General features: G+C 41.4%; 1 long non-coding RNA gene across 1 annotated transcript, besides 4 other annotated features; it reads left to right on the top strand.

Annotated features, from left to right (window-relative positions):
- The first annotated feature begins 4880 nt into the window (after nucleotides 1–4880).
- Nucleotides 4881–8297, top strand: LINC02595 (long intergenic non-protein coding RNA 2595). Its single transcript, NR_125365.1, has 3 exons — nucleotides 4881–5017; nucleotides 6899–6996; nucleotides 8158–8297. It is a non-coding gene; the product is annotated as a long intergenic non-protein coding RNA 2595 (long non-coding RNA).
- Nucleotides 49448–49537: a silencer, noted in NCBI's record as "silent region_20789". NCBI's record gives its function as "represses an Ori minimal core promoter by ATAC-STARR-seq in GM12878 lymphoblastoid cells {active_cell/tissue: GM12878}" and the evidence as "EXISTENCE:reporter gene assay evidence [ECO:0000049][PMID:35858748]".
- Nucleotides 52051–53250: an enhancer, noted in NCBI's record as "MED14-independent group 3 enhancer chrX:45662536-45663735 (GRCh37/hg19 assembly coordinates)". NCBI's record gives its function as "activates an origin of replication core promoter dependent on BRD2, BRD4, P300/CBP and CDK7 cofactors, and independent of MED14, by STARR-seq in HCT116 cells {active_cell/tissue: HCT116}" and the evidence as "EXISTENCE:reporter gene assay evidence [ECO:0000049][PMID:35650434]".
- Nucleotides 53913–54491: an enhancer, noted in NCBI's record as "NANOG hESC enhancer chrX:45661291-45661869 (GRCh37/hg19 assembly coordinates)". NCBI's record gives its function as "activates a minimal SCP1, AML or CMV promoter by ChIP-STARR-seq in primed H9 embryonic stem cells {active_cell/tissue: H9 hESC(primed)}" and the evidence as "EXISTENCE:reporter gene assay evidence [ECO:0000049][PMID:30033119]".
- Nucleotides 69600–70146: an enhancer, noted in NCBI's record as "NANOG hESC enhancer chrX:45645628-45646174 (GRCh37/hg19 assembly coordinates)". NCBI's record gives its function as "activates a minimal SCP1, AML or CMV promoter by ChIP-STARR-seq in naive H9 embryonic stem cells {active_cell/tissue: H9 hESC(naive)}" and the evidence as "EXISTENCE:reporter gene assay evidence [ECO:0000049][PMID:30033119]".

The raw sequence follows: 71912 nt of genomic DNA, 5'->3' as shown, positions 1-71912 counted from the left end.
ATTCTACCCTGCTGTTGTCCTTCATGTAGAAAAATGTCTCTGCCTATCATTTTATTTTTTTGAGATTGAGTCTCACCCTGTTGCCCAGGCTGGAGTGCAGTGGCATGATCTTGGCTCACTGCAACCTCCTCCTTCCAGATTCAAGTGATTCTCCTGCCTCAGCCTTGCGAGTAACTGGGATTACAGGTGCACGCCACCACACCCAGCCAATTTTGTATTTTTAGTAGAGATGGGGCTTCACCATGTTGGCCAGGCTGGTCTCGAACTCCTGACCTCAAGTGATCCACCTGCCTCGGCATCCCAAAGTGCTGGGATTACAAGCATGAGCCACCACACCCGGCCCTGCTTATCATTCTTAAACACTTTACACTTGAACATTTACTCTGGGTTGGGTACAGAAAATGATGGGCTGGCATCACTAAAAGTTCGTGATGAATTCCTGGTGTATTGGTTTCTAGGGCTACAAAGTCCCACAAACTGGATGGTTGAAGACAACTGATATTTATTGTTTTCCAGTTTTGGAGGCCAGAAGTCCAAAATCGAAGTGTTGGCAGGTCCATGCCCCCTCCAGTTCCTCTAGGGGAGGACACTTTCTTGTCTCTTCCAGCTTCTGGTACTCTCAGCTGTTCCTTGCTTGTAGCAGCATAATTCCAATCTCTGCCTTCATTTTTAAATGACCATTTCCCTCTGTGTGTGTGTGTGTGTGTGTGTGTGTGTGTGTGTCATTTTCTTGTAAGGATACCAGTCATATTGGATTAAGGGCTCACTCTATTCCAGTATGACCTAATCTTAATTTACATCGTAATTATATCTGCAGTGACCCTCTTTCCAAATAAGGTCACTTTCACAGGTCACAGGTGTACAACTTCGACATATCTTTTTGGGGGACACAATTCCAGCCACCGTATCTGGTGACTAGGACTACATTTGTTCATGTCTAGGAATAGGGCTTTGATTGATAGCCATGAAGCAAAACAAAGCAAAATGGTCCACGGGGAGAGAAAACCATTATCTTACTAACCCGATGTGCTTATCAGTTGTGCTAACCTGTCATACACGTATTCACCCTACCATACTGTCTTTACTCTTTGTTTTTTGAGACAGAATCTCACTCTACCACCCAGGCTGGAGTGCGGTGGCTCAGTCTCCGCTCACTGAAAACTCCGCCTCCCGGGTTTATGCGATTCTCCTGCCTCAGCCTCGCCTGGCTTTTTGTATTTTTTTGTAGATATGGGGTTTCGCCATGTTGCCCAGGCTGATCTCGAACTCCTGAGCTCAAGTGATCCACCCCCCTCGGCCTCCCAAAGTGCTGGAAGTACAGCTGTGAGCTACTGTGCTTGGCCACAGTCTTTACTCTGTTCCTCTTTATCTTTTTCTTCCTCCCCCTCCTCCCCCTCTTTCTCTCTCTCTCTCTTCTTTCCTGCTTTTTCTTTCATTCTTTCTTCTTTTCTTTCATCATCATCTTCTTCTTTTTTCTTTTTTTAACCATGAGATGATACGGTTAAATAGTTGATGTTGGGAATTTATGTGGAGATCTGGATCAGAAAAAAAGTACTTTCCTGTGAGTAAGGTAGTGAGGTATTCTTCAGTTTATCACATACTCCAAAAACATGAGAGAGCTTACCAAAGGTTTTGTAACTGAAGAATCTATTACAAGTAATCAGGTTTATATTTAGCTTTGAATTATACATATACACACCCACATATACACACACATATTTTTAAGTAACTTAGATCATCAACATTTCAATCTGAGCATTATATGGGTAGTATTGTCTCTATCTTCATTGTCTTGTGAGATAACTAGTGATGTATTTCCCTAACACGAGGAGATCAATTAAAGCAACTGACATTCTGCAAATTTGAATCAATGATGCCACTCAATCCAATCAACCAAAGTAAAGAAAGCTAATTCATGCTTTTCTTAGAGCCAGAAGAAAAAACTGGCAAAAGTGTTGTCTCATTGTGTCCCTTTTCCCCTTAAATCAATTATCAGTTATCACAGGAAAGAAAAGAGAGAAGACTGTGCATTATGTTCAGGCTCACAACTCAAAGAGTAAACGAACAAAAAATTATTAAAATAATTATCAAGAGAAAATTTCTCAAGAGGGAAAAACACACATTATAAAACCTTTCGCTGCAGTGAGCATCAGAATGGGAGATGCCAATTGGATTAAACTGCTAGAACAAAACTCATGTTTTGTTTTAATCCCACTGTCTTGAATGTAGACTAGTCATGGAGCTCCCTTTCCACAGGTCTACATGGGATGTTCAGATCTGTCCTCATCAATGTCACAGACATTTCAAGAGAACTTTTGAAACCAAATGGAGGGTGACACAGAATTCCTTGGGGATAATGGGAGTGTCCAGAGCACTTTCTTATTTAAAGATCAGTGAAAAAAACTCAATAGCACGGGAACTAAAAGGGAAATGTGAAGCATAATGGTGTTTGGTCAGTGGAGCAAAGGATTTGTAGTGTATTTTAATTGTACTTTTTACATATCTCGTAGCACAATTCAGGCTTAGAAAGGATTTCAATTGTGATTTTGTTGGCTTAGTTTTGACCTGAACAAAATGGATTTGCTGTTTTTATTTCTTTCTTCTTTTTATTCAAATGGCACACCCTTTTGTTTTGAGAAATCTGGTTGTTATCTCTTAGTTAGAACCATGCCTAATGAAGTACTCTTTCCAATTTTGGATGTTTAATCATGCTGGATTCTTACCAAAGACCTCAAAAGAGACTAAACTTGAAGGACAAAGATGATTGTCAAGTGGGCTATGGATTAGGGTCTGATTTTTTGGTGAGAGTTCAATGAACATAATTTAGACTAAGGTAGATTCAGTAAGGCAGAAAGGAAGAAATGAAGCATGCTTCTGGGGAATAAACGGCAAAGCAAACACACAGAAACTCACTCAAGAAGATGCCAGTGAGCAACTCAGAACCAATATCTGATATATAATTTAAGACCCAAAGGTCACTTAATATCAACTCTATTGCTGCACTCACACACCCAAGGAATCTGGCTAGCAATTGTTTTAGAGCTTGCCTTAGCTGTTTTTATTTCATGCAAGTGTTTCTCTGGAGGCACAAAAAATGTTAAGAGTAAAACTGGATTTATCGAAGGCATTTGCTTGGATTAATTAGGTAATAAAAGCATTTTCAAATTGCTAATTTACTAAGCAGTGTCACCGGAATGCTGAATTACTTTACTTTTATTATGATGATCAAGAGAGATAAATGCAGGCCTAGCCACAAAACCAAAGCAAAGAGAGGCAGGAGTCATTCTTTGCATAATTACTGGCATTTGTCATCCTTTCCTTGAAAAGGGGATCATCAGTTTTTCTAAGGATTGTTTTCTTTGCTTCAGAGTCTTTTCTTCAGAACTGTTTATCATCCACATTGTCCTCATTTACCCAGCAACACATACTGTACTAACGTACTTTCCATTAGTGAATTTAATGAATTTAATTTTGGTTCAAAATGTTAATTAAAGTGTGCCTTTCATTCTTATAAGGATGAAACTTAAAAAACTCTTGGTTCTCAAGTGTTAGGTGAAATTACTAAAAGCAGAGTTGAAAAACAGGGTTAATCAATGTGAAATGTAGTATCATGAGCCTGGGATAGATATTGATAATGAATTATAATTAATTTTCCATCTCTTTTAAGAAAACAAAGGCTCAAAAATCACGGCTTCCATAACTTTGCCTATACTTAGGAGAAATTTTGGAAGAAAAACGTGTAAGAAGAAACAGAAAAGAAGTTTGCCTCAAAGAGAGAAACAAAGAAAAAGCTACCAGACCAGATATTCCCTCATCAGAAAATGAATGAGAATTTTATTATCTCTTGGCTTTAAAAAAAATTCTGTCCTTTGCCAGATCTGAAAATGCTGCCAACCTGGAAGAAAAAGAACCCATTTTTCTAAACAACCTCATTTAGTAATTTCCATGAAATTGACATTTTAGAACTATGACAAAAAGCCAAATTAAAACTCAGGGGTTCCTAATCCCTAAATTCTGAGTCCGTTTTAAGAAATACCTAAAATACACTTTAAAACGAACCAATTAATATAATTACCGTGGGTTTAAATAACACATACACACTGGATTTGTTTCTGTAAAACACAGCTGTTCTGTTATTTACATTTTGCTATTTTTTAAATTAGAAATATGGCTTTATATATTGTACATATATGTAAAGTAACTTTTTAAAAAGAGTGAATCTGTTGTCTTCTGCCATCATTACATTAAAAAAAAAAAAACCCAACCACCCTACAGCCAATTAACTTGGAAATCTTATATTCAAGCTTCTGAATATTACTGCGGTTGTAGCAAGGGAAGCAGCACATCCAGGTAGTTAATGTAGAAGAAACAGGGCACAGGCAGCAACTTGCATCCCCTGGCAATTCACATGGTAATTTCTTCGCTTCCACTCTCAGGCTCACTCCACCTTGCTTCACCAACCCCCCTCCCCCTAAGACACGAGGCACCCTCTGGGCCACGGAAGGTGCCATGCGGGGAGACGCCGGAAGAGCGGGGGCAGAGTGCACGGTTCCCACACCCTTAGCCGCGGGCGGCCGCCGCGGGCCCCAGGAGTGGGGAACCGGTTGGGAGAGCGGGGTTGGGGGCGGACCCCAGGGCCGCACCCCTGGTCCCCCCCATCCCCTTTCTACCGCCACAGACCCAAGAACCCGAAATCTGCGGCACGAGGCGCGGCGCCCGCAGCCCCCGGCTGGGCCCCGGCGGGGATGGGCGGGCAGGGGGCGGAGCGCAGCGCAGCGCGGGGCGGCGGGAAAGGGGCGGAGAGGATAGCTTGGGCTCTGGCGGGCCGCGGGACTGGCAGAACCTGCGGGCGAGGTGGGTGGCTCGCCAGCCGGGACGAAGGGAAATGAGGACCACCGCTCCGGGGCGCGAGTAGGCGCGTGGAGTCCGGGGGCTCAGCCGCCGCGCCTCTTCCTCCTGCAGCTGGAGACTGCAACAGCGGCGGGTGCACCGGCAGCAGCGACGACCCTGCGCGCAGGTGGGCACCCCCGAGCGCGGCGCTCTGCCCGCTCCCCCGGCCACCGCGGGCCGGACGCCCGCTCTTCCAGGCCACTGCGCTTGGGGGCGAGGGCTGGGTAGGTCCAGGGGCAGAAGGAAGGTGCACGGCCCCGTGGTGGGCGCGCTTCTGCGCGCGCGCTGTGGTAGGTGGGAAAGAGGTGCAGAAAAGCTGCCTCCCTTAGGGTTCACTCCCTCGGTTCCACTGTCCCCACCCCACCCCTTCTGAGGAGCTGGGCACACCGGTGGGGCTTTGGAAAACTGCGATCTCCTACCCGCCCCGCAGTATCGGTGGCGTGTGCAGGTTGCCCTTCTCTTCACAGTCCACACCCAGCAACCATCAGGACGCCCCCTGCTCCCGGCCCGAAGACTGTAGGGACCATGGGAGGAGAGAGTGGTGGCTGGACCGGTCGGGGCGTGTGCGCGGAAGGCTGGAGTTGCTTGAGTATTGTCTGCCGGGGCCGGCGCTTGCGTCAGGGTGCTCCCTCGCGCTTTCGGGGGTAGGGAATGGGTTTGCTGAACTTACTCTGAGGGCTGATTCTGCACATGCCCTTGGCGCCTTGTGCATGTTTGGACAAGGGTTTAATGGAGGCACGTGGGAGCAGTATCGATCTCTGGCGGGTCCCCAAAGACCCTCTTGGGATAGTCCAGAGCGTGTTCGGGGTTGAGAGCGAAAGGAGAGTGTTCCGTGTGAATGTGCGTCCTAGGGAGGAGGAGGACAGTGTCTCAAGGAGACTTGATTTTCTTTTATTTGCTGCAATTCCGTAAACCAAATCATGCTTTCGAGGCGTTAAAGTAAATTACTGGTAAGTGGGGCGGATCTCTGCTGGGGATAAAGAAGCTCCCGGGTTTGCGGGGTAGCGGGCCTGGCTGGCGTGCACGCTCGGTGGCTTTTGGCGCTGTCTCGCCTAGGTAGTGGGGGTGGAGGTGGTGGTGCTTGTGTCTTTGGCTTAAGGTGCTGGAGCCGGGCTTACTTGTCCTAGGTAGACTGTGGGACTTGGAGGAGGTAAAAAAGCTTCGCGGCGCGGTTATTCGCAATTAACTCCAGAAATCTCAGTGTGTGTCTGTCGGTCGGTCTCTCTCTGTCTCTTTCTCTCTCTCTCTCTCTCTGTCTCTGTCTCTCTCTCTCTCTCTCTCTCACACACACACACACACACACACACACACACACACACACTCGCACGTCTCATGGCTGCTTGGATTTGCCGATAGTTGTTCATGAATTTTTATTCCTGTTTGTTCATTTCCTGACTTTTTTTTTTTTTTTTTTTTGGAAAAAGGACCTACCTGTATTAAAATCCGTGGGGTTTCAGAAAGACCCTTCCGCAGTCATTCATATTCAAATCAAGGATAGGGCATTTTGATGAAAATACCCCACCAAACTGCTGTTTGGATTGGACAAAACTGTAGTTCAGGTTAGAATTACTGTTATTTTAAATAGACATCTTACAACCTTGTGGTAAAGTAACCTTAGCCTGAATCGCCCCTGATCTTTCTTTGTGTCAATTTACAGAATTCTGAATTACAGATGAACAAAGCGGTGAAGTTTTCTTTTAATTTTAAACGACAGGTCTTGAAATGGCTGTAAGTTGAGTTCTGCGACTCCATCTCTTTAATGATCGGCTCAGAGTGGTGTATAGTTGATGATCTGAGACTTACATATGTTTCAATTTCTAATCAAATAATTTATCATACCATTGGGGAGAAGGACGCCTTAGGAATTTTCAACACAGAGGAGAAAGAACATTTTTGTCTTTTGGAGCAAATGTTTTGCCACTTTTTCCCCAGATGTCCCCGTTAGATGCCTAGAAAAGATGCATTGTTGACGAATAATACATGATTTATTTCTCTTTTATGTCTACAGGTGGCAGTGTAGAAGCCAGACCGGGAGCTTCCAGAAGTGGTTTCTGAAAGAGTCAAATGTACATGAGTAAGCAAGCACAGGAATCTGAAAAACCACAGGTATGTAGGACAATTAATCCACCTATCTAGCTTTATAATTATTGCATTCCAGTAGTACTAACCCATTTGCTCTTATGTTCAATATTTTGACACTTATATAAATTTCTATGAAGTGAAATGTATTTTGAGGTAACCTCCGAGGAGAAGCAGGGTCTAATCTATTTCTGACAATGTATTTAAATAAAAATTCTGCATGTCATTATATTACATGACTTTTTACTGTTCTAAAAGAGTTGTTTTTCCATTGTGACCATGTGGCTTTGCATTTAACCAGTTGTTTGATATCTGCTTTTCAAAACACTTTTCCTGAAACTACATAAAACTGCCAATTGTTCTGAATAATTTCATTTGAGATAATGTTAACAGAGTCACCTGCATGAACCAATAACAATATCAGCTTAAAAATTTTTTTTATTTTTTGGCTGGGTGTGGTGGCTCACGCCTGTAATCCCAGCACTTTGGGAGGCCGAGGCGGGCGGATCACGAGGTCAGGAGATCGAGACCATCCTGGCTAACACGGTGAAACCCCGTCTCTACTAAAAATACAAAAAATTAGCCGGGCGTGGTGGCGGGCGCCTGTAGTCCCAGCTACTCGGGAGGCTGAGGCAGGAGAATGGCGTGAACCCGGGAGGTGGAGCTTGGAGTGAGCCAAGATCGCGCCACTGCACTCCAGCCTGGGTAACAGAGTGAGACTTCGTCTCAAAAAAAAAAAAAAATTTTTTTTTTTTTTTTTTTTTTTTTTTGGTGACAGGGTTTGGCTTTGTTACCCAGGTGGAGGGCAGTGGCAGGATCTCAGCTCACTACAACCTCCATCTCCTACATCCTACATCTCCTACATCTCCATCTCACTACAACCTCCCACAACACGCCGGGGTTGTTTTTGTATTTTTTGTAGAGACAGGGTTTTGCCATATTGTCCAGGCTGGTCTTTAACTCCTGGGCTCAAGCGATCTGCCTGCCCTGGCCTCCCACAGTGTTAGGACTACAGGCATGAGCCACTGCACCCAGCCAAGTATCAGCTTTTAATAAAACTGCATCTCACTGTTGAATTGACGTAACACCGATCAGAATACAGATGCATTAGGAGGCTTCTTTTAAACCAAGCCCTTCTGCTATTAACCTTCTGATGATTTTTCTCCTACTACCTTGCTGTTTTTACAGGCCCACTAATTTGCCTGCTTGACTAAAATAAGGACGAGTTATGTGCTGATGAGAGACATGTTTGTAATGTTATTCGTTGTGACACAGTTCAAAAGAATTTGCCTTTGATTCTCACTAAAATGTAAAGTTTTGCATATTAAGATCCTTTTTCAACAACTGAGCAACTCTTTATAATGAAGGGCAGAAGACGCCAAAGGGAAGAAAATATTTACCTTTGTGGGCTTTTACTTTCTTTCCTGGGAATGGTAGGCCATAGCTATTGGTATGTTTTTTTGTTGTTGTTGTTGTTGTTGTTGTTGTTTTTTGAGAAGGAGTCTCTGTCGCCCAGGCTGTAGTGTAGTGGCATGATCTCGACTCACTGCAACCTTCACCTCGGGTTCAAGCGATTCCCCTGCCCCAGCCTCCTGAGTGGCTGAGATTACAGGCACCCACCACCAGGCCCGGCTAATTTTTGTATTTTTAGTAGAGATGGGGTTTCACCATGTTGGTAAGGCTGGTCTCCAACTCCTGACCTCGGGTGATCCTCCCGCCTCGGTCTCCCAAAGCGCTGGGATTACAGGCATGAGCCAGCGCCTACCACCGCTATTGGTACTTTCACACGGATGCTAAAGTTATTGTGCTGGCCGTGTTAAGGGTCAGGCATCAAAATGGCCGCTCAAGAGAATGAAGCTTTCTCTTTGTGCAGATGCAACGGGTGGGATGGGGTGCACAATTATCACAGTGCTGGTTGTGGTGTTACCTCGACATTCTGCCTTACAGCTGAGGAGGGATTTGTTTCGTCCCTGCTAATGAAGGTGTTAAATAAACTTGGATGCTGTTATTGAAGCTTAAAAAATAAATGGAAGCTGGGTGCGATGGCTCAAGCCTGGAATCCCAGCACTTTGAGAGACCGAGATGGGAGGATTGCTTGAGCTCAGGAGTTCAAGACCAGCCTAGACAACATGGCAACACCCTGTCTCTACAAAAAATTACAAAAAGTAGCCAGGCGTGGTGATGTGCACCTGTAGCTATGTGTACCTGTAGTCCCACACAGTCGGGAGGCTGAGGTGGGAGCCTCCCTTGAGCCTGGCAGGTCAAGGCTGTGATGAGCCACGATCATGCCACTGCACTCCAGCCTGGGTGTGACAGTGAGATCCCTTCTTAAGAAAAAAAAAAAAAAGAAAAAAAAGAAATTGAACACTTACCAGTAGAAAGCAAACAGGGAGCTCAGACTCAGAAAGTGTAGATTGCACTAAATACTGAAGGGTTCTCACTTTAAAGACTCCATGGATAAGGAGTGGCTTCAGGAAAGCTCTTGAACATTTAGGAACATGTAAGTTTGCACTGCATGAGACTTAGATTCATTATCTGACTCAGGAAATTGGGATGTAACTAATTATCCCTCAAAATATCTAACAGGAATGGAGTCTCCTCAGTCAAAAAGAAAAAGAACAAGGTTGATATTTTATTCCTTTTTTGAATTATAGTATATTTGTTGTAGAGCCATTAGGTGCTTTAGAGATATTTGACTTTTGACATATAACATACATAATAAAGTGTGTAAAAGGTACTGGTCTAAAGTGTACTGCTCAAGGAGAATCACTTGAACCCAGGAGGCTGAGGTTGCAGTGAGCCGAGATCGTGCCGCTGCACTCCAACCTGGGTGACAGAATGAGACCCTGTCTCCAAAAAGATAAATAAATAAATAAATAAATAAATAAATAAAGTGTACTCCTCAGTGAAACTTTGCATGCGTGTATACCATGTGACCATCACCTGAGTCAAGATGTAGATTTCCAGCACTCCAGAGGATTTCCTCTTGCCCCTTCTGTTCAGAATTCATCGTACCTCCAACATGAAGGTAACCACATTGTGATTTTTAAAAAACTCCATCCACTAGTTTTGTCTTGTAAGTTCCGTATAAATAGTGTCATATAGTGGGAACTCTTGTGTGTGTCTTTCATTCACACATATAGACAGGCACTAGAATTTCATAGGCATAACATAAAGTCTATGAGATTCATCCACAAGGTTGTGCATATCAGTAGTTCTAATCTCTTGCTGAGAATCATTCCATTGTATGCATATATCACAGTTTGTTTCTCCATTTTCCTGTTGGCTCTTTGGATTGTTTTCAGTTTGGGGCTAATACGAATAAAGCAGCCATGAACATTCTTGCTTATGTCTTTTGGTGCACATGCCCAATCATGTCTCTGAACATATGCTCAGGAGAGGAATTGTAGGGTCATAGGTAGGCACATATTTAGCTTTAGTAGATATTGCCAAACAGTTTCCCAAAGGGGTTGTACCAACTTAAATTTCCCCAGTAGTGTATGAGTGTTACCCAGTTAGTGGCTCTACATTTTAATGAACACTTGGTGTTATCTGTCTTTTAAATTTTAGCTACTTTGCTGGGTGTACAGTGGTATCTTTGTGGGTTTTTAAAAACGTATTTTATTGTAATTGTGGGAAAATATGTATATTTAGAATTTACCATCTTAACCTTTTTTTTTTTTTGAGACAGAGTGCTGCAGTGTGGTGGTGCGATCTTGGCTCACTACAGCCTCTGCCTCCTGGGTTCAAGCAATTCTCCTACCTCAGCCACCTAAGTAGCTGAAATTACAGACGGGCACCACCATGCCTGGCTAATTTTTTGTATTTTTAGTAGAGATGAGGTCTCACTATGTTGGCCAGGCTGATGCTGAACTCCTGACCTCAGGTGATCCACCTGCCTCAGCCCACCAAAGTGCTGGGATTACAGGCGTGAGCCACTGCACCCGGCCAACTGTTTTTGAGTGTACGGTTAGTAGCATTAAGTACATTCAACTTGTTATCTAACCTTCACCACCACTCATCTCCAGAACTCTTCATTTTGCAAAACTGAAACTGTACCCATTAAACAGTAATTACCCAAGTCCCACTTCCTTAGCTACTGGCAACCACCATTCTACCTTCTGTGTCCGTGGATTTGACTATACACCTCATATAAGCTAGATCATGTAGCGTTTGCCTTTTGTGACTGGCTTATTTAACTTAGATAATGTCCTCAAGTTTTAGCCATGTTATAGCATGTATTAGAATTTAGCAGTTTCAAGGAGAAATAATATTCTATTGTATGTATATGCCACATTTTGTTAATCCATTCATTTGTCAATGGACACTTGGGTCTTCACCTTTTGGCTATTTGTGAATAATGCTGCTCTGAACCATTATTGTACAGATAACCTCTTCAAGTCCTTGCTTTCAGTTCTTTTGGGCATATACCCAGAAGTGGAATTGCTGGATCATATGGTAATTCTATTTTTATTTTTATTTAAAAAGCTTCTAAAGATAGGGTCAGCCGGGCACGTGGCTCACACCTGTAATCCCAGCATTTTGGGAGGCCTAGGAGGGCGGATCACCTGAGGTCAGGAGTTCGAGACCAGCCTGACCAACATGGTGAAACCCCATCTTTACTAAGAATAGAAAAATTAGTCAGGTGTGGTGGTGGGTGCCTGTAATCCCAGCTACTAGAGAGGCTGAGGCAGGAAAATCACTTGAACCCAGGAGGCGGAGGTTGCAGTGAGCCAAGATCCTGCCACTGCACTCCAGCCTAGGTGACAGGGCCAGACTCCGTCTCTCAAAAAATAAATAAATAAATAAAGATAGGGTTCCACTCTGTTGCCCAGGCTGGCGTGTAGTGGTATGATCATAGCTCACTGTAGCCTCAAACTCCTGGCCTCAAGTGATCCTCCTTCCTCAGCCTCCCAAGTAGCTGGGACTACAGGCATGTGACACCATGCCTAGGCAATTAATTTTTTTTTCTTGCTGTATTGCGCAGGCTGATCTCAAATGCCTAGCCTCAAGTGATTCTTCTGCCTCAGTCTTCTGAGTAGCTGGGAATACAGGCACAAGCCATTTTACATTCCAGCCAGCAGTGTATAAGGGTTTCAGTTTCTCCACATCCTCAACAACACTTTTTATTTTCTGTTTCTTTGATAGTAGCCATCCTGATGGATGTGAGGTGGTCCTTGTGGTTTTAATTTATATTTCCCGGTGAGTAATGATGTTGAGTACTATTTCATATACTTAATGGCACTGGGATATATCCTTTTGTGAAGTGCCTTTTCAAATCTTTTGCCCATTTTTGAGTTGGGTTGTTTTTTGGTTGGTTGGTTTTTCTTGTAAAAGTTCTTTTATATCCTGCATATGAGTCCTTTGCCAAATACATATGTTACAAATATTTTCTCCCAGTCTGGTTTGCCTTTTCACTGTCTAAATGGAATCTTTTGATAACTTGGAAGTCTAGTGATCAATTTTTGCCTTTTAAAATGGCTATTGTTTTTTGTGTTCTGTTTATGAAATTTTTGCCTACTTTGGGGTTATTTTTTAAAAACCTTGTTTTTAGTAACTGAAAACATATGGAGACAATCTGTTTGGAAGATATAGTAAATTAACTATAAGCATATTTCAAATATGTGCCTTGAGTGTGGAAGTTGGTGATATACACCTTTTCTGCAGCAGGTGGCAGAAAAGGGATTTGAAGCAAGTATGTTTATATGTTTATATGGGCATAGATGCTATTACTCAAGTGGCCTCCACTCGGGGCCCCTCTAGATTGGGAAGAACCATAGGGAAGAGCTCAGTGATAACTCTTCTGTAGGAAAGAATGTGGCAAAATATATGGGTATCTATACTTTCTCTATTTGTAATCCATGCTTGCCAAATGATTCTCCCCCTCCCCTCTTCTATCCCCAAGGACAGTCACTGCTGTTCAGTGCTGCAGCTTTCCTTAGCACCTCAAGATCCTGCCATTCATTAGCTTTTTCTCTTCATCTTTTTCTTGAAAGGTCTGCATTTTCTGTCACTTTGATGTCTTGAAATGTCCCCTCCCACTGCCCCATGTTCTTCAGACCCTTCAGACCCCTCAACCCCCACATCTTTATAGCCTGTTCCCACTACTATCCCTCAACTCAGGCTGCAGGTATGTATTTGTTAATTGCCTCCTGGACATCTCCCTCTGGATGTCCCACAGGTGCCTTTCATATGAAACATGTGTTGTTCCTCTCCAGTCTGCTTGTCTGCTTTCCCACCCTAATTAATATATTTACCATTCCTCTAGGATTCTGAAGTAGAATTCTTGGCACTGTTCCGGATTCTCCTGCATGACTTTTATCACCCTCACAGCTCATACTTAGTTGGTCATCAAAGCTGCTGAGTCTTTCTCCTTTCTCTGAAACATCTTTCATAGACATCCCCTCTTCCCCATATTCACTACCTTGTGGTTCTGGTTCTTTAATCCCCCTTTAGGATTGTAGTAATAACCTCCCATCTGATCTCCCTGATTCTACTCTTGCCTCTAATCCATCTTCCACTTGTCATCAGCTTTCTTTTCCTAAAACACAGATTTAATCATGCTGTTTTTTACTTAAAAACGATTTGTAGCTCTCCACTGCCTACAAGAGGCATTCAAATCCCTAAGCATGATTTACAATGTGAGACTCTTCATTATTTGCCTTCAATCTGTTTTCTCTGCTCTATCATCTGCCATTTCCTCCCCACACTCCATCTGTCCTAAACTATTTTCCATTCCTAGAACATTCCTTGAGTTCTTTCCTGCATCTATGCTTTTCACATGCTGTTTCTTCTATTTCTGATGTTCATGCCTGTCTACCTGGCAAGTTACTAGTTTTCCTTTAAAAGCCAGCTGAAAAGTGGCCTCTTTGAGCCTTCCTTTTCTTTAAGTAGATCTTGTTATTCATCTCTCATTTAGTGTGGTTGGAGGAAGTGATTCATAATTGCAGGCAGTAATGCATATTAATTATTATACCCCCAGCAACTACTGGGGCACTACTTGAAAACAAATGATATTTAATAAATGTTCATGGAATGAATGAACTCATGGAGAACCCATCTGTGCTCAGATTTTGTTGCTTAACAGCTCATCACAATATCGGTCTACTTAGTGGTTTTAAACAACCACCATTTATTTAGTTCTTGATTCTGTGGGTTGGCAATTTGGGCAGGACTCAGCTGGATGGTTCTTTCAATCTGGGCAGGTCTTCTGACCTTGGCCACCTTCACTTGTGTCTGTGATCTGCTGTGTGAGTTGGAGGCTGTCTCTTCTAGGATGGCCTCAGCTCCTCTCTGCTCGACATTGTGGTCTTTAATCTGTAACCAGGCTAGCCTGAGCTTGTTCACACTATGGCTGGCCAGGTTCTAATTGAGAGTGCAGAGGCAACCAAGGCCTCTTGAGGCCTAGACTTGCAACTGGCACAAGATTATTTCCTCTGAATTTGTTAGCCAAGGCAAGTCACTTTAAAGCCAGCCCTGATTCAGGAGGTGAGGAAGTAGGTTCTATCTCTTGATGGAAGGAGCTATTTATATAATCACATTGCAAGGAACATGGATAGAGAGAAGAGAATAATTGAAGCCTTTTTGCAAGCAATCTACTACACTTATTTGGGAGCAGGAATGGAGATTAGAGCAGGTTGGGCCAAGGAGGTTTATTCCACTTAGATCAGCAGCGGGGTGCACAGTTGTGGCCCTCACTCATGGGTTTAATTGCACCTAACATGAGCCCAAGATGGTTCTGTGGTTCCTAGCATCCTCTTTTGGCCCTCCTCTCAAATCCTCAGCCCCTCTCCCCGCTTTTTTTTTTTTTTAATCTGAAGCATATCTAAGACAGCCCCAGTTTCCTTTTGGCATTGGTAATTTGGGCTGGCCTAGTGGAAATACCACTGGTGGTGCTATGGGATGAGGAAGGAGCTCTTCAGTATTGGAAAAGGGAACAACACCTTTCCTCTTCATCCTGGAAGCTGCTGTATATAGCCTTGGAAATTGGGGGCTTTCTCATTGTGAAGCACCCTCAAGTATTTGCCATTGATTTGTCTCTATCCTCCGATTTAAAAGGCATTTTCTAGGAGAGGAGAGTGTCAGGAAACAAAAAGAGATCTGATAGATTGGGACTGTTCATCTATGTTCTTCCTCGCCATGTGTGAAAATTTAAGATATTCTCCTACTGAGAAACAGTAGTCCTTTACCCAATTATAATGTCTGTGTGCTTTCCCAGCTGTTACAAACTCTTCAGAGTGGAAACATGAATTTAAACGTCTCTGATACACCACCCATGAAAGGAACCTTTTTTGAGGACTAGACTACATTAGGAAAAAGTATAGTTACAGTATACAACGCAGGAACTCAGTTGAAATATGCTAAAACATGTATGAAGAGATCCTAGTTTTCAAGAGGTAGTATAATAACCATGAATAAGTTCTAGCTTTTCCAGAACTTGGCTTCAGTGTACATCTGAATGTTTTAGTAGAGTTGTTAGAAGCAGTTAAAAAAAAAAGCAGATGTAAATTTCACCTCATTCATGCCCATTTCTACTAATCCTAGAGATAGAGCCGTACTGTGAAGTGACCAAAATGCATAAAAGAATGGGAGGCACTTACAGGGTCTTAAGACCCCTCATGACCGCTAAGTGAACTCTCATTGCCTCTTGCCAGTCCTAGATTGGCTGCTGACACAGTTGGAGGCATGAAAAATCCACAACCTGAGTAATCCTCTGCTGAAATAACAGCTGTGCCATTTGTGGGTGAAAATAGAATTTTTTTCCTGCCCCTCTGGAATTTTAATTTATCTTTTCCAAATTTTTTATTATGGCATGCTCATGCTTTTCATTTTATTCAACAGAAGATTGAGTTTTTATCTCACCATGCCTTGTGTGTAGATCATTTCCTTATTGGATTCTGTGTAGTGTTTGTTGTTTACTTAATGACAACATAAACTCAGATAGTAGTCATAGTTAAATATTTTTAGAGGACCACAACAATTTGAGTTACGAAATCAATATTTTTATCAATTAAAAATGTATCAAATCAAGGTATTTTAACAGACTAAAATAAGACACTAATTTTTGTTTTTCCAAAAGAGTTAGCTTTGGCTGGGCGCAGTGGCCCAAGCCTATAATTCCAGCACTTTGGGAGGCCAAGATGGGTGGATTACGAGGTCAGGAGTTCAAGACCAGCCTGGCCAACATGGTGAAACCCCGTCTGTACTAAAAATACAAAAATTAGCCGGGTGTAGTAGCGGGCTCCTGTGGTCCCAGCTACTCAGGAGGCTGAGGCAGGAGAATTGCTTGAACCTGGGAGGAGGAGGTTGCAGTGAGCTGAGATCACGCCACTGCACTCCAGCCTGCGGACAGAGCAAGACTCCGTCTCAGGGAAGGAAAAAAAAAAAAAGAGCTTGATGTCATAAGCAACCATAAAACATTTTATATACTATACTGCCAACATGATGCATAATGTGAATTGTAAGTTACATTTACTGATGTATAAATACATGGTCTGGGTCGGGTACGGTGGCTCACACCTGTAATCCCAGCACTTTGGGAGGCTGACTGAGACAGGTGGATCATGAGGTCAGGAGATCGAGACCATCTTGGCTAACACAGTGAAACCCCATCTCTACTAAAAAGTAAAAAAATTAGCCGGGCGTGGTGGTGGGCACCTGTAGTCCCAGCTACTCGGGAGGCTGAAGCAGGAGAATGGTGTGAACCTGGGAGGTGGAGCTTGCAGTGAGCCAAGATCGTGCCACTGCACTCCAGCTTGGGCAACACAGCGAGACTCCATCTCAAAAACAAAAACAAAAACAAACAAAAAAACATGGTCTATATGTACTATACTATGTCTCTGTTGTGGGGAGTGGGGTGGGAGAGAGAGAGAAAGACAGAGAGAGAGAGAAAGCGAACAAACCCACACATCCTCCTGTGAAAGGTTAAAATACCGGCAAAAGCTATATGAAAAGCATAAGTAAATGTAGATCTTATATTTGTTAAAACAGCCATGTAGGACAATGATTAAATTCAATGAGGGAAGGGATTATTAGCTAACAAGTATATTTACATTGAAGGAAGGCTGTGACAGAGAAACAACTAATACATTCAAGGTGGTAGTTTTACAAGCCCTAGGTGCCACACTGAGTGATGTTAATGGACCTAGTCTACTGTTGGCTTTTATTTTTATTTTTTTATTTTATATATTTTTATTTTTTATTTTTTTTTTTGAGATAGGGTCTCACTCTGTCACCCGGGCTGGAGTGCAGTGCCGGGATCTCGGCTCACAGCAACCTCTGCTTCCCAGGTTCCAGGGATTCTCCTGCCTCAGCCTCCCAAGTAGCTGGGACTACAGGCGTGTACCACCACGCCCAGCTAATTTCTTTTTGTGTTTTTCTTTTTAGTAGAGATAGGGTTTCGCCATGTTGGCCAGGCTGGTCTCAAACTCCTGACCTCAGGTGATCCACCCGCCTTGGTCTCCCAAAGTGTTGGGATTACAGGTGTGAGCCACCACGTCCGGCCTATATTTTTTATATTTTTGAGACGGAGTCTCACTGTGTTACCTGGGCTGGAGTGCGGTGGTGCTATCTCGGCTTGCTGCAACCTCCGCCTCCTGGGTTCAAGTGATTCTCCTCCCTGCCACCACACCTGGCTAATTTTTGTATTTTTAGTAGAGACGGGGTTTTACCATGTTGGCCAGCCTGGTCTTGAACTCCTGACCTCAAATGATATGCTCACCTCAGCCTCCCAAACAGCTGGGAATACAGGTGTGAGCCACTGCGCCCAGCCTGTTGGCTTTTAAAAGAGATTTTAGAATGTGCACATTTAAGATGGACTAGATGGTAATCAATTACTCTCCAATCATTTGAATACTAATCCTTACATTGGAAAATATTTAGGATGAATTATATGTTTTATAAAAATATTCTGTTTTTTTCCTGATTAATGATGTAATCAAAATTTTCTTACTGTCATGGCATTGTCAGTATGGTGGATTTCTGGATGTAGGCTTGGGCACAGAGGTCAACATCTATGGTTGCAGAAGCATCTTTGCTTATCCAGTAGCGCAGCTGTGCATGCAGGTATTTGACCAGGAAAATATAATGGGGAAAGACAATAGAGTCTTAATGAATTTCTTAAAGAGGAAGGGGTGTGGCCGTCTCAGCTAATCCCAATGCTTCAGATTTGTACACGATTGAAAGAACAGATGATATTTTTCCTTAGAACAGCTGAGGAAAGTAAAATGCCATGCGCACTGATTGAACACCTTGTGCCCTGTTGACAAACCATGCATAGGATCATCTGTTGTTCTTTCTTTACCTCCCGGGAGGGCAATGTGGGATCTCTTCCTTTAGTCACCAATATATATGATAATACTATGCATTTTCTTTTCTTTTTTTTGAGATGGAGTCTCGCTCTGTTACCTAGGCTGGAGTGCAGTGGTGTGATCTCAGCTCACCACAACCTTCGCCTCCTGGGCTGGGTTCAAGCGATTCTCCTGCCTCAGCCTCCCAAATAGCTGGGACTACGGGTGCACGCCACCATGCCCGGCTAATTTTTGTATTTTTAGTAGAGACGGGGTTTCCCTATATTGACCAGGCTGGTCTTGAGCTCCTGACCTCATGATCTGCCCACCTTGGCTTCCCAAAGTGCTGGGATTACAGGTGTGAGCCACCGGGCCCGGCCAATACTATGCATTTTCTTATCCATGTTATGAGGAAGGCCTCGAGACTCAGACATAATCTGATTGCTGGGATTTAAGTGACAGTCGCTGCTGGCTTTTAAATGGAAATTTTAGAACGTACACATTTCAAATGCCACAACCTTTCTTGCTTCTTTGACATGTGGTCCTGCTCTGCCTGTGCTGGTGAACATCAGGTACAGTCATAGTGTATGTGTGTGTGTGTGTGTGTGTGTGTGTGTGTGTGTGTGTGTGTAGCAAGGTGAGGAGGGGAGCGGTTCTTCCCAGTGATTGTAACAGATTTTTCCTACCTATGTGGTCATAGTGAATGAGTACCTAGTGTTCTGTATTTTTTATCACTATTGGTGATTTTCCATCACTATCAGTGAAAAAATATATATTTATATATTCATAAAAATAACAATATTTCACCAAGAGCTTTGACCCTGAATTGATGTGACCTTGGACTTGCCTGATGCTGGAATCAGATGGCTGAACTAGAAGTGAGGAGGCTGCTGTTCTATCCCCAGTTAGCTTCTAAGTAGCTATGATGTCTGGGCACATCCTTTTTATTGGTCTGGACTTAGGTATTGTCATCTTTAACATGAGAGTTGGACTGTTTTTTGTTTTCTGTTTTTTTTAATTTTTTTTAAAGAGACAGAGTCTCACCTGTTGCCCAGGCTGGAGTGCAGTGGCGCCATCTCTGCTCACTGCAACCTCCGCCCCCCGGGGTTCAAGCGATTCTCCTGTCTCAGCCTCCCGAGTAGCTGGGATTACAGGCGGCTGCCACCGCACCCAGCTAATTTTTTGTATTTTTAGTAGAGACAGGGTTTCACCATCTTGGCCAGGCTGGTCTTGAACTCCTGACCTAGTGATCCACCCGCCTCGGCCTCCCAAAGTGCTGGGATTACAGACGTGAGCCACTGCGCCCGGCCGAGAGTTGGACTATTGATCTCTGAAGTCTCATCACATTCTCACACTCAAGTCTTTTTTTTCTTTTTTTTTTCTTTTCTTTTCTTTTCTTTTTTTTTTTTTTTGAGACGGAGTCTCACTTTGTCGCCAGGGTTGGAGTGCAGTGGCACGATCTTGACTCACTGCAACCTCCACCTTCCAGGTTCAAGTGATTCTCCTGCCTCAGCCTCCCGAATAGCTCGGATTACAGTTGCCCGCCACTACACCCAGCTAATTTTTTGTATTTTTAGTAGAGATGGGGTTTCACCATGTTGGCCAGGCTAGTCCCAAACTCCTGACCTTGTGATTCACCCACCTCGGCCTCCCAAAGTGCTGGGATTACAGGCGTGAGCCACTGCACCCGGCCTTTTTTTTTTTTTTTTTTTTCTCTTCAGACAGGGTCTTACTCCATCGCCCAGGCTGGAGTGCAGTAGCATGATCTTAGCTCACTACAACCTGTGCCTCCCCGGGTACAAGTGATTCTCCTGCCTCAGCCTCCCGAGTAGCTGGGGACTATGGGCACTCACCACCATGCCTGGCTAAATTTGTATTTTTTAGTAGAGATGGGGTTTCACCATGTTGGCCAGGCTGGTCTCAAACTCTTGACCTCAGGTGATCTGCCCACTTCGGCCTCCGAAAGGGCTGGGATTACAGGTGTGAGCCACCGTGCTGGCCTCAAGTTTTAATAGTTTGGTTGGAGCTCCCCCATCCAGTTTCAGCAAAAACTACATCATAAAACTATAATTGAGATTTTAAAATTTGATTGCATAAAATGTGGAGTTGCATTATTTTTAAACTCTGAGTATAGTTTTTAATTTTTAATTTTTATGGGCACATAGGTACATATATTTATGGGTTACATGAGATATTTTGTTATAGATATGTAATGTGTAATAATCACATCAGGGTAAATTAAATGGCAGATCCATCACCTCAAGCATTTATCACTTGTGTTATAGACAATCCAATTATACTCTTTTAGCTATTTTTAAATGTACAATTATTTTGGGCTGGGCACAGTGGAATGTGCCTGTAATCCCAGCACTTTGGGTGGCTTAGGCAAGAGGATCCCTTGAGCCCAGTAGTTTGAGACCAGCCTGGGCAACATAGCAAAACCCTGTCTCCATAAAAAATAATAAGAAAAATGAGCCGGACATGGTGGCTACACCTGTGGTCCCAGCTACTCGGGAGGTTGAGGTGGGAAAATCACTTGAGCCCGGGAGGTCAAGACTGCAGTGAGCCTTGATCTGCGCCAGTGCACTCCAACCCGGGAGACAGAGCCAAACCCTGTCTCAAAAAAAAACCCCAAAAAACACCAAAAATTAGGTTGGGTGCCATGGTTCAAGCCTGTAATCCCAGCACTTTGGGAGGCTGAGGCGGGCGGATCACTTGAGGTACGGAGTTCAAGTCCACCCTGGCCAACATGGCGAAACCTCGTCTCTACTAAAAATACAAAAATTACTGGGAGACCGAGGCAGGTGGATCATGAGGTCAGGAGATCGAGACCATCCTGGCTAACATGGTGAAACCCCGTCTCTACTAAAAAACATACACAAAAAATTAGCTGGGCATGGTAGCAGGTGCCTGTAGTCCCAGCTACTAGGGAGGCCGAGGCAGGAGAATGGTGTGAACCCGGGAGGCGGAGCTTGCAGTGAGCCGAGATCACACCACTGCACTCCAGCCTGGGTGACTGAGCAAGACTCCATCTCAAAAAAAAAAAAAAAAAAAAAATTAGCTGGGCGTGGTGGTGGGTGCCTATAATCCCAGCTACTCGGGAGGCTGAATGAGGAAATCTCTTGAACTCAGAAGGCAGAGGTTGCAGTGAGCCGAGATTGCCCTACTGCACTCCACCCTGTGTGACAGAGCGAGACTCTATCTCAAATAAAACAAAACAAAAAAATTATTTTTGACTGTAGTCACCCTGTTGTGCTGTCAAATAGTAGGTCTTATTAATTCTATTTTTTGTACCCATTAATCATCCCCACTTTCCTCCAACCCCCCACTATCCTTCCCAGTCTCTGGTAACCATCCTTCTACTCCCTATCTCTGTGAGTTCAATTATTTTAATTTTTAGCTCCCACGTATTAGTCAGAAAATGCAATGGTTGTCTTTCTGTGCCTGGCTTATTTTACTTAACATGACCTCCAGTTCCATCCATGTTGTTGCAAATGACAGGATCTCATTCTTTCTCATGGCTAAATAGTACTCCATTGGGTATATGTACCACATTTTCTTTATCTGTTCATCTGAGCACTTAAGGTTACTTCCAGATCTTGGCTGTTGTGTGAATAGTGCTGCAATAAACATGGGAGTGCAGATATATCTCTTGGGTGTACTGGAGTTGCATCATTATGTTAATGAAATGAAATCAGTGGCCAGGTGGAAACCACGAGGTAATCATCCATCACAGTATGGATGCTCTTCAACTTAACCTGATAAAGACATCGTGAGTTGAAAATATCATTAAGTTGAAAATGCATTTAATACACCTAATCTGTCAAACATCATAGCTTAGCCTAGCCTACCTTAAACGTGTTCAGAACATGTAGCATTAGCCTACAATTGGGCAAAATCATCTTAACATGAAGCCTATTTTATAGTAAAGTGTTGAATATCTCATGTAACATATCAAATACTGTAGTGAAAGTGAAAAAACAATGCCTATTTGAGTACTCCAGGTATGGTTTCTCTTGAATATGTATCACTTTTGCACCATCGTAAAGTAGAAAAATCGTAAGTGGAACCATGGACCATCTGCATATTCAAGTTTATGTTATTGTGGGGTTTTCTGTACTTGGTCAAGAGCAGAGTGACTACAACCCTGCTACAGTGTAACATTTTATTATTGTGTTAGGGTGAGTCCCCAGTCACTGTTCTCAATCATAACCTTTCCAAGGAGAGGAGGCTAAGTTGTATTGGACTCAGTTTGCTGCTACTATATGACTTCCTCAGTTTTTGCCATATTTTTGTACTAAGCATTTGACACTCACAAGTCCAACTCTGATTTCCTTGTATATCCATCCTGCTTTGGGCTGGTGAGCTTGATTCTGAAGGTTGATGTCTTTTATCAGTATTGGAAAACTCTTAGCCATCATCTCGTTTGATTCTGCCGTATTCTGTCTTTCCCCTCCTTCTGGTTCTCCAATTTACAAGGACATGAGACCCTTTGGTATTTCTTAGGATCTGCTTCTTTTTTCCCCCTTTTTCTATTTGGCTTTTAATAATGGATATTTTTCATTAGCCTCTATATTCAGTTTACTAATCTTGTGTTTTGCTGTGTCCAGTCTGCCATTAAACCCATTCAGTGGATTAATTTCGGATAACTGTATTTTTTCTTAATTTCAGATTTTTTTTTCTAGGATGTCCATTTGATTCTTTTTTAAAGCTACTTTCTAGTTCTCTGTTGAAATTTCTGGTGAATTTCTCTTTTCACCCATTTCCTGTTTTTATTCTTACTTTTTAAATCAATTAATCATGTTATTTTAAAGGTCTCATCTAAATCCAATATCTGGATCATCTGTGAATCTGCATCTTTCTTATTTTTCTCTTGAATATTGGTTACATTTTCTTGCAGTTCTCAGGTCTCATACTTATTTAATTTTATGTTGGGCATTATAATGTCCAAAAGAACCTTACTAACTCTAGATTATATCTTCCTCCAGAGAAAATTTCTCCTCTTTACTTTGTTAGGTAAATGCAGTGAAGGACTGAACACTTTCACTCCATTGAGAATTAAGCTAAGTTAAGGCCAGATTGCAGTTTTATGAAGACTCAATCCAGCTATGCTTGTCTGTGCTTCTCAGGCATGGCTCTCCTGGACTTTGATCAAAAGCCTGGAAGACCTTTGTTTTCTTAGTCCTGCAAAACTGTGGAAGATGCAAAACTGTGGAAGATTCAGTCCTGCCCTTTGGAGGTCTTGAGTTTAACCTCCTGCTCCCAGAATTTCAAATTCTTGCAACTGTTTGAGGGTAAAACTGGTTATGTATTTGAGGGAACACTCCTACTCTCCTAAAATGCTGTCTCCAAAGCACTATGAAACTGTAGGAGATTTCACTCTGCCTTCTAGAAACCCTTAGCCTAATATCTCACTCTCTTTCCCCAGAACTGAGTAAACGGGAATAGTTCCCATCTGTCACATCAGCTTTTGTGTATTCACCATAAAGCTTTGCTGGTTCTCTTTCTCCCAGCAGAAATCCCTTCTCTTCACAAGTCTCATTAGGATGAGCTCAGAGTTCTCAATTCCCCGGAGGAAAGGAAATCAGACTATCAGCTCACCTCAGCAGCGTTCCCTTCCTCTGGCATTCTTGTTTTTGAGTCCCTTATAGTCTAATGGAAGCCTCAGAGATTTTTCTCCATGCAACATGTAAGATGGGATCTGTAACTTCATAATATGCAGCATTTGCATGTTCTCATCTATTCTCATGGAGTCTTCTGTTTAAACATTAAACGTTTTTTAGCTTCATGATAAAAAGTAATTTTGGTAGTAAGCACCTGCTGACTCATTACAATATTTTCAAAGGAGGAAAATGGGAATACTTAGACAATATGGTTGTCTTCAAAATATTTTCATTGCATTTTTTAAGTTTTTCAAATTTTAATTTGTCTAGAAAACACTTTGTAGGTAGAAGATGGTAATGGAGGCAGTTTCAGTTGCTTTAAAGCTCCCTCAGATGGATTCCTTATTGGATCCATTTACTTCTCATGTAGTAAAATGAGGCATGACTGTCATTACAAACCCTCCCATTTGAGAAGAGAATTTGCTCCAGAGAATTCTAGTACCACTAATAGGCAGTGTCCATATGGTTTGCACATGTAAAAACAAGAGAATGAGCTCCCCAAATTATTTAAATCTGAACCATTTCATTGTTAAGGAGCAATTCCGTTAACTTTTGTTTGAAGCTGTGTAAGACTTGGCCAGTGCCGAAAGCCCCAGGGTTGATGGAGGCCCTGAGTTCTAGTGTTGGCTCTGCTTCCACAAGCCATTTGCCAGTGAGGCCTCTGTTCACTCATCCCGAGAATGAGAACATTGAAATACTTGAATCCTAATGCTATCTCTGCCCTTTGGATTCCAATCAGTCATTTATCACTTGGAAATTAAGGTTATACATGCGTTTCAACAAACTGTATTGCCAGGATCAATTAAAAGAATGAAAGTATGCAAATTTCTTTTAACTCTTTAAAATTTTCTATTTCCAACCTAATGAAGAAGCAAGGAGTTGTGTGTAAAGAGCACTAAACGGCATGTAAACAAATAAAAATGAAATAGTGATTTTTGAATCTGGAGTACCTGAATTCGAGTCATAGGCACTGTCTGCTTTGGTGCCTTGGGCAAGTCATCAACTATAAGCCTCAGTTTCCTCAACTAGAAAGTGGATAGAATAAATAGTACAGTAGCTTTACCTATCTCATGTGGGTGTTTGGGGAAGCCAATAAAACATTTCATGTGTGAAGGCTCTTTATAAATAGTAAAGGGCTATAAAAACATCGATTATCATTAGGACTAATGATGCAGCCCTTGTCAGCAGTAACCATCTGTTGTGGCTGTCACTCTCAAAAGCAAGATGCGAAAATGACCCAAAGGTATTTAAATTACGTTCACCTTGAGTTTTGTTCCCATATGACTGTTTTTGTTTGTTTTTGGTAGGTAAGCTGACACTATGGTTAGGGTTTGAGCTCTGTCCTTGGAGCCATTGAAATGTAGAGCTGGAAGGGACACTAGAATCACCAAATTCCCCTCTTTTAAGTTGTAGCTTATGAAGTTTAACTGACTTACCTAAGTTAACAGAGCTGCTTCAAGGTATAACCACAAAGAGTTTTGCTTAAACTCTGATTTGTATAATTAGGACTATAATTTTGATCAAGTACCAAAATAATGAAGGAGATTTCTTTTGCTTTCAAACTTTGGGATTCTCTATTTTCCTTCTCCCTATCCCCACTGATATCTTTCACTTCCCTCCTATTTCACAGCCCTCTCCTTCCATTTGGATGGTATAGCACCTCTACCCACTTCAGAGAAGAGGGTCCTCTGTCTCTCACCCAAAACCAATCCCCTACCTGTGCTCTTGATTCCCACCCATTTTTGCCTCCTCTGGGACCTAATCTAACAGTCATTCTGTCTATGACCTATTTTGTCTTGCTCTCCCTTTCTGTTGGTTCTTCTTGGTCTACAAATGTGTCCAAACTTGTAAGACTGTTTACTTCATCCTACATACCGCTTCTTTTCAATACTTGACTATTGAAAAGGAAACTGGTAAGAAGACTCATAGCTTTTTCAACTTCGATTAATTCCTTATATGGTAATGTACAAGTACAGGGACTGGTGCTTGGTAGTAGCTCAGGAAAGTTCCTTCCCTCCCTCCTGACTCTCCCCTTCCTCTCTGTCATCCCCTGCCTTCTTGTCCTCCACCTTCCTCTTGTTACTCTTCTTATTTCTTTCTGTTCCCTGCCTTCTCTTGTCCCCTTAACTCCCCAGTTTGTTGCAATTTGTTTCCTGGCCTCCCTTAGGGACGCTGATCTGGCTTTTGCTCATCAATGACCTAACGGTGGACTCCAGTGGCTGTTTCTCAATGACACCTGTCTGTTTTTAACTTGCTGCCAGTTTCTGGGTACTTTTTCTTCTTCTTTTAGCCTATATGATCCTTTCTTCTCAGGATCTAGGCTGGATTCCTCTTCCCTTTCTAGTTTTTTAAGTGATGCTATTCTCCAGTAGAATTCAGCATCAACCTGTAGTCAACTCCCTACTCAGCCGCCATCTGTGATCACCAGCATGGTGGGCTGCTTCCTCACACCCTTGACACCATGTTGAATCTTAAGGCTTCAGCCCCTTGCTTCTCTTTTCTTCCATAAACATTCAGCCCAAATGCACTCTTCAGAGAAGTCTTCACCAGCAACCTCAGTTACAGCTCCACAGAACTTTAAAGGTCCCTCTAGTAGCCCTGATATCAGTGCTGGGATTTCACTTCATCCTCTCCATTTTGTTCCTGCCTCTAGTGGGTGAGTGCCTTGTGGCAGAGACTGTGTCTGATTTATTTCTATGGGACTTAACCCTCCGTCAGTGCTGAATAAATGAGAGAGAACAATCATTCATTTAAGTACACTTCTATAGATAAGTACTGCTTTAAGAGACTGAATGTTGATTAGCCACAGGGAAGAGAAAAGTATAAGATCAGAAACGACTTCATGGTGTATGTTGTTATGGGAATCTATGGTATTAGCCAGTTTATTAAATATTAAATTATTTTATATGAAGTAGCACAGTGTGATAGGTAGAATAATGGCTCTCTGCTGTGGTTTGGATATGGTTTCTCCCCAGCAAAACTTAAGCTGAAGTTTGTTCCCCAGTGTTAGAGGTGGGGCCTAATTAATGGGAGGTGTTTGGATCATAGGGGTGGATCCTTCATGAATGGGTTGGTGCTGTTTTCACAGTAGCGAGTTGTTGCTCTCCCTAGACTGGATTAGTTCCCACGGAGAATGGATTAGCTCCTGAGTGAGTGGGTTGTTATAAAGCCAGGACGCCCCTCAGGTTTTCTGTCTTCACAAGTGTCTCTTTCCTTTTTGACCTTCTCTGCCATGTTGTGATGTAGCATGAAAGCCATTGCCGGAAGCCAGGGCCATGCCCTTGAACTTTTTAGCCTGCAGAGCTGTGAGCTAAGAAAACCTCTTCTTTATAAATTGCCTTGTCTCAGGTTTTGTTTTGTTTTTTTTTATAGCAATACAAAATGGAGTAAGACAAAATGGGCTAAGACACCCTCCAAAGATGTCTATGTATCCTAATCCCTGGAACCTGTGAGCATGTTATATGGCAAAGGGGAATTAAGATTTGGAAATGGAATTAAGGCTGCTACTCAGCTGACTTTAAAATAGGGAAATTATCCTGGATTATCTGGGTGGGATCAGTGTAATCATGAAGCTCCTCAAAAGTGGTCTCTGCTGTAGGATTGCCTTATTAGCTGAGTCCATGGACTGCTGGGGGGTCTTAAATTGCCTTGAACATTGTCTTTGGTTAATGCTTCATTGATGTATTTCTTTTTTTTCTTTTTTCTTTTTTTTTTTTTATACGGAGTTTTGCTCTTGTCATCCAGGCTGGAGTGCAGTGGCGTGATCTAGGCTCACTGCAGCCTCGGCCTCCCTGCAACCTCCGTCTGCTGGGTTCAAGCGAATCTTGTGCCTCAGTCTCCTGAGTAGCTGGGATTACAAGTGTGTGCCACCATGCCTGGCTAATTTTTGTATTTTTGGTAGAGACGGGGTTTTGCCATGTTGGCCAGGCTGGTCTCAAACTCCTGACCTCACATGGTCCACCTGCCACGGCCTCCCGAAGTGCTGGGATTACAGGCCTGAGCCACCTATATATTATTAAATCCTTTTGTGGGGCGAGGAAACAGGCATGGAGTGGTTAAATTACACCAGGTCATGCTGCTCCTGATGACCGTGAGGTTTTACTGCACGTAAAGAGTTGGGGACCAGGAGTTGGGGACCAACCTGGCTAACATGGTGAAACCCCATCTCTACAAAAAATACAAAATTAGCCGGGCGTGGTGGCACATGCCTGTAATCCCAGCTACTCTGGAGGCTGAGGCAGGAGAATGGCTTGAACCCAGGAGGCAGAGGTTGTGGTGAGCCGAGATCGCGCCATTGCGCTCCAGCCTGGGCAACAAGAGCAAAACTCTGTCTCAAAAACAACAAAAAAAGAAGTCTTGCCTTGAATTTTGAAAGTCGCAGAGGAATTTGTATATTATTGAAGCAATGTGACACTGTAACACTTAGGGAAGAAGACAAAAATGAATCATAATTCTAACAAAATCTTGATTATATTTTGGTATATATTTCCTTTCAGTCTTTTTTCCCCGGTGCATATGTGTGTTGCAGTTTACCACAGGTGTAATCATAACCATATTATACTTTTTTCATTTTACATTATGTATTTTTCCATGTTAACTGTCTTTGTCATTATTATCTGTTATAGACAATAGGCTATTTCTAAGTTTCTCTTGTTAAAAGTAATGCTGAAAGAACAGTTTCTATCTGGGATGTGCCATTGGTGGAGACCAGGAAAACAAGCGGGCCTATTCCAACTGTGAAACTCAGTTAAAACTTCTGCTTGGAGGTAGTCAGTGTCATATCTGCACACATTTTATTGGTCAAAGTGTGTCATAGGGCCAAAGTCAATGAAGTGGGGACGTACACTTCTCCCCCGTGACAATGAGCAGGGATGCTTCCTCCTATTATAAGGAGGGAGGGAAGAATAGTTGGGAATAATAATCCTATCTACTACCTGGAGGGAGATGAGATGATAAGATAGAACATAAAAATAGAAAGAAGCAAAAATAGCAGGTAGAGACAGGCTGATTTCTGTTGAATCCAGATTCTGACCTTAGGCAGGGACTCTGTCTTTAGTTGCCTCCACTGAAATGGAAGGATTAAAAGAAATGATGTATGGAAAGCATGGTGCACATTGCCTTGCAAAATAAATAGGCTGCCAGCAAATGCTAGTTCCCTTTAAAGATGTAATTTTACCATGGTACTAAATGTGCTATTTTGGTCCTGCTGTTTGGATGGAACTTGACTTTTCTTGAGTTTTAACACGAATATACACAATGCTGTGGATCATTAAAGTAAATATAGGCTGAATTTGTGGATGATTATTCTTCAGTCCTTTAAAAAGTACATCATTACTGGGGAGATAATTTAAAATTCCTGGCCTCACATCCCAAAGTGGGATGCAGTATCTTGGGCCCCATCTCAGAGCTACTGAATCAAATTCTACACTTTAACAACATCCCCAGGACATTAGATGTACATTAAACTTTGAACAACAATGATGTAGGTAGTCCTTAGGAAACTTTTGGAGAAATGGATGTTTTAAAAGAAAAGAAATGGATTCGTTTTCTTTTTGAATTATTATTTCCCTTTTAATTTGACCATAATGAATAAATCAATAATATTTACAGTTTTAAAAACTATTTTCTGGCTGGGTGTGGTGGCTCATGCCTATAATCCTAGCACTTTGGGAGGCCAAAGCAGGCAGATTGCTTGAGCTCAGGAGTTCGAGACCAGCCTGGGCAATGTGGTGAAAGCCCATCTCTACACAAAATACAAATGTTAGCCAAGCGTGGTGGCACACGCCTGTAGTCACAGCTACTCAGGGGCTGAGGGAGGCATATGGCTTGAACCCGAGAAGTCGAGGCTGCAGTGAGCCGAGATTGCACCACTGCACTCCAGCCTGGGCGACAGAGCAAGACTCTGTCTTAAGAAAACAAAGAGTTTTCTATAGTGTATACAGTATTTAAAAACAGGCATAGTTAGAACAGTAATAATTTAGAAGTGTGGTTTTTCTTCTTTGAACTTCTAAGAAAATGTTATTTTACCTACAAGGTTTAATCTTGATGCAAAAGCTGTTGGTCCATGACATTTTATTTGGTTTATTTGAATTCGAGAAGTCTTATTTTGATCTTAGGAGATCAAACTCCAACAGTATTATAAGTAATCTAAGATGCAACATTTAGAGTCTGCTATGAGTTGAATGTCCCCTCCAAGAATGTGACAGTATTGAGAGGTGGGGCCTTTAAGAGGTGATTGGAGTCATGGGGGTTCTGCCTTCATGAATGGATTAATCCATTCATGGATTAATGGGTTCGTGGGTTAATGGATCAGTGGCTTAATGGATTAATGAGTTATCAGGGGAGTGGGACTTGTGGCTTTATAAGAAGAGGAAGAATGACCTGAGCTAAAATGCCCATCATCATATGATGCTCTATGCTGCCTTGGGACTCTGCAGAGAGTCCCCACCAGAGAGAAGACCCTCACCAGATGCAGACTCTTGACGTTGGACTTCTCAGCTTCCATAACTGTAAGAAATAAATTCCTTTTCTTTATAAATTAACCAGTTTCAGATATTCTATTATAAGCAATAGAAAGCAGACTAAGATAGAATCTTTGAAACAAAATGGTAATTCTTGAACTATTAATAAATACTCTTTTTGCTACATGTCCCTATTACTTGATAGTAATTGTGTTCTTGAGTTTCCTTATGTATAGATTATGTGTCAGAGGACCTAACTCACTGGAAGCGTGGTGTGGGCACTAAAATTATTATTACTTTTTTGAGACGGAGTCTCACTCTGTTGCCCAGGCTGTAGTGCAATGGTGCGATCTCAGCTCACTGCAGCCTCCGCCTCCTGGGTTCAAGCGATTCTCCTGCCTCAGCCTCCCGAGTAGCTGGGATTACAGGCATGCACCACCACACCCAGCTAATTTTTGTATTTTTAGTAGATACGAGGTTTTACCATGTTGGCCAGGCTGGTCTCGAACTCCTGACCTCGTGATCCGCCCACCTCGGCCTCCCGAAGTGTTGGGATTACAGGTGTGAGCCACCGCACCTGGCCTGAAAATTCTCTCCAAATTCTCAGATGCCTAGTCAACTCAACGTAAGATGTTTGCCTGGGTTTAGGGCAAACTATGGCCTGTGGGGCCGAATCTGTGCCTGTGTTTATAAATAAAATTTTATTGAAACACAGCCACGTCCATTTATTTACCTAATTGTCTATGGCTACTTTCATGACGTCAATGTCAGAGTGACAGAGATCACTATATGGCCTGCACAGCTTAAACCTTTACTCTCTGGCCCTTATGGAATAACTTTAGCGCCCTGGTATCAATAATAAAGGGTAACTTTTTGTATTTGTGTGAAATTGAGAAAAGTATCTGAAGAATCTTGATTTTTTTTAAAGAGAAAAAAACAGTCAGTCTAACATTTAATAGATTGTTATCTTCTTCCAGATTACATCAATCTTCCAGATTGCCTTAGGGCCCTAATCACAGGTCAAATTAATTTTGCCCCTTCAACCAATCCTTTTCAAAGTACTGAAGATAATACTGTCATCAGATGCTGACATTACTACACAAATGCAGTATTTCATCAGTGAATTGTGTGTTTTTATATATCATGTTGATGCATGCCACTTCCCTCATACAGCGCAGTGTGTATTTTTCACTGGAACCTTCCAACCTTAGGCTCTTCCTTCCCTGGGGTGCCGCCTTGTGGTGGGCTGTGAGCCCTTCATGGGCAAACTGCATGGTTTGGTCATCGAGGACCGTGAATCTGCTATGGAGTGACTCATGCCAAACCCTGCCAAGAGCAAGCTGTCCCATCATATACCTAAGAGGTCATGAATCATTAGACTGGAACAACCTGCTGGTGAATACAACGTGGAAAAAATTCCTCATTCTACTGATTATCAACCTCCCCCGTGCCTTCTCTATATATGGGCTTAAGAGGAAACTTTTAAAAAAGAATAAAGAAATGACTCATTAGGGCTTTTTGGGGATAGTCTTAATTATATTTTAGCTAATGCAGTATTTTTCATACTTTGCTGTATATGGTTATATATATGCTTTAAAATAATAGGTACACATACATATCTCTATATGTATCCATGTGCACACATGGATGTGTATGATTAATCTTGATTCTGGTAAGCCTCATTATTGAAGGAGTTTAAGAGAAGAGGCTGTGATTGTATCTTTACTGGCCCTTTCTGTGCCTAAATGTGATGAGGTTTTTTGGGGTAGATGTTAATCCATCACTCACTTACAAATTTGTCAACAAACAGGAGAACCTTATGCAAAGAGTCACATTCATTGTCTTAATTTCTGCTTATTTCTAGGTAAAATATGTTGATAAAGCACAGCAGCCCACCAATATTCCATTGATTCAAATAGCTATGATGCTAACAGCTAAATTCTTACCTACAGACTAAAACATTCTCAAAATCTGAATAAAGATTATCCCATTATTTGCCGCTTTTGTTGGGAAATAAAATATATACATACATACTAAATAATCAGTAGTTCAGCTATACATGCAGGGAATTCATGTCTTTAGCTCTAAAACACAGTAATAATGAGCAAACTTATGAACCAGTTTATTCTGCTGCAGCCTTCACTAGTCTGCCTGGATGAGGATAAAGAGAGATGTATTACTCATAAGAATTGACAGATCTGGGATAGATTCAGCAGAAATAGCACTTTAGAGATATTTGAAACTATGGTATTCAGCTAATTGTTCTCATAGTTTTAAGATATATTCATTCCTGAATGTTGCCAAGGATTCTAGTGCTATAAGCAGCTTATAACAGAGATTTCTGTGGTTGCTATGTGCAGAAAACTAGAATAAATGAGCGGGAAATAAAATCAGGGAGGGAAAATATTGCTATAGTAGTAACTTATTTTTTATAGGAAAAATTTGGAAAATAAAGTAAGAATCCCTGGAATTTGGGTAGAAATATATTTTTCACAAAGCAGACAATACAGAACAAAAATCATAATTCTATTTGCTACTTTTTATTAAGAATGCTTTCCTTTATGATTTAAAACATTACATTTTGAGTAACTTTCTAATGCACTGTTTAGTTTGGATAGAATGTTGAGAAATTGCAGAGTGCTGAGAAGAAAGCAATGTCATGTCATTTCTTTTTCTTTTTTTTTTTTTTTTTTTTGAGACAGAGTCTTGCTCTGTTGCCCAGGCTGGAGTGCAGTGGGGCCATCCCCGTTCACTGCAGCCTCCGCCTCCCAGGTTCAAGCGATTCTCCTGCTTCAGCCTCCCCAGTAGCTGGGATTACAGGTGCCCGCCACCACTCCCGGCTAATTTTTGTATTTTTAGTAGAGATGGGGTTTCACCATGTTGGCCAGGCTGGTCTTGAACTCCTGACCTCAGGTGATCTGCCTGCCTCGGCCTCCCAAAGTGCTAGGATTACAGGCATGAGCCACAACACCCAGCCTCATGTAATTTCTTAACATGACAATTCCCAAATATGCTCAAACATGAAATATGGTTCTCTAGAGAAGTTGATTATATGTCTTTAATTCACTTATATCAAATAACTCCCTTAATCATTAAATTTTTTAAATACAGCCTAATCTTTTGTGTTGTTCTTCACCCAACTTTTCTTTCTCTTTTCAGCAGGATAGGAAAAGTACCATATAATTATTAAAGCCATCTTTTGATTACAAAGTACTGACAAATGTGTTTCTTTACCATCTTTTCTTCTAATTTGGTAATGTCAGTCCTAAGTGCACATTAGAACCATCTGGAGAAGTTTTTACAAAATGTAAATGACTGTGTTCCTCAAATTCTCATTCAATTGATCCAAGGTGGGGTATAGGCATTTGTGTGTGTGTATGTGTGTGTGTGTGTGTTTAAACTACCTATATGATGGTAATGTGCAACTATTCTTTTAGACTCTTACTTAAAGTGTAGTCCTTGGACTAGCAACATCAGCATGACCTGGGAGCTTGTTAGAAATACAGAATCTGAGGCCCCACTCCAGATCCACTGAATTAGAATCTGCAGTTTAACAAGATACCTGTGTGTGAGTCAGATGTGCATTAAAGTTTGAGAAGCACTGTTCTGTGGCAGGGGCAGGCAAACAAAGACCTTTGGGTAGGCCAAATCTGGCCTGGACGCTTGCTTCTGTCAATAAAGTTTTATTAGAAAACATCCACATTCGTTTATTTATATATTGTCTGTGATCGCTTTTGTCTTTCAAGGGCAGAATTGAATAGTTGCAACAGAGACCATATGGCTAACAAAACCAAAAATATTTACTCTCTGACCTTTTGTAGAAAAAGTTTGCCAACTGCTGCTGTAGGATATCCAGCCACCCTGTGGGTGAACAAAAATTGGAAAATTGGAAACTTGATTGCAATAAAAAGAATCAATATTCAGTTTGACTGCTGAAATTCTCAACCTTAGATTTAAAGCCATACTTAAGGGAAATTGAATGTGAGTGACTGAGTCAGACAGATTAACTAAGGAAGCAGTGTTGTTCTGGCAGGACAATTCTGGAGAGTCCATGCATATTTCTTAATAAGCAATGAATTGTTTGCCCTTGAGATGTCTGACCCGAAATGATGGATTTGTATTAATTTGAATTTTGAAATCATGTATTCTTCATGTTGGATTTGTATTAATTTGAATTTTGAAATCATGTATTCTTCATATGGACCAAATCTCTTTTGTTTTTTTTTGAGATGGAGTCTTGTTCTATAGCCCAGGCTGGAGTGCAGCAGCATGATCTTGGCTCACTGCAGCCTCTGCCTCCGATTCTCCTGTCTCAGCCTCCCGAGTAGCTGTGTGCCACCATGCCCAGCTAATTTTTTTTTTTTTTTTTTTTTAGTAGAGACGGGGTTTCACCATGTTAGCCAGGCTGGTGTTGAACTCCTGACCTCAGGTGATTCACCCACCTCCGCCTCCCAAAGTGCTGGGATTACAGGCGTGAGCCAGTGAGCCTGGCTGATGCGGACCAAATCTTTAACAGTTAACTACCTTGTACTGATCTGCAAAATGATAGAAAAACATGTAAGTTTAGGTGGATCAGCAGAGAGTCTGTTACATCTTGGTGGTCTCAGAGCTCTTTTCTAGCTCTCTGAGTTTCTGGGATTCTAACCCACATACTTCAGGAGATGTCTTAATAATGGTTGTATTAGCCACTTGTTACAAAACACTTAGCAAGGAATCAATCTTTGTGAGGAAATAAGCCCAGTCTGGTGGAATGGGGTATTTGAGGTTGCTTCACTCAGGAGAATGACGGCCCCAGCATTCTGCAGTGAAGAGTTTCTGTAAAACAGTCCTGTGAGGTTGGTTTTATTCCAGGTGGACAACTTGGGATGCTGAGGCTTCAAGAGGATACCTACTTAGGAAGTGGCATAGCCAGGGTTTGAAAGCAGATTTGTTTGTCTCTTAGATATGTTCTTTTTCCATCTTATTACACTGTTTCTCAAACACTGAGTGGATCCTCCATGACCTTTGGTTGCTTGTCCTGTGAATGCATAGGACTGAGGTGGACTGGGAGAATAAGAGCTTGTGGGCAGCTCATGTTGTCATGGTGAATATCTGTGTGTTTGAATACATGTGGACTAATGTGATGAATGATCGCTATTGATGAGTGACGTATATTAATATATCCTTAATGTTCTCAGCCTGTGAAGTTTGTTTATTATTTTTATGTAAAAGTTATACTGTGGTCATATGTATGTAAGAGGGATTCTTTCAGAGAAAAAATATTAGAACAGCCTAGTAAAGCCATATTTTTTGAATGCGTTAAATGTAATTTATTGTGAGTTCTGTAAAACTTGTCACCATTTAATAATTCAAGTGATATTGTTCCTGATGGTCAGTTTTTATTAACCAAATGGCTGGGAATGCCTTTGCTTAGAACTTTTTGTGTCAGTTCAAGATTGTGGACTTATTCATAAAAGTGGGAAGGTGCCCACCTTCTGGTTACAGTCGTGATCATTACAAAAGCGATTCCCACTTTATTTCTATGATAAGACACTTTAGATGTGTCTTCTCTGAGCCTCATGAGTTAAGTAGAACTCTCATTCTGCAGTAGAGAAAAGTAGACTTAGCTAAAACACTTTCTGAAGACTGCATTTCTAGAAAGTGGTGGAGCAAAATTGAAACCCAAATTTTCTGACTTTAAAACCCATGGTTTTAGCTGTCTTGGTAAGAAGACCGTCTGTTAGTTCTCTGTCTTTTTAAAGATATGATATTTAATAAAGGCATTTCATCAAGTGATTATTTCAAATTAATTATCCTTACGTCTTAAAAGATGCAGTTACCATATGGATTCCCCTGTTTTGTAGCTGCTGCTTGGGAATTTAAAAATTTTTCTGAGGCCGGGCGCGGTGGCTCACGCCTGTAATCCCAGCACTTTGGGAGGCCGAGGCAGGTGGATCACGAGGTCAGGAGATCCGAGACCATCCTAGCTAACACGGTGAAACCTCGTCTCTACTAAAAGTACCAAAAATTAGCCGGGTGTGGTGGTGGGCGCCTGCAGTCTCAGCTACTCGGGAGGCTGAGGCAGGAGAATGGCGTGAACCCGGGAGGCGGAGCTTGCAGTGAGCCGAGATCGCGCCACTGCACTCCAGCCTGGGCAACAGAGAAAGACTCGGTCTCAAAAAAAAAAAAAAAATTCTAATGCATGTATGCACATTTATGAAATATAAGTGTGATGTAAACAATGTATACCTGAAAGAAATGTTGTAAATGAGCCCTGTCTAACCACCACTGAAGTCAACAAATACAACATGCCAGGGCCCAGAAGCCCCCTGCTTCTCCTTCCAATCATTATGCATTTCTCCCAAAGGTATCCTGACTTTATGAAAAATCACTTCCTTGTTTTGTTTTTAAATTTTGCTACCTATCTCTAAATTGTATAGTTTTGCTTGTTGTTGAGCTTTCTATAAATAGATTGTGTCTGGCTTTATTTGCTCGGTATATCCAGTAACATATTTCACATATTTTATTAAATTTATTTCAGGTACTTGTTCTATGTTGATGTTAACAAAATGGCATGTCTTTCAACATTTTATTTCTAACAATTGCTGATAAATAAAAATTTTATTTTTGCACATTAATATATTCAGCAATCTTGATAAACCCTTTAAAATTGTAGTAATAGTGGTAATAGTAATTCCTTTGATTTTTCTATGAACACAACCTTCTCATCCGTAAATAATATCATTTTTTTCTTCCTTCTTTTTCTTGCCTTACTGCAATGGCCAGGACCTCTAGTACAATGTTGAGTAGAAGAGATGATGGTAGGCATCCTGTGTGATTCCCCTTTCTAAAAGGGAATGCTTTTGATGTATGGAATTTATTACAGGCTTTTGATATGTATCTCTTTTCAGAGTGGGAACTTCCCTTCTGTTTGCTTATGTCACTTCTTCCACATCTGTTGAGATGAGAATATGAGTATCCTCCTTAAATATGTTAATATGGTAAGTTACACTGACTGACTTTTAATGTCAGTCAAAAATTTAAAGTGTGGAATCCTGGTTTAAATCCAGTTTGAGGCTGGACATGGTGGCTCACGTCTATAATCCCAGCACTTTGGGAGGCTGAGGTGGGCAGATCACTTGAGGCCAGGAGTTTGAGACCAGCCTGGCCAACATGGTGAAACCCCGTCTCTACTAAAAATATGAAAATTATCTGGGCATGGTAGTGCAGGTCTGTAATCCCAGCTACTCGGGAGGCTGAGGCAGGAGAATTGTTTGAACCTGGGAGGCGGAGGTTGCAGTGAGCTGGGGTCAGTCCACTGCACTCCAGCCTGGGTGACACAGCGAGACTCCATCTCAAAAAAAAAATGAAATAAAATAACTCCAGTTTGATCAGGGTGTATTATCCTTTTAAAATGTGAATTTGATGTGCTACTATTTTCTTGAAGATTTTTGCATAAGTGATCGTGAATGAGATTGGCCTATAGTTTTCAGTTCTTGTTCAGTTCTAGTTGTGTTTTTGTACTGAACACATTCTAAACTCTAAGCTAGGAAAGGTGCCCTTTGCTCCTGTTCTCTGACAGTGTTTGTATAATTTATTCTCAAGTCTTTGTGTGGAGTGTTATTGTTTCCTTAGAACTTGTTGGTGAAGCCATCTGGACATACAGTTTACTTTTTTACTATAGGAAGATTCTAAATTACTAATTCAGTTTCTTTCTTTTTTTTTTTTTTTTGAGACAGAGTCTCACTCAGTTGCCCAGGCTGGAGTGCAGTGGTGAGATCTCGGCTCACTACAACCTCCACCTCCCAGGTTCAAGTGATTCTTCTGCCTCAGCCTCCCAAGTAGCTGGGATTACAGGCACCCACCACCATGCCCACCTGATTTTTTTAGGTGAGACAGGGTTTCACCATATTGACCAGGCTAGTCTGGAACTCCTGACCTCAAGTGATCTGCCCGCCTCGGCCTCCCAAAGTGCTGGAATTACAGGCATGAGCCACTGCGCTTGGCCTACTGATTCAGTTTCTTTTTTTTTCTGAGACAGAGTCTCGCTCTGTCGCCCAGGCTGGAGTGCAGTGGCGCGATCTCAGCTCACTGCAGCCTCCACCTCCCACGTTCAAGCAGTTCTCCTGCCTCAGCCTCCTGAGTAGCTAGGATTACAGGCGTGGACCACCATGACCAGCTATTTTTGTATTTTTAGTAGAGACGGGGTTTCACCATGTTGGCCAGGCTGGTCTCGAACCCCTGACCTCGTGATCCGCCTGCCTTGGCCTCCCAAAGTGCTGGGATTACACGCGTGAGCCACTGCACATGGCCTGATTCAGTTTCTTATAGGACTATTCAGATTTTACATTTTTTGTGACAGTTAAGTTGTACATTCTTGAGAATTTACCCAATTTGTCCAAAATTTAAAACTTTTTGATATAAAGTTGATTGAAATATGCTTTTTGATTATCTTTACAATGTGCAGTTATGTATCTTTATCTCTGTTTTATTCATCAGTCTTCATCAAAGATTTGGCATATTAATCCTCTCAAATGGCCTACTTATGCCTTTGTTGATCATCTTTATTTTATCCTCATTTTCTATTTCATTTCTGCTCTTATTATTTCCTTCTTTTTATTTTCTTTAGGTTTATTTTGCTTTTCTTAATGTCTTGAGATAGGAACTGAGCTTTTTAAGCTATTCTCATTTTCTAAAATACATAGTTCCCGTTCTAGGTAGCTTTGTTTCCATCCCAGAAGTTGGATTCGTGTTTAAAATATTTTGAAATTTGGCCAGGTGTGGTGGCTCACACCTGTAATGCCAGCACTTTGGGAGGCTGAGGCCAGAGGATCACTTGAGTCCAGGAGTTCCAGACCAGGCTGGGCAATAAAGTGAGACTCTGTCTCTAAACACACACAAACAGACACACACCAGTACAAAAATTAGCCAGGCGTGGTAGCACACATCTGTAGGCTCAGCTACAGAGGCTGAGGTGGGAGGATCACTTAAGCCCAGGAGGTCGAGGTTGCAGTAAGCTGTGATTGCACCACTGCACCCCAGCCTAGGTGACAGAGCAATACCCTTTCTCTATAATAAATAAATAAATAAATACAATTTTTATTAATTTAATTTGTCATACCCCTAGTTTAATATCTGTTCTGGACAAGGTGGGCTTTCTGCGTCTTGCCTCATCATCTAAACTACTTTACATTCATGGACCATTAGAGCATCCTAGGGACTACGTAGGCCATAGCTTTTCTTTTTCTTCTTCTTTTTTTTTTTTTTTAATAGAGACAGGGTCTCACTCTGCCGCCCAGGCCAGAGTGCAGTGGCACAATCATAGGTCACTTCCGCCTCAAACTCCCAGACTCAAGTGATTGTCCCACCTCACAGCCTCCCAAATAGCTGGGGACTACAGGAGTGCACCACCACGTCCAGCTAATTTTTGTGCTTTTTGTGGAGACTGGGGTTTCACTTTGTTGCCCAGGCTGGTCTCAAACTCCTAGGCTCAAACCATCTACCAGCCTCAGTTACAGGCGTGAGCCACTGCGGCCGGCCAGCCATAGCTTTATCAAAGCAGTTCATATTCCTCCTGGGTAAGAATTATGTGGGAGGAGTTACTAAAAATGGTCTGGTCCAGTCACCTCATTTTTCATACAAGGAAACACAGGGCAAGAATAGTTAAATATGTTGAATTTAAACTTGTGAGTTAATTTGTTGGGATAGTTAAATTTGGTATGATTAAATGCATAAATGCCTGTCAGTACATTTATCTATGCCACAGTATTGTCACTAGCTTGGAAATGATGCCTTGCACCATAAGAAGTTGATCCGAGTCCTGTGAAATGGCATGCACGGTGATCTTTGCTTAGGCGTATTTTATTTTATTTTATTTTTTTGAGGCAGAGCCTTTCTCTGTCACCCAGGGTGGAGTGCAGTGGTGCAATTTCGGCTCACTGCAACCTTCGCCTCCCAGGTTCAAGAGATTCCTGTGCCTCAGCCTCCCGAGTAGCTGGGATTGCAGGCATGCACCACCATGCCTGACTAATTTTTTTTGTATTTTTGGTAGAGATGGGGCTTTGCCATGTTGGCCAGGCTTATCTCGAACTCCTGGCCTTAAGCAATCCACCTGCTTCAGCAACCCACAGTGTTGAGATTACAGGCGTGAGCCGCCGTGTCCGGCTGCTTAGGCATATTAACTGAGCTTTACCTTGTTCCCCATCAGCTTTCAAATTCTTAGTAAGCTGTCCATTTGGATATGAAAGAGGAGGTGTGTCTTTTGCTGTGAAATTTAACCTTGCTGTGCTGCTGGGAAATAGAAAACATGAAACAAAGTGAGGTGAGGTAGTGAGATGATCAATTGGTAGCCCTACTTGGGAAGAATCATTCTTAGAAATGCTGCAGCTCTTTCAAGCTCTCTTATGAGTTGGCCAGCCCCAGAGACCCAAACCACCTACCCTGTTAACATCCCTTTCTGGTATTTAGGCTATGGATGGAATGTCTTGAGAATGAAGTTGAGTCCTTGCTAGAATGACCTGAAAAACTCCACGAGTAGGTAAAGTCATCTCTTATTAGTCTGTTAGGGCTTTATGAATTTCTTTTTACTTACTCCAGTTCTTTTCCATTTTAACTTTATTAGAAACATACTTAAGTTTGTTATTGTCTTAATTTACTGTTTGTTATACTTCCCTCTTTATTTTCATCTTTGGGATGCCCTACAGTATTATGCTTTTTAATGAAGGTAGGGAGGTGGTTGAAAGCATCCGGTGACAAGTCCCCTTTTTAATCTTTGGGAAATTAGTTTATTTCTAGGAACCTTGGGTTCTTTACTTCTAAAATACGTGATTGGACTGGATGATTTTTCAAGTTGAGTCATTAATTCTTAACAAAATTCTACAAATCTGAAACATGAAAGTGGTGATACTTCATACTTCATTGGATAGCCGAATATTTCTCAGTGTGGCCATCCAGGCCCAAGATACACATTTGGGAGTCATCAGTGCATAGATATAGCACTCAAAATCATGAGCTCAAATGATGTTAGGAGTATAGCCAAGAAGAGGAGTGGTGTGAGCACTGACTGACCCCTGGGATACCCTACTGTTGGTAGTAAATGAGCATAGAAAGAACAAATAAAAGAGACTGAGCAGCTGTGCCCAGGAAAGTAGGAGGAGAACCAAATGTCTTGGAGTCAAGTATAAAAATGTTTTAAGAATTGAAGTGTGCAGTTATGTTGAATGTAGCTGATAGTTTGGATACTATAAGGTCTGAAACTTAGCCATTGGCTGTAGGAAGGTAGAGGTCTTGGGAGACCTTAACCTGTTTTGGTGAAGGGATGGTGGGAAGGTGACATGGTTTGGATCTGTGTCCCCACCCAAATCTAATATTGAATTGTAATCCCCAATGTTGGAGGTGGGGCCTGGTGGGAAGTGATTGGATCTTGGGGGTGGATCCTTCATGAATGGTCTAGCAACATCCCTTTGGTGCTGTTCTCAAGATAGAGTTCTCATGAGGTTTGGTGGTTTAAAAGTGTATAGCACCTTTAGAGTAGAATGATTTATATTCCTTTGGGTATACACCTAGCAATGAGATTGCTGGGTCAAATGGCATTTCTGGTTCTAGATTCTTGAGGAATTGTCACACTGTCTTCCACAATGGTTGAACTAATTTACATTCCCACCAACAGTGTAAAACCGTCCCTATTTCTCCACAGCCTTGCCAGCATCTGTTGTTTCTTGACTTTTTGTATTTTGTTTTGTTTTGTTTTGAGACGGAGTCTCATTCTGTCACCCAGGCTGGAGTGCAGTGGTGCGATCTCAGCTCACTGCAACCTCTGCCTCTCAGGTTCAAGCAATTCTCCAGCCTCAGCCTCCCGAGTAGCTAGGATTATAGGTGCCTGCCACCACGCTAATTTTTTTATTTTTAGTAGAGGCACGGTTTCACCATGCTGGCCAGGCTGGTCTCCAACTCCTGACTTCAGGTGATCTGCCCGCCTTGGCCTCCCAAAGTGCTGGGATTACAGGTGTGAGCCACCATGCCCGGCCCTTGACTTTTTAATAATTGTCATTCTGACTGGCGTGAGATGGTATCTCATTGTGGTTTTGATTTGCATTTCTCTAATGATCAGTGATGCTGAGGTTTTTTTTCATATGTTTGTTGGCCACATAAATGTCTTCTTTTGAGAAGTGTCTGTTTATATACTTTGCCTACTTTTTGATGGGGTTGTTTGTTTTTTTCTTGTAAATTTGTTTAAGTTCTTTGTAAATTCCAGATATTATACCTTTGTCAGATGGGTAGATTGCAAACATTTTCTTCCATTCTGTAGGTTGCTTGTTCACTCTGGTGATAGTTTCTTTTTGCTGTGCAGAAGCTCTTTAGTTTAATTAGATCCCGTTTGTCAGTTTTAGCTTTTGTTGCAATTGCTTTTGGCATTTTCGTCGTGAAATCTTTGCCCATGCCTATGTACTGAATGGTACTGCCTAGGTTTCCTTCTAAGGTTTTTATGGTTTTGGGTTTTACATTTAAGTCTTTAATCCATCTTGAGTTAATTTTTGTATAAGGTGTAAGGAATGGGTCCAATTTCAGTTTTCTACATATGGCTAGCCAGTTTTTCCATTACTGGGTATATACCCAAAGGAATATAAATCATTCTACTATAAAGATACATGCACACATATGTTTATTGCAGCACTATTTACAATAGCAAAGACATGGAACCAATCCAAATGCCCATCAACGATAGACTGGATAAAGAAAATGTGGTACATATACACCATGGAATACTATGCAGCCATAAAAAGGAATGAGATCATGTCCTTTGCAGGTACATGGATGAAGCTGGAAGGCATCATCCTCAGCAAACTAACACAGGAACAGAAAACCAAATGCCGCCTGTTCTCACTTATAAGTGGGAGGTGAACAATGAAAACTCATGGACGCAGAGAGGGGAAAAACACACACCAGGGCCTACTGGGGGTGGGGAGGGGAGGGAGAGCATCAGGACAAAAAGCTAATGCATGCGGGGCATAAAACCTAGATGATGAGTTGATAGGTGCAACAAACCACCATGGCACGCATATACCTATGTAATAAACCTGCATGTTCTGCAGATGTATCCTGGAACTTAAAGTAAAATAAAAAAAAAAAAGTATATAGCACCTCCTCCCTCCTCTTCTTTCTGCTCTGGCCGTGTAAGTTGTGCCTGCTTCTCCTTCGCCTTCTGCCATTATTGTAAGTATCTTGAGGCCTCCACAGAAGCTGAGCAGATGCCAGCATCATGCTTCTTGTACAGCCTGCAGATTGACTGTGAGTCAATTAAATCTCTTTTCTTTATAAATTATCCAGTCTCATGTATTTATTTATAGCAATGCAAGAACGGACTAATACAGAAGGGGATACTCTTTATTGGAGTGAGTTCAAGAGAATGTGGGGTAGGGGAATTAGAGTGAATATAGCAACTCTCTGAAAGGAAATTCACTGTTGACAGGAACAGAGAAATAGGAGTGTAACTGGAAGGGGACATGAGGTGAAGCTTTTAGTGTTTTGTTTTGTTTTGTTTTGTTTTGTTTTTTTTTTGAGACAGGGACTTTCTTTGTTGCCTAGGCTGGAGTGCAGTGGCACAAACATGGCTCACTGCAGTCTTGGGCTCCTGCACCCAAGCAATCCTCCCACCTCAGCCCTGCAAGTAGCTGGGACTACAAGCATGTACCAACATGCCCGGCTAATTTTTTTTTTTTTGTAGAGATGGGGTCTCCCTGTGTTGGCCAGGCTGGTCTCAAATTCCTGGGCTTACGTGATCTGCCCACCTCAGCCTCCCAAATTGCTGGGATTACAGGCATAAGCCAACACACCCAGCCAGTTTTTGTTTTTTAAGGTAAGTAATTGTAATGATTATATGCTAAGAATGATTCAGTAGAGAGACAAATATTTATGAGACAGGAGACAGAGAAGCCAGTTGTAGAATTGCTATGTTTCAGGAGGCAAGAAGGATCCTAGCACATGAGTGGGTTGGCCTTAGCTAGGAGTACAGTATATTCACAGGAGAAAAGGTAGAGTATGTGGGCACTTTGGAAGTCATTAGCACTAATGTCAAAGCTGTTCAACTCTCTGACTTGTGGGCATATGGTAGGACTCTTCTTCCTGGCTTCTGATGGCTTGCTGGGATCATGTAACTGGTTGTGGCTGGTGAATTGTGTTAAATGACACGTATTTCTGTGCTATAGCATTTAATTGTCAGTGTAAACATCTTCAAAAGTTATTTTCCTTTATGCCATGGTGACTGGTGATGTTCCAGAATCTGGCTGATTATCAATCAACCTGCATCCCTGAGTAAGGGCAGTGTAGAGCAGATCCCTCAGCTGACCATGATGAACATTTACTGTCTTTTGTCGTTAAGCTCCTGAGGGTTGTAGTGGTTGTTGTTAGAGCATAAGCTGGCCTGTCTTGAGTGATAAAGGCACAGATGTAGCTAGGAGGACAGATGCGATGGGTGGGCGGGGGCGGGGGGGGGCACTTGTGGAAAGTCTGTTCTGACTGTGCCTGGTATTTCAGTGAAACAGGAAGATAAGCCGAGTGTGAGGATAACGAGGAGGCATCAGAGATATGAGGAGAGCCATGTGTATGAAATAGTCATTGGGGAGAATCTGAGAGTAATTGAGCCAGTAAAATGTATCATGATCATCAGAAAGCACTCAGGGCCCATTTGAGTTTGGTGGCCATGAATATAAAGTGAGTAGTTGGTGTGGGGGTATGTTTTTCTCCTATCACTATGGACCGAGTGGGTGCAGACGTGGTGTTGACAAAGAACTGGATTTAAGCAGGGATTTGGTCTTGCCAGGCAAGGATGACAAAGTGAGGTAGTGGAAAGGGAGTTGAAGATACATACAAGGGAGTGATTATTTAGCATATTCTTATTGGACTTTAATCAGCCTCAATCATATTCTTAGGGTAGTTAGCATTGGGGACTGAGAGATATAGTAAAAGTCAAACTGTGTCATGTAGTGGCTGGTTTAAAGTTTTCCAAGCACTTTTGCATGTGTAAGAATATGAGAAAGGGCAGGTGGTAAGTGGGGTTGGCCACAAAACAGTGCAACTCTTCATTTTTTCGGGATAAGGGGAAGGCCTCTTCTACACCCATGTTTATCCTCTGTCCCTTGTGAAGTCCCTGGCATGGTGGCCTCTTCGGTTTCTTTTTTCCCCTCTTTTCTTTTTTTCTCCCGTCTTCTCTTTAAAATATCTCTGCTGGCCATGTGTGGTTTAAGCTTGACCATAGTATTCTTTGTCCTTCATTTTTCTTTGTTCCTTTTTCCTTTGTCTAATTGTGGGGTTTGGCCGTCTCTTGGGCAGGTGGGGAGGGAAGAGATGGTGTGTGGGGTGGGTTACCACAATTCTGAATTAGGTCTCTGGGTTGGACCCATAAAGCCCGTAGTCACCCACCATTATATAAGTGTAAGTTATCCCCGAGATAATCTGCGAATTCTCTAAGTTGTAGTGAGGAAAGTGAAGCCTGAAGTTATGTCATTTACACAATAATGGATAATTGGTATTACCTTCACTTTCCTTGCCTCCCCTCCCTGTTTTTTTCCCTCCTGTAGGGAATGTTGGCTATTAATAGTTGGGATTGTCCCTAATTCTTGTAGTCAGTTTTATGTGCACAGTGTGCCTCTTCCTGGCCACTTAGATCTAAATAATGTCCCAAAGGACACCCAATCAAAGCTTCCCTTCTCTCTTTGCAGCTTCAAGATACAGATGCTGATTCTAATTCTGGAACTGTTTATAGCAGTGTCTTGTATTAGTGTCGGGTCACTAGAAAGCTAGAGGGGCCAGGTCATTCTAAGAGTTGTTAAATGTGTTTCTTGTGTTCCTTTATTTAGACAGGGACGGGAGAGGGCTGGTTTGAGGAGGCCCTGCTGTCTGCTTTGGTGTTGAGTTTGAACCTCTGGTCTGAGGATCCCAGGTACTCTGTTCACATCACCATGTGGCACACCCAGCCTGATTTGAGAGGGGGAAGAAGTTTACGGGGTTGGGTGGGGGGTGTACATGACTGCACAGTACCAGAAAGAAGCAGTTCATTCATGTCAGCCCTGCCACTTGTGCATCAGGGCTGTTGTCAGGAGCCTGGTGCTGCTCAGGGGGTGGGAACAGGCTTTGGCCATCGGGAGCAGTTGTCTCTGGCCCCTAGGAGTCCTCACCCAGGGCTTCTGTCTTTCTTGATGGAAGATTTTTGATGCTTTTTTTTTTTTTTGAGACCAGGGTTTTGCCTCGTTCCCCAGGCTGTAGTGCAGTGGTACCATCATATGTCTCACTGTAGCCTCGATCTCCTGGGCTCAAGTGATCCTCCCTTCTTGGCCTTCTGAGTAGCTAGGACCCCAGGCGCATGCCACCATGCCTGACTAAATTTTTTAAAAAGTTTTTTGTAGAGACGGGGAGTCTCAGTTTGTTGCCCTGGCTGGTCTTGAACTCCTAGTCTCAAGCGATCTTCCTGCCTTGGCCTCCCAAAGTGTTGGGATTACAGGCGTGAGCCACCATGCCCGGCCTGATACTTTTTGTTAAAACAGGAACACACTCCCGAGAGGACAAGAGCTTCAACTTCCCTGAACAAGTACCATGTAGAGTCATTTAGTAGCAGCTCCTATGACTAGATTTGGAGAAGATGGGTGATGAAGTATGAGCAAGGAGGGGGCCTTTGGATGAGGAGGGATGAGAAGGGCAGGGCCAGGCCTTGCACACTTCATAGTTAAGGCCTCTCTTTTGCTCAACAGCATGTGAATTTGGGAGACTTTGCTGATTATAGCTTGGGACACAGATTATTGCTTGAACCATGACGTTGCAGTTCAGTTCTGTTCTCTCTCCTTTATTTCTCAGACCCCTGCCAGAATGTGCCTGGGTATGTACCTACCGCAGCCTTTCTTAGGCCAGTATGTGCACTGAAGGCTTGCCCTGGACAAAGCCTCACAGGGTTGCTTCTCCTTGGTTTTTCATCTCCTGTACCTCTAAGATGGTACTCTGTGTCAGTGATAGTGGCATTAGGTACAAATTAATTGAGACGGGGGCAGAAGTAAGAAAAATCATGGCATGCCTTATGGCGTTCAGAAACTAACCTTTACTCTGTGTGTGTGTGTGTGTGTGTGTGTGTGTGTGTGTGTGTGTGTTTTCAATAGATTACAGTTTGTGGAGGAGTATGCAAATCATACAGAAACTATGCAAATATATTTCCTATCTTGTTCATGTTTTCACATACCTCACTAATGCCTCTGGTGAAATGCAAAAGGAGAATGTTCTGAATCATAGATCCCAAAAGCTAAGGAGTCATGAGCTATTGGGAAATTCAGTTATATAGTACTTGTTTTTTAATCTCCATAGCCAAGTTACAGAAATGTTCATCAGATTTCTGTTATAGGGGAAATAGTCTTCAGCATTCCAATTCTTTCCCTTACATTATAATTCTTACAGTGGAAAGTTGAAATCACGAGCTTTAGAACTGTGCAGTTTCCTTTGAGTTTAGCTTTTCTGAACGGAAGGCTGTGTGAATAAGTTTGCCTTGCCACTTTGCTCTTTCAACTTAAGAGTTATTGTTTCTACAAATGTTGTCTCCTTAGAGAAACGTCTACGTTTCAGAGGAACGGATGATGGATTAGTGTTTACAGTAATGAGAGAGTAAAGAGAGGTTTGGTAGAGGGGGAACCGGTGCGGGAACCATTCAAAAAGTAGCCGTAGCTAGTAATGCTTGTATACTCCCTCTACGCATGAATGATTCATTTTGCCGCTTTGTTATAATAGCCACAGTGTTCAGTCTCTAAGGCTGTCTTGTGATATATCCTTCTTTTGCTAAAAGGCTACATATCAGCAGCCTCGTTTGATTTAGAAGCCGATTCAGCATACCACACATACCATTTGAGAAGAATGCCAGGACCCTTCCTGCTATGAAAATGTCATGCATGCTTAAAATGACAAGGTTTGGCTCAAGCAATGGTTTCAAGTGCTTCTTAATTATCCTTTTTGAATCTTCAAAGCAATTTAATTTTAGGGTTTTCATTTTCAGTTAAGATATAAGTCACCCAAATATTTGCTTTATTTTTAAATATCAAAATGCTGACTTGGCGATTTAGAGTATCCAAAATGTAGCATGAAGGTGGTACCTTTTAAACTGTGGCAAAAAACATATCATAAAATTTCCCACCTTAAGCATTTTTAAGTGTACAGTATAGTAGTGTTAATATATTCACAGTGTTGCGCAACAGATCTCTGGAACTTTTTCATCTTGCAAAACCGAAAGTATATTGAACAACTCCCCATTTTCCTCTCCCCTGCAGCCCCTGACAACCACCATTGTACTTTCTGTTAAGAGTTTGAATACTTTAGATACCCCATATAAAGGGAATCATGCAGCAGTTGTCTTTCTGTGTCTGGCTTATTTCATGTAACTTTATGTCCAACAGGTTCATCCATGTTATAGCAGATGACAAGATTTCCTTATTTTTAAGGCCGAATAGTATTCCATTATGTACATATACCACATTTTGTTTACCCATTCATCTGTGAAGGCAGTTTGTCTTTTTGTAAAGAGTGGTCTCACGAAAGCTTTTCTTGGGAGGTAAAACAACCAAACCACAGAGAACATAGAGAAATTAAATCTGAGACATGTACGCTAAGAAATGGAATTTTTGTTTGTGATATTTAATATCAGACTTTCATACTTGCAAAACGTGGAATTTCCTCCACTGAAATTCTAGTACAAGCAATTTAGGTTTGCACTCCTTCAAAATCCAAAACCCTCCTCCTCATATACCCCATCTGGCTCTCTCTTAGTATTACAGTCTCTGAGACTGTCCCTTAGGGGTACAGACTAAGGCACGTGCTCAAGTGTTCACTGGAGAGCTTGATAAAGTTGGCATTTTCTCCTAAAGTTGTCTGTGCTTCCATAGAATGTCTAGAGGGAAGAGATAAGGGGAAAAGGGGGTGGGGCGAGAAAGGAGCTGTCGGAGCCGTGAAAGGATGGATGACCTATGAGATCATTAAGGTTAGTTAATGGGTTTTCCCATTGGACTTTGTGGGTTTTTCTCACAGATCAGCTTCTATATGGATTCCAGCTCCACTCAGAGTTGAAGCAGCAGTTCTGGCTAAAGCAAAACCACACCAGCAATACGCTCTGTGGTCTGGCTTTAGTCTAAGAAGTGCTGCCAGAGAACCCGAAGACAAAGATTTGACTTGAAAGAACACGTGGTTGGGGTAGAATCTGATAGGGAGAATCTGAAATGCGTAGTGTTACTTTCACTTTTTCTCAACTTTGTTTTTTCCTGAGAGCAAAATGATGAGACAGCTGGAGAGGCCAGATTTTGAGAGTGGCTGGGGTCCTTGTCCTCAAAGATGCTGCAGTGTTAGTGATTGCCTGTCTTTGGCAGGTACAAGCTGTGAGAATGAGCCTTTTTCTCCTCCCCGTCCCTTAGGATTCCTGGATAAGGGTGAGAAGCAACCCAGGGTGGGAGCTTCTCTTTAACTTTTCCTGTAGTTGGCTAGGGCCCGTCTGTGAGCTGGGATGTGGTGTAGAGTGTGTGGTCTCCACTACAGCACTAAAAATGTCTCTATCTTGCCCGGAGTTAAGGGGAGTCAGGGAATGCTTTGCCTTTCTCTGCTTCTTTGATGTCCTCCGGAAAGCAAGACAGTGTGCAGCTGACTGGCTGGAGAGGAGAAAAGCTTCAGAAAAAGATTTTTTTTTCTTTTTTCCCCCAGAAAAGCTTCAGAAAAAGCTGACAGACAAGTCTGAAGTGCCTGGGGAAGTACTTGCGTTCTGTAGAATGTGGCTTCCTTGTGGCCCCAGGCCCCAGACCCTCGGACGCACTTGAGTTGAGTATGGGATGCAGAGGGAGGACCAGGTGCACCATTTTACAGCAGTGACAGCTGGTCCTGTCCTTTACACTACAGAATGCTGGGGAGGAGTTGCACGCTTAAGCCCTGCCAACTGTCAGGGCAGTCAGCTGTTTCTCAGGTGTGTGTCAGGTGAGGGCCTTGGCAAATCTTTTCCCCAAAGTGAGGGATCCCTTTGGAAGGCAGGTGGAAGCCAAGGACTCCTTGCTTTGTTGAGGCCAATTTGGAGACATGGAGAAATACTTTAAAGAGACTTTTGACAATCCCTATTTTTGTGTGTATACGACTTCAAAAAATAAGTTTTTCCTCCTATTTTTTATGAACATCTTCAAGTCTACAGCAAAGTTGAAAGATTTTACAGTGAACACATATGCCTACCACCTAAAAAATAAAGTTTAAAAAAATTAATACTTTATAACAAATAATGATACATAATTAATTTTTCTCATTCAAAATACTTATGGTATGGAGATATATATAATTTTTTTTTAATAGAGATGGAGTCTTGTTATGTTGCCCAGGCTGGTCTTGAGCTCCTGGCCTCAAGCGATCCTCCCTCCTCAGCCTCCCAAAGTACTGGTATTTTTTTTTTTTTTTTTTTTTTTTGTGGCAGAGTCTCACTCTGTCACCCAGGCTGGAGTACGGTGCGTGATCTTGGCTCACTGCAGCATCTGCCTCCCGGGTTCAAGCGATTCTCCTGCCTCAGCCTCCCGAGTAGCTGGGATTACAGGCACCTGCCACCATGCCCAGCTAATTTTTATAGTTTTGGTAGAGACGGAGTTTCACCATGTTGGCCGGGCTGGTCTTGAACTCCTGATTCAAGTGATCTGCCTGCCTCGGCCTCCCAAATACATTATATGAGAAGTGCAGTTGGGAAGGTAATTGGGAATGATAGCATACTATGAGCGTATTGGAAAAATCACGTTTACTCTAATATGAAGTTTGTTCCCTTATCGTTCCTGGCTCTTCTCTTGGTTCTCTCACCTCCTCCCTCCTCACACACACACAAGAGAGAGAAAGTATAGCAATTAATAGGTGAAGATTTTTTCCATATTCCAATGTGAATGGCTAGTTAAAAAACTTTTGCATGTTGACAACCACTTTCTTCCATCTTTCCTTTTCATAAGAAATTCAAGGAGAAAGTCTACACCCAATGTTGCATAGCAAGCAAAACCCCTCTCTTAGTTCAATGCAGCCACTCTGTAAAGGCCAAATAGACAATTCCATGGCAATTCATGGTGGCATTTGTCCATGTGGAAGAAAAGGTCCCTATGAAGTGGCAGATTACCTTAGTATTGTGAGGGACACATTTGTCATGCTCATTAGGAGGTGCAGATGGTGATTACTGGTTCTCTGGGGGAATTCTCCTTTGTGCTATTTATTTTAGTTATACACCACTGCTATTCCAGGTTGCTTGAATGAAACCCACACATGGGTAGGACAAGAATTTGCCCTGGGTCTCGGATGTCCTACCTTTAAAAAATGAAGGAGGTTTGGCTTTGCAGACATTTAGTATGTTCATCCAAATGCCAGGTGTTGTGGGTAAAACAGAGAAACTTCAGGGTAGAATCTCTGGAAGGAGCAAACTGTTGAGTAGGGAAGGGAAGATGTGGGTACATGGTGGGTTAGGAAGGATGAGATGTCAGTGCACTGTGAGTCCAGAGAGCAGGAAGTGGCTGGTAGTCACGGTGGTTAGGGAAGTTTTCCATTTCCATTTCCATTTCCAGTTCTGTTTCTCGAGGAGCCTTTGGTTTCAGGTGGTTGGGGATGGATGGACAGAGGGGCAGGGGAACTTTCAAGGCCCCTGTGAATTGCCCAGAGCAAGGAGGCTTTTTCTTTCAATCCAGCAAGCATGTTATAGTGATGGCGGATTTGTGAAAGTCTTGCCAGATAGAGAAGATATGTTGGGGCTGTTTGTGTAGGACCTCAATTGACAGATAAGTTTGAAGGCCAACACAGGCCATAGTTTCCAGGATCATTTTTCATTTCTTATTTGTGATTGACAGAAACCATAGACTAGGGTCTTTCAAAAGAAAGAATGGTGCCCATTTGCCTATTTATTGTTTGGATAAAGAAATGAATTTGACTGTGTGACCTGTTACTAAATAAGTTTAAGAGAAATGATGGCCAAGCAAAATATGCGGAATAAATTTTTAATCTGAAGGTAACTCCCTAAATCCCAGGTATTACCTTCTCACGAGAGAAGAAAGTGGCTGGAAAGAGTTGTGAAGAGTTGCATTCCTTTTTTTAATGGAGATATGGTCACTGTTTAGACCACAAGCAAACAGAAGAAGCCCAGCAGCATTTCTTGGGTATAGTTACTCATCTTCTCAAATGTTGCAAAATACCGAAGGGAAGGGAAAACCAGAAGTTGGTTGGGGTGGGTGGGCTTGGTGGTTTAAAAAATATGGTGACTAACTGACTTGTGCTGACTAATATTGGTGAACTCATAATGAGTAACAATAGTGAATTTAGGAGGAATATAAGTAGAAGGAGAGCTATTTAAAGGTTGCTTTAATACAAAAGGCAGCTGAAGTGGTCACAATAAGGATTCCCTTAGGGAAATTCGGAAGTAACTCCGTTTACCCTTACAAAGTTCTTGTTTCCTTTAGAATTCTTACAAGTATGGCTTCTTTTCCACTGGCCTCCTGGGGGGAGTTCTTGGCAGATGAGCTTGCTCGTTGTTTTGCATTGAAGAAATACCATAGATGTCCAGTAAGCAAGAGCAACCAGTTGATTAAAACAAGGTTGGCAGTAATGTCTGTGAACTGAAACCATAAAAGGTTTGTTTGACTTTTTCTTCTTAGGGGTTTTTTTTTTTTTCTTATCATGGTATAAAAAAGTACAAGAACTGACCAACCATCTTTTTCGTAAACATAGATGCTATCTTTTTAAAATGAAAGATCATAACATTATTTATAAATAGAGCAAACATACAACCAATCAAAATGTACAAGGACAGGATAGTCTGTTGTGGAATTTTCTATTATCTGTGTGTTGATCAGAGAATGTTTTGTTTTCATTCTTCTTGAAAATATTTTGTAAATGTTATTTTCCTTGAAACTCCATTTTCCTAACTTCACTTGACCCTGGGCAAGGGGTCCAGAGAAACCATCCTGTAGAGCTTAGTGTTGTATTTAGGAAACATTTTTTGTATTTAGGAAAAATTTTATCTAAGAGTTTTGCTTTCACAATTAGAGCAGATTGCTTATTTTAAAAGGAAATAACTTTTAAAATCCAATTTGGTTATTGTATTCTACTCTTCAGCGTTTTTGTTGGTGTATATAAATGAAAAATGAATTCAGAGGGATTTATATGGACGTTTGGTATAAGAATTGCCTCAAGCCTTTGCAGGACACCTCAATCCAAATTGAGGGTGTCTCCTGTTTTTGTGTCTTTTGGTTTTGGCTAGTGCCACATATTACAAGTATCGTCTCTCTTATGCAGAATCACTATTTCCAATTCATTCTGAAGTATTATAAGCGTTTATTCTGTAAAGTCAGAGATTGAAAGTTTTCCAATCTCATCTAGGTTTAGCACTTTGGAAACTGGTTAATAAACAGCATGACTCTATTTTCATTTTGACATGTAAGCCCCCGAATGAGTTTGTTTTTTCTTTAAAAAAAACTCATATTAGCAAAGTTTGAAATACCTTTCCTAAAATGAAACTTCAGTACTGGATGGAACTTAGAGTCTTGGGTTTATTGGAGCTTTTCAGCAGAGAGCAGTGATGAGCTGAGGAGTATGGACAACAGAAATGTTTTATTAAGGAGGTTATTGAATGGACCAGGAAATGCTATAGATATTAATAAATATGATTGGAGTGCAGAAGCCGAACCTCATTGGAACTGGTGAACTCCTAGCTATTTGGTTTTAATTTAAAAAAGAACTTTGGTTTTCAGCTTTGACATACAAAAGGAAGCTAGAAGTTATTCTTGAATAGCTAACCCTTTGTTTAAGCAGTAAAAATCAGTGGGGTGTCCAGCATCATCAAAGAGTCATGCAAACAAGGTGGAAAGCATTTGTTTCCTCCTTGCTCAGAGTTACTCTTTGAATCTTATGCAGTTTGCAAATGTGTAGGAGGATGGACAGTTTTTATGTTGGTCAATGCTAAAGAGAATGGGTTTCCTCAGACTGTAGAGATAATAGTGGCACAAAGTAATGGCTTACTGAATATGTTGAATGACTGGATTCACAAACCTTGTCTTAAAATTCTGGAATGATAGTGAGGCTTGAAACCTGAAAGAAGGCATTTTAAGAAAATAAAGCAAACAATATTTTTGACTCAAATCACGGAATAAATTATACAAAGACGTGTGCCCACTGGAGCTATAAAATAAGCTCAAGAAATATTTCTATCAGGTGATGGATACTAGAAGTGTGAAGAGGTGTCTCTGGTCACTGAAGAAAACAGAGTGCCATCTAGTGGAAACATTTCACTATAATGTATTACAGTACACACTAATTTAGATTTAGGTTCTTTTTTTTCCCCTCGTTACGGAGACAGGGTCTTGCCACATTGCCCAGGCTGGTCTTGAACTCCTGGGCTCCAGGCGATCTTCCTGACTCGGCCTCCCAAAGTGTTTGGATTACAGGCATGAGCCACCATGCCTGGCCAAGAGTTAGGTTCTTAATAAAACATGTAACAATTGATTTTCTTACTCAAAGAATGATTTTTAAAAACTATTGATTTTGAACTAATTTTAAATTTGCAGAAGAATTGTAAAAATAGGCTGGGTGCGGTGGCTCATGCCTGTAATCTCAGCACTTTGGGAGGCCGAAGCGGGTGGATCACCAGAGGTCGGGATTTCGTGACCAGCCTGACCAACATGGAGAAACCCCGTCTCTACTAAAAATACAAAATTAGCCTCTGGGCATGGTGGCGCATGCCTGTAATCTCAGCTACTCGGGGGGGGGCGCTGAGGCAGGAGAATCGCTTGAACTCGGGAGGCGGAGGTTGTGGTGAGCTGAGATCGCGTCATTGCACTCCAGCCTGGGCAACAAGAGCAAAACTCTGTCTCAAAAAAAAAAAAAAAAAAAAAAATTGTAAATATAGTACAGAGAGTTCCCATATACCCTTTGCCCAGCTTTCTCTGTTAACCGTGGTATACTTATCAAGGCCAGGAAATTAACATTGGTACAGAACTACTAACTAAACTGCAGACTTTATTTGGATTTCACCAGTTTTTCCACTTATGTCCTTTTTCTGTTCCAGGATCCCATCCAGGATCCCACAGTGTTTTTAGTCATCGTGTCTCCTTAGGCTGCAAATCTGAGACAGTTCTTCCTCAGTTCAAAGAGTGTTTACTAAAAATGCTTCTCTAGGGATTGTGGCTGTTATAAAATACATTTTGAAAATACAGGAGACTTAGAAAATTAAAAGGTAGTTATGAAATAAGAATTTTGACCTAGAAATATTTATTCTGCTTGTCCATCCCCTGCCCCATCTTTTAAAACAGCTTTTTGTATTTGCAAAGTACTTTATAAGTTTTACTTATTCTCAAAAGTTATGAGGGGCAGAAACAAATCATTGACAATTTCCTCATGTTACTTAAAAGGAAATTGAGCCATAGGGGAGTTTTATATTTTGCCTTAACTTGTGTAGCTGTCTCTCACACACTGGGAGGTAGGAAAAAGGACGACAAATTACAAAGCAATTGAAAAGTGAACCTTATTTTGCCAACTTTTTTTATTATGACAGTAACTGAGTTTTAAAACAAAAGACAAATTAATGAATCAAATATTTTATTCTTTAAAATTGATATCTTAAATACTAGTCAATGTTTTCAAAATATTTGCCACATTTAAGCATCATATATATTTATCTGGTTTTTAAAGTAACAGTTTGGGCTATCTAAGAGTGCTAAATTTTTACTGCCTTAAATATTGCAAAAATATTTCTATTACAAGTTATTTTTTAAAAATAGAAGTGATTTTTGATCCTTAAACAACTTCTTGGTTTTGTTGCACCCCATGTAACATACTGTGTATGGGAGATGAGAATAATGAGAATAATAAATTGGGGAAACAGTCTGAGGCTTATTTTACTGGTTTATGGCTTCATTCCCCAAAATACTGCCTTTTGCACTGTGTGAGTCTTCTGAATATAATGACCACAGTGAACTCTGGTGTACCTGAAAGAAGTGGAAAGGCCTGGAATTTCCACAGAGATGTAACGTTTTCCTTTATCACTGCTCCACACCCACCTTCCCCAAATCAACTCCGATAGATGTGGTGATGCTATATGAAATGCAAGTGCCTCCCAAACTAAGAAGGACGTGAAGGCCTCAACCAACCAACAAAGACACCTTACTCAGAAAGCTCACCATCAGGTTGATGTTGGCGTGAGGGAAGGATGGATGTGCTGTGGCTCCAAGATACCAACAGGTGTTTGAGCTGCAGTCAGCCCGTGAAGTAGCCAAGCTGTCAAGGCTGAGTGCCTTTGGAAGCTGGCAAGTCTCCTTTCTCAGAATGCTCTTCCTGACTGGGAGGTATAAACGTGTTGCTTTTCCATCGATTGTGTAATTGGGCCCTCTCAATTTTTTTTATCAATTCATTTTAATTTTAGGCTTCACCTATATGCATAGGTAAAGTTGTTTGAAAGTGAAAGCAAACATGGAATTACCTGCCTTTAAGGCCACGTAGGGAAGCAGAGAAATTTAGTGTCTTTTTAAGTTTCTCACCTACTATTAGGAACCCTCCTCTCTCTCTCTCCCTCCTTCCCCAGACTCTCCCTGTGTCCCTCTCCCTCTCTCCCTCCTCCCTCTTTCCCTGCTTCTCCTTTTCTCTCCCTGTCACGCTTCTCTCTCTTCTCACTGTCTCTCCCTCCTCTCCCCTTTTTTTCCTTTCCTTACCACTCAGGCAACCCCACTGGGTCATGGGGAGCTTTAGGTGTCCTCCCACCCTGTGCTCTCTTTACTGACAGAAGTAAACTTGCATGTAGCATTTAGACATGCATTTGTGGCTGTTAACTTATTACTCCTTTCGGGTAAAATACTTGAAACTTAATGGATGCCTTGGGAAGGTAATAACTGAGGGCTAAGAACAGATCATTGTAGGCTTGTGAGCGTTCAAGCAAGAGCATTTTGCTAATGCTCAGTTGTTCCCCACACCAGGGCTGACCTTGCCAGTGTCTAATCACATGAGAAGCACGCAAAGTAAATCTTATAAAAACTACTGATTATAAAATGGCCTCCTTTGGAACGCAGCAAGCAAGCATTTTTCAGACCTGTGAATGAAAGGAGACTTTCCAAATGAATCCATTTACACAGTGTACTAGATCATATTACATCTCATGAACCGAACTGTAAGAGCAATGTGAAAACATTCCGAAGGAAATGGGAGAAATAATTTGCCTGTTCAGCTATATACTTCTAAAACTTTCTGTTGACATGTTTATTGGAGATTGGATTTCTAAGAGATCATTTTCACATTAATGTTTAGCAGGATTGATTATTTTTCACAAACCTCCATCTTTGGCAACTTGAGTTTATCATTAAGCATTTTCAGTAACATTCTGGCTCTCTGTATATTTCTCCCCTTACAGCAAGTGGGAAAAGAGTTGTATTGGTTCTTCTTGCAGTTGTCTGTAATTAAAAATGGCTTTGTGCTTTTTAGGACAAAATGGTATAAGTTGGGCATTTTATGCACAGTGTTATATGCCTAAGAAATGGTGTGAGAAAAGGAGGGATCCATGTTTTCCCTATAAATATTGAGAGAAGACATTTCACTTTGCAGAAATTATGTTAGTACAAATTCTCTTATTCCTAATTAATTTTCTTTCATTGACTCTCAACATATGTGCTTTGTTGAACCATTGGCTACAGTAGTAGTTCTTTAGTTTTTAAAGATGAACTTTCATCACTGCAAACCAGGAACACTTCAAGTGCTTATAGAATCAGGCTGTTGAAGCGAGTTAAACTGTTGAACTGTTCCTAGGATTGGTTGTTGTTATGTGCTTTTGAATTCTTGCATTTGTAAGTGAGCAGTTTCCCTATTTATGTAGTCTGCAGTTCTTAGTGCTTAATAAATGTTAATATTCTATAGCTACTTTGGGTTTCTAGAGCATGTGGCATTATCAAGTTTAAAGCCTATGTGAAGAGTTTTTATGGCATTTAATGAATACTAAGGTTTTCTGTGTGTTGGAGTTAATGAAAAATTCATTTTTCTTCATGTACTCTAAATACCTCATGCTTTAAAAATAGACTGGTCTTGGCCGCATTTGGTTTTTGTGACCTTTCCTCCATTATTATTTGAGAATGTTACAAAATAGGGCCTGTGCTGGTACTTTAACTTGATTATACTTTGCATATATCATAAAAATATATGTGATTCTCCCCTCATCAATATTAAATGAAAGCACTTTTTTAAGCCTCGGATTTTCCTTGTCTGTATCATACACTCTTCACTATGAGCTGAGCAGGGGTGTTGAATAGCATATAGCACCAGGCCCATGTGGCCTTCTCACCATCCTCAGTGTGGGCCTTTCAACTCGATACCATGCTCATCTGATGTGATTATCACAAACCCATACTTAGCAAGAGAGTTCCCAGCCTATAAGTAGATTTATTCTATCTTAAGCCTTGGCTTATATGAGAGAGGTTTTGTGGCATCTGGGAGATGGAGTCATGGAAATTTGATTAAAAAGAAAAAAGGGGGGAATATTGTTTGGTCTGTCCTGTTTTGAGGTGAACAAGGTCTCTAGGAACTTTTTCTTAAAGGCTGTGTGAATCTGTGTTATTTTAGAAACCCTATTTCCTCTTACCCTTCTCACGAACCACGTACTCAAAGATACCGCATATTTGACAATGAAATACCTGGCCCAGAGGAAAGTAACAATGATTTATATTTTCAGAAGAGAAGTGTAGTATTTTGGAGTTAGCTAGATCTATCCCTCCCCGCTTTTTTTTAAACAGATGGAGAAACTGAGTCCTGAAGGATTATAACATCCTTGAAATTATACAAAGAACTGAAGTAGCATCTGGCTTGTCTAGGAGGTCAAGATGAGAAAGACTTCTCCTTGATTGGCTCCCTCTTAAAGAGAAATGCTTTTGCTCAGCATTGCAACTATTGACCTTCTGATTACATCACTCATGATTTTTTAAAAAATGTTAAAACTTACATTGAAAAAATACATATGCCACTTTTAAAATGGAGGCTTTCAGCAGCATTTCGATCTATCCATATGTTATGGTTTGGGCCAAATTAACCAGCCAATTTCAGATCTGTTTTTTTTTTTGGAAAGCTTAGGTATATATTCACTTGAACTTTCTGTCAAATCACAGCTTGAAGAAGCTATCTCCAAACTGCTTTTCATGTACTGGTTAAATTAAGGATGCTTCTCTCAGGCAGAGCTCATGTTCTCCTAATTTGGGCTGGCCATCCTTTCACTGGTGCTCCTCATGCTGTGCCTCCTTCTTATCTGCCTCTGAAGCATCACGCTGCCTGTGACCTTTCTGGTGCCCCTCTGTCTTCAAGTACCTGGGCTCCTGGAGGGCCTGGGTCAGGGCCTGAGTGCTCAGGAGCAGGCGGGAAACCACACCAGAGAGCCCCTCTCTTCCTGCCCACGCCTGGAGAGTCAAGGTCAGCAAATTACCTGGCTAGAAAGCTCCCCTGGGGTCTCTGATCACAGCCAGGGCAGAGAATTCTTGCTATAATGATTGAAGGACTCATCTCTTTGCGGAGAAACTCAGAAAATAACATGGATGATACTAACCTTTACTCAGGGCTCATGTGTGAGGTCGAAGGAGAAGATAAGAGGTTTCCCCGTATTCTTTCATGTGTGTTTATTTGTTAAATATCTGTCTGTTGTGTGCCAGGCTCTGAAACAGTTATTACACACTTCATCTGTACTGCAACACTGTGAGGAAGAGATGATTGGCCTTATTTTAGAAATGAGGCCATAGATACTTAAGAGAGCATTCAAGTCATTTGCCCAAAATCACATTGTAAATGATAGAGAGGATATGCGTTACCTTCCCTTTTCTGATTTCACCAAGCCTATACCAAGAAAAAACATACAGCAAAATGGATGTTGAGTTTGAGATTTCCTTTCTTATTCGTATATCAGTATAAATAACAAATTTGTTTTTCAAGGCATATTTTTCATTTTGCAGAATTTTGGTGTAATAATGACATTGGAAAAATATTTCTGAGGTTCCACTTTATACCAGATCCTGTCTAGGTGCTGGGGATACAGCAGTGAGCATATGCAAAAGTAAGTTATTTTTATCAGGTTCTGAGATAAAACTAGAAAGAAGCTGTATCTGTGCATATTTCATTATGTTCTTTCTTTAATAGCAAGGCATGGAAACATAGAGCCCAAGATTAATTGCTGTTATTTTTCCATTGACTCACAGAATTACTGAACTAACAGGGTACTTTTGAGGTTACTTAGCCAGCTTCTGAGGGTCTGGAGGGAATGCCAACCTAAACCATTCTAGTATTCATCATTTTCAAGGAGGGAGATTCCATGAAGCCTTTGTGGAAGCTGCTGCTTTGGACCCTTGCAGCCTGCTGTGATGATGATAAATTATTTCTGCCCCATCAGAGCTGGATGGAATAAATGTGGTTTTTAAGTTGAATACATGAAAAGCATTTTTAATATCCTAAATTCTATACTTTTATCCAAAATAAGCACCTTTAGAGGTTATGAAATGAGAAGCAGAGTCCCAGGCAGGTGGTCACACACCTGTTTGGTACTGGTGTGTCCGGAATCCTACCCACTGTGATGACAGTGCCTGATAGTTTCTTCTGCCTTTCTATCCCAAAACGATTGGTCAGTTTACCCAAGTTTGCAATGCAGTTTAGAATCTCCCAGGAACATCTCTTCTAGTAGTTGTCTTAGCCATCTTGTAGTTGATTTGACTTTTTTTTTTTTTTTTTGCTTCCAGAAAGCTCTATGCTTCATATGGACTTGCATACCAATTTTTTGTTCATCTGTTGGTCATGATGGTTAGCAGAGCCTGACCTCCTGTTACAATAGAATGATCGGTTCCTGGGCTACAGACTTGAGTCTGTTTTTTTTGTTTTTTAAACCTTCCCATGTGGCAATTTGCCATATGCAAAACTTAAATGGTAGCCAGTTTCACCTCAAGTTTCAGATTCCATCATTGTGTTTGTCCCTTGAAAGTATAGATTATTCCCCATCATGAGAATGCCAGGTGTAGGGGAAACATCTCCTGAAAGAATAGCTTGTCAAACGCTGATAGAAATTTTTCATTAGAAGTCTCCTCATCTGTGAAATAAGGGCATGGGCAGAGAGATTTATGAGGTTACTTTCAGCTTTATGAGTCTGACTAAATGGGGGAAGAATTGCAGCCATTCAGTTGGGTGCCACGACTTTGTTTCCAAACTCAGGCTGACTCCACTCAGGTCCCCTGCCTTGGGTTGGGAATGGCTGGCTTGTTGTTGTCCTGAGGAGCCCATGCCAGAAACCCAAGTCACCTCCTTTGGGGTATCTGAGGGCAGTGTTTTTCAAACTTTTTCTGTGGAAGCTAAATTTTCTTAAAAGAAATAAAGAGTTAAAAAAATATTCCTTGTCACATGTAGGCAGAGACTGTGTCAGCACTTACCCTGTGCCTGGGTATTTGCTTCTTGTACAATGGAGGAATCCCAGAAGGTAGCCTCCCAGCAGGTGGTTCAGAGGGTAGTTGCTGTAGTTGGAGAGAGAGTGGTGAAGTCCCCATGGCCTTCCCTGGCCAGCTTTACTCTTAGACCTGACCCCTCCTCCACCTACCACCCCTGGCCCCACCTCCAGCCACACAGTTCCCAGCTCATTTCATAGAACTAAACATTTCAAATCCTTTGCCCTGGCCAGGCAATAGGAATTTTGATGGCTGTGCTAACCACTGTGCTGTGTGACAACCCGGGCTCTGAAGCTGGGAACCTGAAATTTAACCCATCAGCATCCTCCTCTCAGCTTCCCCCAACCTTAAGCTCCCCTTACCCATTATCTGATTGTTGCCAAGAAGGTTGGGAACCTGTCTGTGACAATCTGGAAGATCCCAGATCAGGTGGTCTCTTCTGGAATTCAAGGAGATCAAGTAACTGAATCAAACTTGAGAATTCAACAAGAACGTCTTGCAGCTCCAATTCCTGAAAAAGCCACAAACTACTGGAACTCACCTAAGATGAAATTGGCAACCTGAATAGTCCTATAACCATTAATAAAACGGGATTCATACTTAAAAATCTCCTGAAAAAGGGATCTTCAGACCCAGATGGTTTCAGTGGTAAATTCCAACATTTAAGGAAGAAATGACAGTCTCTTCTAGAATAAGAGGGAAAACATTCTAACTTATTTTATAAGGCCAACATTACCCTGATACCAATGGCAGTAACAAAACAAAATAATGATGACAAAACTACAGACCAGTATCCTTTATAAACATAGACAACATAAGTTCATCAAAAAATACTAGTAACATCATCCATCAAATTTATAAACATTCCCTTCTTTTAATGTCTGTGGGATCTGTAGTGATATTCCCTCTTTCATTCCTAATATTAGTTAAGTTGTGTTTCCCTTTTATTTTTTATTAGTTTTGCTGGAGTTTTAACAATTGCACTGATATTTTCAAAGAATCAGCTTTTGGTTTCATTTTTTTCTATTGTTTTTCTGCTTTCAATTTCATTGCTTTCTGCTTTTTCTTTCTTGCTTGCTTTGGCTGTATTTTGCTCTTCATTTTCTAACTTATTTAGGTGGAGGCTTAGATTGTTGATTAGAGACCTTCTTTTCTTCTAATATAAACATTTAATGTTGTAAATTTCTCTGTAAGCACTATTTTAGCTGTATCACACAGATTTTGATATATTGTGGTTTTGTTTTTGTTTTTGTTTTTTTTTTTTTTTGAGACAGAGTCTCACTCTGTCACCCAGGCTGGAGTGTAGTGGTGCAATCTTGGATCTCTGCAACATCTGCTTCCCGGGTTCAAGTGATTCTCCTGCCTCAGCCTCCCGAGTAGCTGGGATTACAGGCACCTGCCACCACGCCCAGATAATTTTTGTATTTTTAGTAGAGACAGCATTTCACTATGTTGGCTAGGCTGGTCTGAAACTCCTGACCTCAAGTGATCTGCCCACCTCAGCCTCCCAAAGTGCTGGGATTACAGGCGTGAGCCACTGCACCCGGCCGATATATTGTATTTGCATTTTGTTCAACTCAATGTATTTTTTTCACTTGAGACTTTCCCTTCACTGAAAAATTATTTAGAAGTGTGTTGTATCATTTCCATGTATTGGGAAATTTTCCTTTTCTTTCTGTTGTTGATTGCTAGTTTAATTTTATCATGGCCAGATGACATACTGTGTATTATTTTAATTCTTTTAAATTTATTAAAGGTTTATTCTTTAGAGTATGGTCTATCTCAGTGAATGTACCTTTTTGGCACCAGGGACTGGTTTCATGGAAGACAATTTTTCCATGGATTGGTATGGGGGTGGGAGGGGTGAGGGGGTGGGGGGATGGTTTCGAGATGAAACTGTTCCACCTCAGATCATCAGGCATTAGATTCTCATAAGGAGTGCACAACCTAGATTCCTCGTGTGTGCAGTTCACAATAGGGTTTCCACTCCTATGAGAATCTAATGCGTCTGTTGATCTGACAAAAGGCAAAGCTCAGGTGGTAATGTTCACTCGCCTGCTGCTCACCTACTGCGGTGCAGCCCGTTCTGGTACTGGTCCATGGCCTGGGGGTTGGGGATCCCTGGGTTAGAGTATTTTATAAATATTAAATTTAATTGATTGATGGTGTTTTCTGTCTATTTCTATATATTACTGAGAGAAGAGTGTTGAAGTTTCCAACGACAACTGTAGATTTACCTGTTTCTCCTTTGTATTCTGTCAGTTTTTGGTTTGTGTATTTTGAAGGTCATTTGTTGGGTAGATACGCATTTAGAATTGTCATGTCCACTTGGCAAATTGATACTTTTATTATTATTATGTGATGTTCTTCTTTGTCCCTGGCAATTGTCTTTGTCTTCAAGTCTGCATTGTCTAAATATAGACACTCTACTTTTCTTTTCAACAGCTTGCATGTTACACCTTTTTTCATCCTTCTGCTCTTAACTTACCTGCCTATATTATATTTCAAGTGAGTTTTGGTTGGACAGCATGTAGTTGGTTCATATTTATTTATTCATTCTCACAGTCTCTGCCTTTAATTCTTGTGTTTAGACCATTTCAGTTTAATGTAATAGTTGATATGTTTGGATTTATGCCTTCTGTTTATTCCATTTTTGTTCCTATTTCTCCTATTCTGTGTTTTTTTTTTTTTTTGAGCTATTTGAATATTTCGTAGTTCTTTTTTTGTGTGTGTGCCTGCTTGAGGGATTGCAATATGTATAGTCAACTAGAATCATTCACAGTCAACTTAGAATCACTTCGAATGGACATTTTATCACTTTAAGTGGACTGTAGAAACCTTACCACCATATAGGTTCCTTTGTCCTCCTGCCTTTTGTTATGATATCTGTATTCCACCTTTATTGAAGGATACATTTGCTGGATATAGAATTCTAGATTACAGTTCTTTTCCTTTAATGCTTTAAAAATATTGTGCCACTTCTTTCTTTCCTCCATGGTTTCTGGTGACAAATCTATAACCATTTGACTTTTTGTGCCCCATACTTAGATAATAGGGCATTTTTCTCTCCCTGCTTTCAGGAATGTTTGTTTCATCTCTGGTTTATAGCGTGGTTTTGGGGGGTTTATCCTACATGAGGTTCACTCTGCTTTTCCAAGAATTTGTACGTATATGTGTCTTGTGAAATTTATGAAGTTTTCAGCCATTATTTTGTCAAATATTTTTCCTGTACTGCACGGCATTCTTTCTCTCTTTCTGGGATTTCTATGACACAAATGGCAGACCTTCTCTTATTGTTCTCTGGTCCCCTGAGGCCCTGTTCATTTTTTACTTTAAATATTTTTTCTCTTTCTTGTGCAGAATGGCTAATTTCTATGTATTCATCTTCAAGTTCGCTGACTCTTATATCCATGATGCCATTGAGCCCATCCCATGAGTTTTTTATTTTGGTTATTTTATTGTTCAGTTCTACAGTTTCCAACAGTTCTTCTTTAGATCTTTTGTCTCTTTGCCCAGACTTTCTCTTCCGTAGGTTTCAAGATTGTTTATGATTGGTTGCTGGAGCATTTTTGTAATAACTTGATTTAAAGTTTTTGTCAGTCCAAATGTCTGTCATCTCAGCCTTGGCACCTGTTGATTGTATTTTTCCATGCTGAGTAATTTTGAATTTATCCAGGGCATTTTGAATATTATGTTATGAAACTCTGCATCTTGTCTAAATCCTATGGAGAATGTCAATATTTTTGTTTTAGCAGGCAGTTGATAATGGTTAGGTTCAGAGAACAAGTTCCAACCACCTTCTATGAGCTGTGGTCCTGTGTTAGCATTTGCAGCACCATTTGGATATATCCTGTGTGTGTGCTCCACAGTGGCCGATCTGGGAGCTAGGTCTTCAGTTCTCAAAGTCATTGGTAGACTGTTAGGATGAGGTCAACAAGTGCAAATCTGAGGAGTGACTTGCACGTGGATAAGCAACTTTATGGGGTCTCTTTCTTGAGCTCCTTCCCCTTTGTGCTCTCTCTAGTTCTTTCCAGTTCTATGGGGCTTCTCTTTTGGGCCATTTAGCTAGAAAGCTTGGGCTTTAGTTACTCTATTTTGCCATGTACTTTCACAACTGTGCCCATGTCCCCAGGGTCAAGCCCCTGGAGGACAGAGACACTAAAAACAGTGGGATTTGGCCCTACTTTCTTGGAATCATGGCACTGTTGAATCTAGAGGAAGGTTTTCCTCCCTCAGAGTTCCCTGTCTTGCAGGCTCCCCTTGCTGCTGGCTGCTGTAGCCACTGCAGGGTTACTTGGGGACTGTGGCCTGAGAGAACAGAGAAAAGGAAAAAACAGGGGATTTTTCCCTGTCGTCTGTCAGCACCTAGGGTCTGCCGACAGTGTGTTGAGACCAGGCTTGGGCACACTGGATGAAAAAAGAAGAGGAAACTGTCAGTTGGGTGGTCTTTCATGTTCTAGTCTTCCTTCTTAATGTGCCTGCTCCTGTTTACTTTTCAGAGTCCTCGTATAGCTGCTCCAAGCATTCTTTCTGAGGTTCGTAGTTGCGGCCCTGGGAAAAACAGGGTGGAGTGTGCTGACTATCTATCCTACGTAGAACTGGAACCTCTGTTTGATTTTGAATATGGAGAATAGTATGACTCTAAACAATGGGTGCCTTAATTGCCCCCTTAGTGTCACTCTACCCAACTTTACCTCTTTGCTTGAAAAACCATCCTTAGGATCCACAGACACCTCTTAGGAGGAAGGTGGGGTTAGTGCTGCCAGTTAAAAGCATTACCTTTACCATCTGATGAAACAAAAACTTGCTTCTTGACTCTACAGCTAAAACTAAATTGGGAGTATTTTTTTCTCATTAACCTTTTTATTAAAATGCAAGTTCTTTTTCAAAGATGAGAGTTATACATAGTAAGTCGAAGATTTCTGAAATCCTTTTAGTCCAGCTTAGAAGAGGACCAAGAAGATAATGCTTATGTAAATCTGAATCCAGCAGATACTCTCTCCACTAAATTAAGAGATACTTCTCTCATGAAGAGCTTTGTTGTGCAGATTTTGCAGTGCCACGTTTTCGATTTTGAATGTTGCATATGCTTATAAATCCCGTAGAAGTGATTCTTGTGATAATAGTTTAAAAAACTTAGTGAAAATCAAGAGAACAGGCTTCTATGAAAATCCGAAGTGAAGTTGTGCATGCCTCCCTTAGTAGCTAATGGCCAAATGGTTAAAGGTGTTACCAGGGTGGTGAATGATATTCAAAGACCTGTTGTTCAGGAGGGGTGGGGAGCAGGAAGCTCTGTTGGTGTAAGTGGAGAATGGAATGTTTTAGGGAGCCGGGTTTTGTCATTTCCAGGAGCAGGGCGGGCAGCACGGTGGGAAGGTCTGGCTCCAGCTTGAGCCCACTCACAGGATGTCAGGGGGAAGTGTGACTAAGGTCACGGCCACGCCACGTGGTGGGCCAGCTGGATCCAGAGCAGGGGCCGTTGTGGCCACACATCCTGAGTTTCCATGGTCTAATGCAGTGGGCTTGAAAAAAAAGGGTGGATGCAGGATGCTGGCTGGGACTGTGGAGTGCGTGGGCAGTAAGTCTTAAGTGACAGTGGGTGGAGATTACAGCATTTCATCTGCTTTTCCTTTGACACCTTTTAAAGATACAACCCACAGTTTTCAAGGGTTTATGCCAATGTCTGCTAGAGGGATCTTGCAGTAGATCTTAAACCCTATAGTATTCTTAAGAGCACAAGGAAATTCTTATTTGGGTTCCATTTACAACAAAGGTGGAAATTTAAAACTAGGCTGAGAATTTGAAATGCTGTTCACATTAAGCAGTTTATTAGGGGGTTATTTTGAAATCGTTCTTAAGTAATTTTAAGATGTTTCCACATCTCAAAAGGATACATACATTTTTCTTCAGTTTTCTTTGGAGAATGTCTGTTCAGGATGTTTAGCAGGTTGGGTTTCAGAATTTCAGCGGCTTTATGGTGCTGTCATCCAGTTCGACAGATTGAATTTGCACGTAGAGGAAATGGAATGTATTTTTAATCACCGGAATGTATTGTACCTAACGAACATGGGAGAGTGTATGTCAGGTTTCAGCTGTGATTAATATTTTGCTGCTGATTTCTCAACTATGTGGCATGCTTACACTCTGCCTCTACTTGAACAATATCTAGTATTTCCTGATTATAACAATGGAAAAAAGTCTTAGAAAATCAGTCTAGAATTCTTATCCTTAGTCCATTAAAACTTGAGAAGGTCCTGAGCCAAATTCCTTAACTTTGAAAGAAAATTTATTATTAAAAGTTATAGGGTCCTAATCTCACTCCCCCCAACAAATTATGTAAAAAAAAAAAAATACTTGAAGGAATGAAGAAAGGGATTTTCTTCAGATTACTAAGTAGTTTGAAATCAAACCATTTGAGTTCAAGAATCACCATAGAAACTTGGGTGGGAGGCTATAAGTACTGTGGGGTATATGGGGTGTTATTATTAGACACCATTGTTGAAGGTGCTGTGTTTTTAAGACCATGCCTGGCAAGAATTCATCGAAGTGTAGAAAGTATTTCCTTTAATGTGCTACTTATTTATTTAGTTCAGTTGCTCTTCCTAAGAATTAAGAATTGCATTCCTCTTATGGAGAGAAAGTAAAGAGAATCAGAACCTTTAGTTATATTATTTTGAATATAATGTCATATTCAAAATATATATGCATGCCTTTGAAATCAGGTGCCTAGAAGGGACAGGTATTTGCTTCAGAAGTTATGAATTCCTTAACAGAAAGGGAAAGTGGGAACCAACATTTCTTAAATGCCTCTTATGTGCCCTCCTGGAAGCAGATTATCCATTCTGCTTATGGTTTCTTTTAAGTTGCATAACTGTTCATTGAAGTAAATTTATTGGTACGAAAACAAATTCATAGGTTGGTGAGTTTGACTTTTGTTGGGTGGAGGATGATAAGAAGGAATGGGTGCACAGATTGGCGTGTTTGGGGACTTAAAGCAGTGGTTCTCAACTGAGGGTGACTTTGTCCCTCTGAGGGCATTTGGCAATGTCTGCATACTGTTTTGGGTTTTGGTTGAGGAGGGGAGATGCTACTGGCATGTAGTGAGTGAAGGCCAGTAATGGAGCCTACATACCCTAGTGCCTTATGATGCGCAGGATCCCCGCCCCCCCGGAACTTTCCCACCAACCAAGAGTGTTCTGACCCCATATGGCCACAGTGCTGACATTGAGCAACAAATGGCTTAAAATTAACACAGAAAAGAAATGAAAACCAAAGTCCTCCCTGCTGCATTCACTCGTATGGAAGATACATGTCAATTTAGCCTGATTCACTCATTCCTGCAAATAGGTATGTCTAAATATTACTTCTAGACATCTCAAGGAATAGAAACTATAGCTTACTAACAAAAAGGTTTTACATGTGGTTTCAGAGATTCATTGTTTTTTAGGTTTTCACTTTTAGGATATACTTCTTTTTCTCAAGCCTAAATTTCTATAGTGTCATTTTGGCCTCTTCCATTTCCAGTTGAGCTTTCTGTCATGGAGGTAGTAATTAGCTGGTAGCCATTCTGCATGAAGTATTCTTTGTCCAAGTTCTGTAGAGGCTGCTATTAAATTGCCCCTGAGCTTTAGATAGCATCGACACAGTAAGGAGTGCTACAGTGTATTAACATTATTTGCATCCTTACTAAACATATAAAGATAGTGGGGTGGCAAAGACAGAATATAATGCTCCCTAAGAATACTGCCTTGTTGGCATCCAATGGCATTATATGGGGTTCTTGTTAATAAAACACTTAAAGGTCTATTTTTACATGTTTAGATTGTGCCTCAGGACTTGAGTTTGAGTTGTGAAATGCTTAGCAGTTAGCTGTGCTCCCATCTGCCATCCCAACCTTGCAAAAGGGAACAGAACCATGGTATCTGGGGCAATACATCATTCTTAGACATTTCTGGTGACTTATCATCAAATGTCAGGGCACTAAAATCAATGAAGAGATGGGGTAGAGCTGGTACGAGAGAAGAAACCTGGAAAGCAGAGAAAGGGAAGGTTTGTGAAGAATGGCACAGTAGGGAAGAGTGTAAAACAAACCAACAGTGATTGATTCCACATGCCAGAAATCCTTTTAAGCACCTAGCTAGGGAGCACCACATTGCTTTAGGCAGTAGGGATGCAGTAGAGAAGGTGAGGCAAGGACCTGGCCCTGGTACGGAGCTTATATTCTAGATGGATGAAATCTTAATAGAAGGTAACTGTGGTAAGTGAATGAAGGAGATGAAGCTATGATGTGGGAGCATTAACAAGGAGTGGGCTGTGTGAGGAACCTGAAGAAATTTGAGACGAGAGAACAGAAGGGATTTAGCTAGAACTGGAGGGGCAGGTAGAGGGAACAGCAAATAGAACAATCCTGGCTGCTGATTTTATAAAATGAAACATTTTATCACAGTCCTAAGAGAAGCCTACATGTCTGCTTCTCAGTTTTAATTGTGACATGTGCTTTAGTTACCTGGAAAATCACTGCCTTCTTAAAATTATATTTTAAAAAGATGCCACCACCATCTCTACCAAAAAAAAAGTATATGAGGGTATAAAATATCATGAATTGGTAATATATTTTCAATTATAAGCCCTAAAGTTCAATATTTAAAAATGCAGCTCTCCCCCCATACCTTTTTAAAAAATGTGGAGTTGTAGATATACAGATTTTTGTTGTTGCGGTTCATTGAATATTAGCCTTTACCACTCTTTTTGGTACCTTCTCTCACCTCAGGAAGTTAAAAAAAGATCAATAGGAAAATAGATAAGCAATTGAATATGTAAATATTGGCCTGAAAATATTTACATATTCAATTGCTTATCTATTTTCCTATTGATCTTTTTTTTAACTTCCTGAGGTCAGAGAAGGTACCAAAAAGAGTGGTAAGTAGCTTTCACTCAGGGTCTTTTTTGTTTGTTTGTTTTCCTTGAATTTTAATCTCTCAAAAGGACCTTGTACAATTTTTCTCATTGTGGTTTAAAAAAATTTGCCATAAAACTAATCATCTTACCCATTTTAAGTGTACAGTACAATAGTGTTAAGTGTATATGTACCTTGTCGCACACAATTTTTTTTGACTTGGCCTGAGTTACAATCTTATATGTGCTTCTAACAGGGTGACTCTGAGTGAGGCATTTAGGAGGGAGAAAAAACAATGTGGAGGGGCCGGATGAAACAAGATTAGCACAATGAGGATAACTTTTGAAATGGCTTTTTTTTTTTTTTTGAGACGGAGTCTCACTCTGTCACCCAGGCTGGAGTACAGTGGTGCGGTCTCGGCTCCCTGCAACTTCCACTTTCCAGGCTCAGGCGATCCTCCCACCTCAGCCTCCCAAGTAGCTGGGACTACAGTGGCGTACCACCACGCCTGGGTAATTTTTATATTTTTAGTGGAGGTGGGATTTTACCATGTTGGCCAGGCTGGTCTCGAACTCCTGACTTCAAGTGATCCACCCACCTCGGCCTTCCAAAGTGCTGGGATTACAAATATATATATTTTAAAGGCAGCAGAAATAGACAAAACTCAATCTTATTTCAGGACTACAGTTGGTGTTCTTAAAAGGTCAGAGGAAGAGCTGAATATATCTAGAGGTCAAGTACAGCAGCCTGCAGGGTATGGGGCCAGTTCAGGATGGAGTGTAGAAGCAGTATTTGAGGAAGGGCACAGATAGAAATTCCTGATCCAGCTAGATTTGGCTCTCATAAACCCTCCAGTGAAGGGCCGTTTCCTGTGAAGCCTGTCTCTTGCTCATTGCTGTCAGCCCCATTTCCTCTAAAAGTTGGCCCACACCTTCCATTGTCCTTTATGGCCTCTGGATACAGCACCATCTCCACACAACACATCTGTTGCGTTCTCTCAGCAAGATGATCAAGAATTTCTTTACTTACTTCGGCAAGTATAGGATCTGCTCATTTCTGGGACACTTTGGTTTTTGCCCTGAACATCTGATTAAGTATCTCTCTTCAGTGGTTGGGTGCCTGCAGCCATCTCTGTATTACCTTTTGAGAGTTGTTTTCATTCTGATGTACAGGATCCACCTCACTCTGTTCATCTCCGAACTACCGACCTCTCCAACCTCACATTT

This window comes from Homo sapiens, chromosome X (assembly GCF_000001405.40).
Source record: "Homo sapiens chromosome X, GRCh38.p14 Primary Assembly".
Classification (NCBI taxonomy): Eukaryota; Metazoa; Chordata; class Mammalia; order Primates; family Hominidae; genus Homo; species Homo sapiens.
The sequence above is the reverse complement of the archived record's forward strand: the minus strand, read 5'-3'. Positions and strand labels throughout refer to the sequence as shown.